This window comes from Dermacentor albipictus, unplaced genomic scaffold (genome assembly GCF_038994185.2).
Source record: "Dermacentor albipictus isolate Rhodes 1998 colony unplaced genomic scaffold, USDA_Dalb.pri_finalv2 scaffold_20, whole genome shotgun sequence".
In the NCBI taxonomy this organism is placed as follows: domain Eukaryota; kingdom Metazoa; phylum Arthropoda; class Arachnida; order Ixodida; family Ixodidae; genus Dermacentor; species Dermacentor albipictus.
This window is the reverse complement of record NW_027225574.1, coordinates 896,004-968,092: the sequence shown is the minus strand read 5'-3', so window position 1 is coordinate 968,092 and position 72,089 is coordinate 896,004. Positions and strand designations below refer to the sequence as shown.

Here is a 72,089-nt window from a genome sequence, read left to right as displayed (position 1 = left end):
CTTATCAATGCCTTCGTACTATGTCACTTTACGTACACAATTTCTATGCACAACTGGCTCAGAGCGGAGCGAGACAAGCTCAACGCTCTCATCCGCAAAGTGGTCAAGAGGGCTCTCGGGCTGCCCATCAGGACCCATACCGAGGATCTCCTCAAGCTGGGGGTGCATAACACGGCCGAGGAGATTGCCGAAGCCCAAGAACGCGCGCAACTCACTCGCCTGAGCACCACAGCGGCAGGTAAACACATCCTCGAAGAGCTGGGCTACCAACCTGCGGGATTCCCGATGGTCAGTACCCCGATCCCTAGGTGCATTCGAAACAAGTTCGAAGTGGCGCCTGTGCCCTGAAACGTCCATCCCGTCCATAACGAGGGCAGACGCAAGGCCAGAGCAGCAGCCATCCTCAAACAGATCAAGCAACGAGACATTAGAGCAAGCTTCGTCGATGCCGCGGAGTACAGCGATGGGAAGACTTTTGCCATCGTTGTGGTCGACTCCAGCGGCAAGATTTCCAATTGCGCCTCCATTCGCACTTCAGACCCCGGTGTCGCCGAGCAAGCCGCCATCGCCCTCGCCCTGCTAGATGGTCGTGGGTCCGAGATATATAGCGATTCCATAACGGCAGTTAGGGCTTTTCAGAAGGGTTGCATCGCCAAGCAAGCTGCTCGTCTTCTGAGCAGTTCGAGTCGATATGCTCTCACGCATCATTCAATCCACTGGTTTCCAGCTCACGTAGGGTCGGTCGAGGGTGCTCCCCCGAACCTAAATGAGTCTACTCACGAGGCTGCGCGTGACCTCACCGACCGCGCTTCCTCTGCAAGAAGCACCGACTCCCCTCCTCCCTACGCACACAGGGACGCTCTCGCTACTCACAACGAGATTATTAAATTCTTCTACATGTCTAGAAGGGTATTTCCACCCCATCACCCCAAGTTGAATAGGGCGCAAGCCGTTTCACTTAGGCTTCTGCAGACCAGTACGTATCCGTGTCTGTCCGTTCTCCATGAGGCTTACCCGGACGTGTATCGCAACGACGCCTGCCCCTCCTGCGGGAAGACCTCCACTCTAGCGCAAATTCTGTGGGAGTGCGGGTCGACATACCCCAAGTTCATCAAGGAGGTGTGGGACTCGCTTCTGCGTAGCCCCGCTCTAGAAAAGCAAGTCCTGGCTGTCCGGCGTGCCCGCGACCAGGCCGGTGGGCTAGACCTGCCGGTCCCGACGTGGGACTAGCCGGGTGCGCGATGAGTTCGCGTCCTCGCCGGACCTGCAATAAAAGTTTCTTCACTCACTCATAACCACGTGTCAATACGCTCCGCCGCGTTTTTTTTTAATCTACAGAAGAGAGAGAAAGAAGGGAAAGAAACAGAGTGGCTTCGTTTTCTTTTCTTGCGAGGACGCAAGTTAAAAAAATTTCGTTGGTACATGCGAGTCCAGGCACGCGCCGGTGGCACGACTGGCTTATCGGAACTCGCACAGAAAAGAGAACATTCAGTGCACACGCAGATTTAGTTCTGCAGTGAGCGCTTTATTTACGCACAAAGAATGGGCTCCAATCCATGCTATAAAGATGGTTGGACAGCGAAGCTGTAAACGACAACTAGAGCAATTACCCATTGCGACGCAGGTTGAAATTATTCATGTGGCGACATTCGCATGCACTTTACCTAGTATGTTTCGACGGCTTGCGACTTGGCTTGCGCCGCTACTTTGCGCACCTATGCAAAGAGTGGACCAGAGAGAAGAGAAATTCGCCGCGCCTCGTATATGCACTGCCCTTCAGGAGTCCTTATTATGCTTACGTGACACAAGACAAATCAGTTGCTAGGTGGGTTCTTCTTTCACGTACGAAAATGTAGTTACGTCACTAAGCTGCCGTCGCCGCGGCAGTTAGCACAACGGCAATCTTTACCGGGAAACGTATATATGCAGAGAGAGCTACGTGCTTCGCATTGCATGTAGGCGCAGGAGTGCCTTATCATCAATTATGCACGTGGTTCGGATGTTTGTTTTGAGCTTCTTCTTTATTGAAGCGTATGCTGTTCTGTATATGTAGTGACTACATAGAATGCATGCACTGTTCGCTTCACTTTACTGAGTGCTTGTAGCCTCTGCCTTACGGAGGTAGGAGGCATAGATGATCGTTTTCTGTCGACGTTACACCACGAAGAAATCTTGGGATCCTAGTCATAGACAGCTCCGCTTTAAAATGGCACGAGAAGAGTCACGCAGCACCTGTTTCGCTTCATCCATTGCGTGTGACAGTGGTTCTAAAATTAATGTATGGCAAACATACGTCCGGCAGACGTCACCTTGTGTACTTCCTTAGTTGATGAAGCCAGCCTTATTTTTTCAATTATGATAGCGTGACACTCACTGTTATAAGAGACCAGAACATCAGCAGCACCACCATAGCTGGGAAGTTTGTTAGCGGCCCACTGCTCTGTCCGTTGAGCCACATTCCATAAGACAAACGGCATATCTATTGCACGTCGACAGCAGGCCCATTCGTTTGAAGCTCATCAATTTGCAAGCAAGGTTTTTTTTAGGTGAGCCACGCTCTGTAGGTTCTGTGCACACCTTTCACCTCTTGGAAATTTTTCGCGTACTAGCTGGCACCTTCTACAAGTACTTGGGAACATTCGGCAGCATGGTGCACGGCCGGGTACTGCGTCCGGTGAAAGCGAGGGCTTTCCACGCGATATCCGCACTTCCTTATTTCCATCAATGATGTGAACGTAGTCTCGAAGCACGTATATTCTTTCGAACTGCAACTCACACACAGCGCCAGTCAGTTCCAGGGGCTTATCAGCACGGTGAACGTTCCGATGTCAAACATAGCGCCTTTCGTCGTCCTCGGGTGTTAAACTTCGACGCGCTCACTTCTGCAACCGTGAGCGAAGCAGTAGCTCCTCCGACGAGGCTTCGTCATGTCACCTCATCAGTCAGAGAACAACTGCACACGAAATAACAAATGCGAGCACAAAACACAGAACTTCACATATAGGTAGACAAGAGCAGGCGAGATAGACGGCCAACGCGTGAGTGCGGCGGTGGCACCACAGAACACCCATAAATGCCTAAAATGCCCATAAGATCTAATAAATAATCTAAAAGTAACGTCATCTCTCTCCTCCGCTTGTTCCGGTGCTCCTTCTCTCGGCTCCTCCCGGGCGCCGACGGTGGCGGCACCTAGGCCGTGTACAGCTAGCAGGTGCTGCCAAAGTTCGCTCCTTTGACGTTTCATGACAGGAGAAGTTCTTAAATGAGTCACTCCAATAACTGCCGGGATCCACGTCGCACTGCTTTATCGAAGCTCTTTGCACAGCGATCCCTTTGATTGCGGTGTCAATGGCGGAGATGGTGTGCGCAAGCGAGCTAACGGAGTTTTTTCTCGAATGGCGCCTTTTGATCAGCTTTTGATCAACGGCGCCTTCTCATCAGAAATTGGAATAGCATACACTTTGTATGTGGATATTTACCTTTTACTTTTTAAATGACAGACGTGGGGTCTAGGCTTTATATGAGCCGACGGTGGTGTACTACTTCCATAATCTGTCAAAGGCGCGTTTGCTCGTACTACACGAAGGCTTGGTAATGCATGCCGTAATGCCGAATGATTTGGCTTTCAAATTGGTCTTCGGTGAAGTGATCCTAAGATGAATAAACTAAGATTTGGTATGGCACAACTTTTTGAGAAATGATACAAGGCACAAAAGAAAATATACACCGTGACATTTCAGGAATAATTTCGAAAATGAGAACTGTTGATATGTCAGCCCGCCGTGTGCGTGGCTATAACAATTTTATCAATGTTGAACGTTGAAAACGGTCTGGGTCATTGCGTGCCCCTTCGTTAGAGGTTTCTTTTACGTGACCTATCCGCGTTAAAAATACTTCAACCAGCTTAGATTTGCACGACATATTTTAACTCAATTTAATTTAGGCTGCGTTTAGCGGATGTCTGCGTTCTGATTTATTATGCGGGCAGATATGGTGCACACAAGATATAGCTGCCGTTATTGTGCCCAGGAACAGTAACTGCCGATTTTGGTAACAACCCCGCAAACACAAATAAGTGCACCAATGCGCGCTACATAAAAGCTAGACCTGCACCGCGAGTAGCATGAACAGTGTGGGCTCAAATGATGAGAACCGCCGTTTTAGCTTCGAGTTCGTCAGCGGAGTCCAACTAAAAGAAAAAAAAAACTCTAGAAATGCGTGTCACTTCAGTATGCAATACGCGTTACTGAACAGCGAGTTCAACTAACATATGAAGCGCAACTTAAAGGGCCCCTGAAACGGTTCGGACAGATTTTGTAGACGCGTAGGGTACAGCTTAAGTAGAACATTCGCACCACAATTTAAGTGAAGCGTTACGTTTTAATGGAGCTACAAGCGATTAGAAGTTACCCTCCTCCCCAGCCATGCTTTTCCTCCTCAACTCGTTCGCCGAGCGAGCGGGGCTAAGCTCCGCCTTCACTGGTCCTGCGTCACGATGCGACGTCACATCGTCCACTTCCGGTTGTTTTCGAGCCCGCCCCCGCCCGCGCGAAACCGCTCCGCTAGCCCGCTTGGCTGTCGACCCCAAGCGAGAGCTATCGAAGCATCGTGCGTTGCGAGCATTCTGTCGTAGCGCCGAACGTGTCTGGTATTCCGTTCACCACAGGCAAGCTGGTCATATCGGCAAATGACTGGAGGCATAAACTCAAGCTGATGAAGGAACTTTGGCGTAGACGTACATGTATGTGAGCGGCCTGATCGGTCTGCACGGTCCAGACACTTGTTGGCGCAGCGCTTAACCAGCCAAACAATACGCTAATATTGCTCTAACCAAGTGTAAAACATTTTAAACATTTATAAAAACAACGTGTTGATGATTACATTCCTGCGAAAAATACGCACCAGCAGCAAAGAAGAATACGCTTCGTTGCTGCTACTGTGTATGGTTCAGCTGCCACCAGGTGGCTGCACCATGCAGCCCATTCACATTTGCCCTTCTGCTCATCTCGGCTCATCCCATTAAGGCACAGTCAAGCGGCCAGACCCTGTCCCCTTGCGATGTTGTGCCATTACCACAAGCCCGGATTCCGAATCTGCAAGATGCGGAATCTATCCTGCGAGCGCCCTGATTCTCCCTTCACAAGTCAAGATGCTGAGCCGTCAGGCAGTGGTGCTCTGCGGAGACGCGTCGGCGAGCAGCGTGTTGATCCGCAAGTACCATGCACACCCGCGGTCCACCAAGCGCCAGAACGAGAAGTCGCGGGAGCAGAGGTCCCACGTAACCAACTCATTGCGGACCTGTGAGCATCTGCCACGGCCATAAATTCTCTATGCCATGGCGATGAAGTGTTCAGCGAAAAAAAGCTCTGCTGGAGAGGATGCCCAGGGGCCACCACTCAGGAGGCCAATCAAGGCGCGGCTCAGTGACGCTTGTTCATGCAGTGGCTCAGCCCCGAGAGGAGGAAGCACGGTTTCCACGGGAAATTAGCTCCAGTGCACTAGCCGTGCCCACCATGTTGCTGTTACAGCAGCGGTTCCTGGAGATCGAGCTAAGCCCATCGCTCCAGTTGGAGGACGAATTTTAACCTAAGCCATAGGTAGCTTGAGGTGAAGCCACTTGCATTTCTCTGTCTGGTGTTTTCCCCCTATTGATAAAAGAGTTCTGGCAAATATTTTTTTATTTTCCTTGATTATGCTTATTCTCAATGCGTTTTATCGACTTAGGTAAAAAAACATTTTTGGGGGGCATTCATATGCATCATCACTGAAGGGTAAAGCGAACATGTTATGATGTACACAGTACACCAGCACTCTTCAGGCACTTTCTGGGGGCTAACTGCCTACCCATTTATGCTTGTCTCCAATCGTTCTCATGACCTGGGTCACTGGGTAGTCCATGGTTGAATGGTTAGCGCATAGGGCGGCTGTGCTGAGGTAACAGGGTTCGAAACCAACCGTTGCACCAACTTGGGTCACTGAGTATGTGCCATTGTGTACATACGTGCCGCTATTCAACAAACCACACCGACACGGGTCACTGTGGATGCGGAACTTGGGAGGCATCGCTGTTAAAAAGAAACTCTGCATTCGTTGAACACTGGTCAACTCCTGCTAAAGTACAGCCTGCCCCAGGAAGATTTTAAAGTGAAAATACCTTACAGTGAATTATTACAGTATTAACCTGATAGTATTCAGCACCTTTTAAATTCAATATAACTATTTTAAGGTGCCAAAGAACAACACACAGCACACAAGAGAAGGCCATGAGACAGTGTGCCACTGTCCCGTTGCCTTCTCTTAGGTGCTGTGTGTTGTTCTTTGGCACCTTAAGATAGTTATAATGAATCGATACCAACTTGCCCACCAAGGTCTCTTAAGCCAAAGTTCTCTTGCACCTTTTAAAGCTATCTTTGTGTACTTTTACAGGTTTGGTATGGCCGCCTGGTCGTTGGGTTAGTTGCTATCTCGCCAGATATTGGCCTCGAGCTCCACCACTGGAAAAGCTGGCGCCACTGTCAGCGTGACGTGCTACGAGGGATCACGTGGACATAGCGGCCGCGTCGGCTGCTTCGGGCGCGCCGAAGCGAGCTGAAAACGAGTTAAAATTCCCTCGTACGCTGCGGTCCTCATTTAGTGGCGAAATTTTCCCGCTTCGAGTGTCTCTTTTACAACGATTCAAAGCACTACAATAGGTTGTGGCTGCCTTTGAAGGCGCGCAACATGGTAGGCTACTGCTCGGTGCCGCAGGGCCGGTCGCACGTAACGGACCTAGGCCGGTGGCAGCCTTATTCACACGTAGCTGCAGGACAAGAAGCTTCGTGAAGCTTGGCTCGCGAAGCATAAAACCGGCAAACAGTCATCGGCTACAACTCGGGTATGCAGCAAGCACAAACGCGAGGAAGATTTCTTCTACGGCGCCCGGTCTGCGATATGTTCTGAAAACGCGCACTGAAACGCTCGCCCGAGTCCGCTGCCCGACTAATGTCATGACGGTTTGGTCTATGAACTTGTCGATGCTATAGATACTAGAAAGGTCAGTGGAGTGGAAAGGCAGCGGTAAGAAGCACATTTTAAAAAACCATGGTATATGGTCATGTTTGTGTTATGAATTAATGCACTGGATTACAAAAAAAGGAGCAGCGGGAAGTTGCACGCTGAGGACACCGATAAACATACAGTGCGACGCAACTCGAGAAATAGTATTGGAAGGTCAAAAAATTTAGAAGAAAAGAAAGATTGAATCGTCGCAACGGCACATCACAGTCCCCGTAGGCGTCGAAGTCTCTACAATGAAATTATTTTTGAACAGCTCTGATAGCGCCCACGCAACAATGGTTGCTTGTATGCTGTCAAATGATCATATTCTGCGGCCTAAAGCTCATGGCACGGTGCGAAAACGCGCGCGCGGAGAAAGCGAAACAGTGCGTGGACAAGCATGCAGGCGCGCAGTCGGTCGCTGCGAATCTGCGCCATCGCTGCATTGAGGCTTCGTTCTATTACGCTCCATTTAGTTATACAAACGCTGTAAGAACATATTTCACATAGTTTGCTCTCAGCGTTTACCTACCTTTCACGCAAGAAGCTGGCTCGGGAGACTCCATCGCGGCGACCGCGCGCAGTGGCGTTCACTGTACGTATTCGGTAAAGAGATGGCATCTGTAAACGATTGTGTGCTTTCAGTTTGCCCAAGATTATTATTTAGACAATAAACGCTTCTCTCGTTTCGAAAGCACGTACAGAAATGTCCGGGAGAGCTCGTGCGTGGTGTTTTCAGTGAGCGCTGACAGCAAAACCTATGAGTAGCGCGCCACGTGATCCATCATACACGCCAGCGAGGCGCTTCCAATAGATGGCGACTCCGTAACTCCTCGCCGCCAATATTTGTGGATGTATATACAAAAGTTACATGAAAGTAACCGCCAAGTGGCTTATATAACCCTGCTATGCTTACGATGTATGGCCACCTGTACGTTAAAAAAAAAGGAGTCCTTTATAAAACCTGAACCTATAATAATGCCACTTACAGGCACTTCAATCTGTAAATGAAATGAATCATATTTAATGGATCCCTCAATTAATTTTATTTTGATTTAGCCACTCAGTGTGTCACTGGATCTGCGCCCGGTCTTGGACAAACCTCTAAAATGGGTATTTCCCATTACAACGCAAGAAGTACCGAATCCCTAAACCTTACCTGATATGTGTCACAGCTTTTCGTTCATACACCTGTCATCCCCATGCTTCCCTTGAGAAGTCTCATACCCTTATGACATCGCTGCATAAGTGTTTCACACTGTGCAGCGATATGGTGCAATAACGTGCCAACTTGGGTCGGTTGGTACATGTCTGAAGAAAAAGAGTAACAGTGCTGTACAACGGGACGTGACTGAGACAGACAGACAGATGAAGCGCTGACTTTCAACCAATATATTATTGCGCACGCAGCAATATATCCCCTTCAGTAACGAATTATGTTCGACTGTCAATAAATGTGTAAAATTTACATAATTTTATGCCAAGGTGCTGGAGGCTCCACAGAAAGCAAGTCAAGGTGGGACGAGAATGATTGTGCATTTTATAGAGAGCTACCATAATTACATGGTAATTACATATTCATTTATTGTACAGTCAGTAAAGCTGTGTCTCTTCATTAAAAATATTGAATCACCCGCTCGAATTACATGCACGTTAATTATTTGGCACAGGCATTGCAACAATGGAGAAACATCGTTCGAAATGACTACCGAAACGCCCCACTTCAAACGTCCCGTCAAACACGGTAGTGCCTTCACTAAAGGAGTCGTCTAAAGTGACACATTTCTCTCAGAAGCAAAGTGGGTGTGCTTTAGGAAAGCACAATTTTCAATTTACTCAATGCTTAATGTTCGTTGTCTATTCCTTGCAACCACAGCACAGTAATGCAAAAGTAAATCGCGCCCACAAACGTGTACTCCGTGACTGAAGGCAATATACAGGGGCTTGAATAGGCACGAGGGAGAGGAGAACATATCACAGGAGAAATACATTGTCAGGAAGATCGAGATGATGGAGAACGTGAAAACAGCACAACAAAATGGTCGTCATCATCCATGAGTAAGATACGCGAGTTCCTTCGCGAGATAAGGAAAAAAAAAGCCTGTTGATTGCTCCCACGAGGTAGTGTACGAGATCCCCCTTTCATGCGGTCTTTGCTACATCAGCCAAACTGGCCGTTGGAATACTGACCGCCTCAGAGAACATTCAAATTTAATGAAGAGGTCAACCACCTAGCCATGCATAGGTCCCGTTGTGGTTGTCAAGCACTGTTTGACAAATGCAAAATACTCGGGTGCTATGGTGACCAGTGTGCACAAGAGGTGTACGAGGCCTTTTGCGTCGACAAGGAGATACGTACATGTGTGTGCCTTCGGTATCACTCCTCACGGAGAAACTTTTGTATCTTACACATGGATGATGGCGAATGTTTAGTTGTACGGTTTTCATGTTCTCCATCGTCGCTGTCTTTCTCGCAATGTATTCCTACTATTATATGTTCTCTCCCTCCTGCCTATTCAAGCCCCTGTATATATTGCTGCGTGCGCAATAAAATATTGGTTGAAAGTCAGCGCTTCGTCTGTCTCAATCATGTCCTGTTGTCCAGCGCTGTTACTCATTTTCTCCTGACATGGCGCTTGCATTTGGCACAGCTTGCGAGCGAAGCATAAAAATTGTATGCCAATAAAGTGTTGACCTTTGTGGTGAATAAACAAACGTATGACATTACATGCTGCATAACATGAAAGTAAATAAAATCCTACAGTTTAACAAAACTTGTGAGCTAGTTGGTTCATGACTTAAAAACAAAGGTTATGGTGCCATGCAGACAAGGACGAAGTGAGACACAAACGACACATTAGGGCACCAACTTCGAACTGTTCATTCAATCACTAGCATTACCTGACAAAAAAATGGCATTCATAAATTATAGCCGGTGATCACCGCTAGGATTAGAACGTGCAACTGCCACACTTGGTTGGATGCTCAGATTATGCCTGTAATGCACACGTGCTCATATGTACCTGCCGTAATTCAGTACAGATCACTTGCCTATGAGCAGTATTAATTCATATCACCCCTGCCTATCTCTACAGCAATTACTTTTCACTTAAGTTTCTTGTATAAATTTGTGTGGATTCTGGGGAATAAACAGTAGGAAGTTGGCGCCCGCATGTGTCGTGCGTCTCACTTCGTCCTTGCCTGCTTAGTGCTGCAACTTTTGTTTTTTAAATTGTACACATTGCCGTTAGTTGTAAAGCATTTACTTACCCAGTTCACTAAAGGTTCGCTTCACATATATTTACATAGTTTGTTTGTTTTCCAAGAAAGTTTGCCAGAGAATTGCTTAGGTGGTGCAATCCGATATGAAACCAAAACCACATTTGCAAAACCCTGCCATCGGAGCAAGCCCAGCCAGTATCATCGCCACTGCCACCACAAGATGGTGACTATGGATGACGATCGAATGAGTTCTTGCATAGCATGATGAAGATGCACAGCTTTGAGCCCCATTACAAAAGCATATCAAACTACGTACACATTATTTTACACATGTCGAGTTGAGTGTTCTTGGTGTTCTGGAGAATTGCATGTATTGCAGAAAGACCTAGCAAAGTGGTTAGCCTAGGTGTGAGCCATGATCCTGTTTGTAAAAGCTGCGAAGTAGTTTGATAAATGCAGAATATCAAATGCACTATGGGCTGTACAGAAGACATTCAATTTTTTATAGACAGCGGCAAATGCGATACGAGAGTCGATTATTTATGCAAACTGTCATACGCTCGCCTCGCCATCCAAGAGGTAACCTGCCACAGTGATGTGGACTAAGGAAGTTCATACCAAGTAGACAAGCAGAAATGTGAAGTGTTTTGCTGAACAAAGCAAGCAAGCAAAAAAAAATCTTGTTGCAAAATTTGTGATGACAAGGTGGTAGTAAATGCAACACCTTTTACTTCGAGTAAAAATGCAGGTCAGGGCATACAAATGTGCTTCGTCATCATATCTGTTAACCCTTCGGCTTTAAAGGGTCAGGACTGCCTACACCATTTAGTCGGAGACTCTCTTGAATTTCTGAACACATTTATTCATTTGTACATCCACATATTAATCACTAAAAAAGAAGCACCACGAAGACGCCATCCAAGACATAAAAGGACAATGTGCCCACACATATTTTTGGCAGGTTTCTGTAACTTGTGTTTTCGAAGTACCTCCACGTAAGCCAACATTGGTCACTCTCCACACACACACGCACATGCATGCACGGCACACAAGACGAATGTTAGATGGTTTACTTGTCCCAGCTCCTGCCTTCCTTTGAAAAACGGGGAACTAACTGCAGGTCATCCAACCTAATCCATGCAGCTGAATGAATTATGGAAGGGACATAAGATGCCAACAGTTCCTGCGCAGGCTTCAACCACTGTAGTGCATCTCAGTTCTACATTAAAGTTACCTTCTGGATGCCACTGCCATGCTGTCTTGGTGGCTGTTGAATGTTTGTCACAAAACACAGCATAGAGTTGAGTTGTCAGACAAAGAGCGATGTGATGAATGAAATAGAAAGTGACAATAATAATGAAATTAAAACAGACTCAAGATAAGTGGAGACACTGAAATGGTCAAAATTAAAAGTAGCGAGTTCATTACGAGAGAGCGCTAGCTGTGTTCCTTCAAAGAGGCGGTAAAAGAAAGATGTAGAGCACCAACACAAATTTACGTCATCCAATTCGTGAAACGTTCGTACAGATGCATATAAATACATAATATGTACACAATGTGTCACGTCACTGTTTGCTTCTAAGAGAGAGCTGCTTTTCTGGCAAGCTTTCGGTCAACGTGTCCTCTGGAATGGCCAAATCGGACTCCTGAAAGAAGAATGCAGGACAAAAATAAAGAAATATAGTGAGAAGGCTAAGCTACTTTCAATAACTACAAACAACTTGTTTGTATTATTTTTTAAATGAGCACCTTTGGATAAGCCCCTGCAACACCTTTATAAAGGGGCCATAAGCCACTCAGGAAAAAAAGAATGTAAATTTTGGGGGTATTCATGCCAAAACCACGATCTGATTATGAGGCACGCCATAGTGGGTGGGATTCGGGATTAGTTTTGACCACCTGGGGTTCTTTAGTATACCTAAGTACAGGAGCATTTTTGCCCCCCATCGAAATTCGGCCACCGCGGCTGCGATGAACCACTAAACTTAATAGCACAATGCCCTAGCCGCTAGCTAAGCTACAACAGCGGGTACCACTCAGGAACACTTAAGAGCCAGACCACTTCGGCCAGTTTTGTGAACATTCCCCTACAATATGTATTTTAATAGACAAGATAACAGAGGAGTTCTGCCATTCTGAAGTGTACAGTGTCACAGGGTGTTTTGCAGTTGCTTTCTAAATTATGGGGTTTTACGTGCCAAAACCACTTTCTGATTATGAGGCACGCCGTAGTGGAGGACTCCGGAAATTTCGACCACCTGGGGTTCTTTAACGTGCACCTAAATCTAAGTACACGGGTGTTTTCGCATTTCGCCCCCATCGAAATGCGGCCGCCGTGGCCGGGATTTGATCCCGCGACCTCGTGCTCAGCAGCCTAACACCATAGCCACTGAGCAACCACGGCGGGTTGCAGTTGCTTTCTCATAGCATTGCTTAGCATTATACCATGTGGCTGCCAATGAAGCCTCATGGGGATGGATACGGGCTCCTGCAAGCACTTGAGCAGTCCTTGTCAAGTAGTAAAGCGGAGATTTCTTTGGCTCTTTCCCGCACAGTGCATGGATGGCTGTCTGGCTGAGTGGACGGTGCTGATCCCAGAGACAGCTTGAAGAGCCACTAAAGAGAAACGCTGAACTAGTTTAAGCTGGTGAATTTTCGCGGGAACAGGTTGATTATTAGAAGAACGTGAATGTCAAAATTGAATTTCTTGAATTTTGAGCCAATACCAACGTGTCTTTAACACCGTCTGTGTGGAGTCAGATTTCAAAGTACTGAATTCATATTTTGTGCTGTTTTGGCCCAGTAAAAGATCCTGAATTTTGGCAAGGTCAGTTTATGGCTTTTTTTTTAGAATGCAATGCAGTCTACGTTTCACCAATAACTTAACTAGGCCCAAGCAGGTGACATCACTGCGAGCTGGTGTCACCACCCACATTTCGTTTTGGTGTTTTTTTCTCGCTTACGAGCTTACAAAGGCTCTTCTCATGTAAGATCGACCAATTTTTCGGTATTGTAGAAGCAGTAATTTGCTAATGCAGCTCGAGTAATTTTTCTTTTTAATGTTCCTTTACTCTGAGGTGGTTACTTGTTGTGGCCATTCTGATACCAGTTCAAAATGTGCGTCCTCGCAAAGTTTTAAATGTGGTTTGCAGCACTGGCTGATCCTGGAGGCAGTGCAATGTACCCACGCACTCATAGCAATCACCAATAAAGCACCCACGCACCTCGTAGCAATGACCAATAAAGCTGGTGAATAAGTGTTTCCAGCTGAAATTTCAAGCAGAAGCCTGTCCACCCTTCCTTTCAAGGGAGCCCTGCTTCCAGCCAGCGAGTCAGTCACACACGCGAATGCCTCCGCACAAGATGCACTGTCCACAACATCACTTATTACGGCACGTGAACTTGGTAAATCATCCAATGCAGAACATGCCACACCACCATTGCGAGTGAGCCACGCAGCAAAAGAGGAAGGAAAAAACAAAAAGAGGTGGGGCTCGTGACGTAAACGTGATGTGGTCTTACATCTTCGGTATGGGAGAATGCGGGGAAGCTTGCCATCTGGCAGCGTGGCAACGCAACATTTAAATTTCTCCCGTTTCCACTAATAACGAAGCAAACTGAAAAATTCTTGTGGTAAAATACATAACCAAAATTTCCAATGGGGCCCGGTGCGGGGGCCCAGTGGGGGGCGTGGGGGCCTTTAAGGCAACTGCTGCTACCACTGTGGCTCTTGCAACAAACTGTATATTACTACTTACGGAGTGCTGCGCCACGGGACACTCCCCCTTGCAGGAGCAGAGGGAGGAGCAGCTCCTCTGCTTCCTGGAACATCCACAGCGTCCCGAGCGGCACAGTCCTCGGCACTTGCAGGCAGCCGCCGATGTAGAGCGCTTCAGTAAGCGATAGCAAGACAAGCACTTGAAAGCCAACCGCAACAACATTCAGGACATCCAGAACAAGCATTTCTAATCGTGTATATATAGCCCGAAACAACCTAAAAATGCAGTAGCAAGTACATTACTGTCACACTCAAACAGTATAAGCATAGATGTGCCAACCAATTCACTATCATCATTTGACTATTTGTATTGCAGGATACAGGCCTCTCTCGAAGATCTTCAATTACCCACATCCGCTGCCAGTGAGCCCCTCTTGTGCCTGAGCATTTCCAAATTTCATCGCATGAACTAATTCCCTGCCGTCCTTGACTGCAGCTCCCTTTCTTCTGGCACCCATTGTGTTACTCAACAGACTGGTGGTTATCTACGCTACGCATTACATGGCCTACCCAGCTCCATTTCTTTCCTCTATATTGTCAACCAGAATATTGGCTAACTTTGTTGCTCTCTAATCTGCACTGTTTTCTTGTTTATCAATGTTGCGCCTAACATTTTTCGTTCCATCAGTCATTGCACGGTACTCAACTTCATCTTTCCATTGGTAAAATGCAATGATTGTGCACTTTTAAAGGATAGCAGTAAGCTGACTTGGTTGGAATGCATATGGCGGGCATTACCCATTTCTGCTCTTCCAAACAATTACATTGATTCATTTCTGTAATGTCACACTGGCGACAAACTTCCTTCAACATTGCTCTCTCCTGGCAACTAGGTTTTCCAGTACAAAGGGAAAGTTGCGTGCAGTTTTGCAGGCGGAGCCTGTGCCAAATTATAGAATACAGATTTTTGGTATAGACGCGAAGCAGCCTTCGTGCTAATTTGACATATGGGTGGACACACCACATAAAGCTTGCAAAACTTAATGGTTTTGATACCACAACTCACTATGCTAAACCATGCATTGTTGAGAACCAGTGCCTGCCTGGACAGCCAGGTGTCCACAGTGGGACAGCAGAATCAGCATGGGTGCATGCAGTTGTGCAATGCCCACTTACTACCAGTTGTCCGTGTCATCTGCTAAAATACTATTCAAAGGCCGTTGTGCCAAGGTTATTTAGATTGTTTATATTACTAACTTGTAAGCAATTTAAGCAAAGCAACATTTTGTTGCAGTTGCCCATCTAAGGCCCTTGGAGCAAGCCTTCACCTCCAGTTTAGAGCCCTAAGTCTGTGAACCGCAAACAATATTTTTGTACAGCTCTATTAATTTCTTATTGACTGTACTTACTGGCTTATCTTAGCAATAATAGCATCACAATGTCATGCAAGTCATTAATGAAGGATAAACAGAATGGAAAAATTGATTGTTATAAAATATAGCTTTGAGAGACATTTCAAAGCGATGCCATCTTTATTTTGCTTCATTGTATGCGGTACTGCTGTCCACAACATTCAGATGAACTCCTCACTTTGATAAATTTTGCCACTTTTAAGAAACCACATGTCAATATAACGAATGGCAGGAAGTGAATTATACTTCTGGAACCGAACAAACCATAAGATTGTCTTTATCACATTAATAGAGTTCATTAAGCCAAAGTATACTTTATTTGGTGTGGCCTTACATCTAAAGATCTACACAGGGAAGGACTTCATGCGTATTTTGAGCACCCGAGGCAGATGTGTTTCTAAAGATCACACACGGCCATTTCTGGAATCTGCTTCTTCAAAATGCAGTTGTGACAGCTTGAAATCAAATCCACAACCTTTCTATCTTAAAATATCTGCACGTTCACGTGGCCAATAAAATGACTTGCGCCCATTTATGAGATAAGTTCTTGATTGTGGGTGCTCCTAAGCTTAACAGGAAATGTGTTACCACATCTGCTAACACCGGGACAGAGAGCCCAGAAAACAAAGTAGTTTGAAATTCACACAGCCATTTTCTAGCCATTTCTTAGCCACAAATTGTAGTTGCTTGAAGGACAAACAAAGCAGGGACAGCTGATATGAACGAACATGTTCGATCAAAAACATGAATACCTAATTTTGTGGTTTCTAGACAGTGTAGCAATCTTGCCCATTACAATACTGCAGTAGACTTTGTGAGGAACCTTGTATGTCAATTTGTTTTTTCATCACTGCTGTTCAGCCTAACCAAAGTTCTAGATGTATAGGAAATGAGAAAGGCTTCAAAAATGTTTAGCTCAACATTAAGATGGCTTTTCTTAGAGTTAATCTACTGCGTTAGTAACTTACGTATCAGTCTGTTGCATTAGTAACACTGATGGTGTGCATGGAAACACCACCACTGGCCAATCCGGCATTCACAGTGCAAAAGCTTATGCCATTTTGTGAAAGTCTCTTCAAGCAAACACAATGCAGGCTTATTTTATTTTGCTTGAAACAAAACCAGTAGAATAATTAACAGAAAGAAAAGTGCACTACTTACAGCCTGCCCATTCTGCACAAAAGAAAGTAGCATTTGACGTTAGGGTATGGCAGCAATTCAAGATGGACATGTGCATGTTTCTGGACACTGATGCTACTGATAAACATTTTCTCCTGCATTGCATTGCCTGAAGTTCTTAAATGAGCAATACATACAGTCCAATTGAATTCTGGGGTCTTACCTGCCAAAAACATGATTTGGTTATGAGGCACGCCATAGTGAGGGACTCCCAATTAATTTTAACCACCCGAGGATTTTTTAACATGCCCCCAATGCATGGGGCACAGGCGTTTTTGCATTTCACCCCCATCGAAATGCGGTTGCCACGGCTGGGATTTGATCTGGTGACCTCGTGATTAGCAGTGCAACACCCCAGCTGCTAAGCAATCGCGGCCGGTATGCAGTGAAACCTTCTTCTAACAAGGACACATCCAATAAAAAATCTTTTTAATCTAATATTCGATTTAAATTTACGCACTAGTATCAGCAATATATATATATATATATATATATATATATATATATATATATATATATATATATATATATATATATATATATATATATATATATATATATATATATATTGTAATCAAGTGTATGCAGAAAAGAAACAAAAGTGTGATGTCTCTGATGGGCCAATTGTGATGGCTCATCAGTGGCTTGTCAAGTAAATGCATGGCAAGTGAGCAATACTAACCCTTTGCACGGTTGTTAATAAGCAACCATGTGATCACTCAGGATTGGCATATGGGCTTTCCCGCTAAGGGGCCAGCCAAGTCAAGCTGCTGGACAGGCGTCCGGAATGTGTAGTCTTAAGTTGCACTTACTACATACTTCACATTCTTATCACCAAAATACATATTTTGAGCTGTCGACTAACAAATATTCATTTCAATGTACCCACTACTGCCTTGGATCTTGAATTTTGATTTTATATACAGTAGTAGAATATTCCTTGCAATAAAGCATGGCCAAGGAAATCTTAAACTTACTCCGTTACATCCAAGTATTATATCTGTGTTCTTCATATAAGAGTTTTACTATCTAAAGAACTGTCTTTTACACACAGCTGACTGCTGTCTAAACCACGCTCTCCGGATATACAATAGGCTTCCTTTGATTCGACTCCAGTTAACTTGAATTCTTGGTTAATTCGATCCTGACCAAAAGTCCCAGCTGGCGCCTATGCATATTTATGGGCCCAAATTTTTATTTCGATCCTAAACTTGGCTTTTGCCAAATAATTCGAAATAATTCTAACTTGGCCAGTACGTATGCCTAACCTCTTTGGTGACCCCTATAGTGACTCCCTTACTGGCAGCCTCTCTTGGCAGAGCTTAGGCGACAGTGAATGTGTTGAATGAATGTCATCCTCCCATACAAAACACTCACTTTTTACGTGCTATAGGAAAACTTTTCATGCAATAATGGTAGCTCAATGTCTGATTACAGTATTTGCCTTCTTTTCTTTCCCAGGAAAATTGGGCCAGGAATTGTGTTAGCGATGTTCGTGTGCTTTGCTGCATAAAGGCCAACCTTCCTGGAGGGATCTTTAGCACCAAATTTCGTGCAGCGAAAAATTCAGTGCGAAGTGCCGCCGCATATTCATCACCCCACACGGCATGCAAGCAAAAGCGGGCTAATGCTGCCGACCATTCAGCTGACACAGCCCGCGAGGAGTTATTGTGGCCAGACTAAGTCTATTTAGGCGTCAAATGGAAGCAAATGGCTGTGCTACTTTCTCATTGGTCCACACATTGGTCCAAGTGAATCAGCGACGTTTCTTTGACGTTTTTTTCTGCATGTTGTTTAACTCGACTCGCTGGATAATTGGATCAATTTCCTTGGACCTGGCAGTGTCCAATTAACTGAAGTCAACCGTAGTCGCTGCACATAAACAATAGGAGGTGAAAGAAACAGCATAACATCCATACCACAAAGAAAATTGGAAAATCAAGAAGAACAGCGATTTCATAAAAAAATGAAATCATAATTTACAAATTTTTGCCAGTCCTCTTCTGCCAAGCGTTGTGCAGGAGTTACCCTATACACATATGCACATATGCATGCCAAAAGCGATTTCCTTAACTCCATTAATGAAGTCCACCTTCCAAGGCACAGAAGAGCAATAACATACCTTCATGGATTTAGGCTTCTCCTCCTCCTGCAACTTCCGCTTGCGGCTGGCCTAAAGGGAATAAAAGAAGAGTGATTCAATTCAACATCACAAACCAACACAAAGGCTATGAGAGGTGCTGAAGCGAAGGGCTGTGAATTAATTTTCACGACTTTAGGTCGCTTAATTTGCACCCAAAACATGATACACAAGCTTTATCTTTTTCCCATCTTGTCCTCACCGAAATGTTGAAATTAGAATTAAATTCCGAAGTTTTACATGCCAAAACCATGATACGACTATGAAGCACGCAGTAGTGGGGGGCTCCAGATTAATTTTGACCACCTGGGATTCTTTAATGTGCACCCAATGCACGGTACCAATCAAAATGTTGCCAGCGGGAATTGAACATGCGACTTCAGGTTAAGCGACAGAATGTCACACCCACTTTCCAACTGCAGTGGCAACACCAATAGGCCTCGTCCATGCTCAACCATCACAGCATTCCAGATTTCAATAAGAAAGCGCAATGCAAAGAGGCGGTGCAGTTTAGTTCAATCTGCGGAGACTACCATTGAAGGAGACCGCAGCCGCATTTAGTGGGGCAGTGCCGGTGGTCCGGCATACCACTCGCCCTTGGCCGCCGACTAGCTGGTATTCTCCCTCGAGATTTCATCTTTCTTGTTCTCTTGGGGTGCGGCTGATAGTAGCCCTCATCGTAGGTGGCCTCCCCCTAATGCAACATGCAAAGTCCTTACATTATGTACAGTGTGCACAGAGGCATAACATGTGCATGCCAATGGTGAGGTGCATAGAGAGAATGAAGTTGGCATGAAGAAAGAAGTGGGAATTGATGGACTGCTTACATGCAGTTGCGATGATTGGATTTTAGCCTTCATCTCATCAGAAGGTGCACATTCGGAGTAAAGGAAGATGGATTCAGCCAGGAGGTTATAACTGTAACTCGCACTTTCGTATTTACATCTGAAGTACTGCAATGCTCTTGTTAGACAACTGCTGAACCAGTATGAATGAAATTTGCTGCACATAAGAGAGCAGAATTCTACCAACCATAGCAAGCAAAATTTCACCCTAGGGCCTAAACCGAAATTTCAAACAAGGGCCTCAATTTTTTTAATAGAAATTACAGAAAATTGATAAGTTGAGAAAGAATTGCATCTGTCATAGCATCTAAAGCGGACAATATTGGCCTCGAGCTCCACCACTGGAAAAGCTGGCGCCACCGTCGGCGTGACGTGCTAGGAGGGATCACGTGGACATAGCGGCCGCGTCGGCTGCTTCGGGCGCGCCGAAGCGAGCTGAAAACGAGCTTAAATTCCCTCGTACGCGGCGGTTTTCATTTAGTGGCGAAATTTTCCCGCTTCGAGTGTCTCCTTTACAACGCTTGAAAGCACTACAATAGGTATGGGCTGCCTTTGAAGGCGCGCGACATGGTAGGCTACTGCTCAGTGCCGCAGGGCCGGACGCACGTAACGGAGGCCGGTGTCAGCCTTATTCGCACGTAGCCGCAGGACAAGAAGCTGTGTGAAGCTTGGCTCGCAAAACATAAAACCGGCAAACAGTCATCGGCTACAACTCGGGTATGCAGCAAGCACAGACGCGAGGAAGATTTCTGCTACGGCGCCCTGTCTGCGATGTTCTGAAAACGCGCACTGAGACGCTCGCCCGAGTCCGCTGCCCGACTAATGTCATGACGGTATAGTCTATGAACTTGTCGATACTATAGATACTGGCAAGTTCAGTGGAGTGGAAAGGCAGCGGTAAGAAGCACATTTAAAGAAAGCATGGCATATGGTCATGTTTGTGTTATGAATTAATGCACTGGATTACAAAAAAGGAGCAGCGGGAAATTGCACGCTGAGAACGTCCATTAACATACAGTGCGACGCAACTCGAGAAATAGTATTGAAAGGTCAAATAATTTAGAAAAAAAAGATTGAATCGTCGCGACGGCACATCACAGTCCCGTAGGCGTCGAAGTCTGTACAATAAAATTATTCTTGAACAGCTCTGATAGCGCCCACGCAACAATGGTTGCTTGTATACTGTCAAATGCTCGTATTCTGCGGCCTTAAGCTCATGGCACGGTGCGAAAATGCACGCGCGGAGTAAGCGAAACAGTGCGCGGACAAGCATGCAGACGCGCAGTCAGTCACTGCGAATCTGCGCAATCGCTGCATTGAGGCTTCGTTCTATTACGCTCCATTTAGTTATACAAATACTATAAGAACATATTTCACATAGTTTGCTCTCAGCGTTTACCTACCTTTCACGCAAGAAGCCAGTTCGGGAGACTCCATCGCGGCGACCGCGCGCAGTGGCGTTCACTGTACGTTTTCGGTAAAGAGATAGCGGCTGTAAATGATTGTGTGCTTTCAGTTTGCCCAAGATTATTATTTAGACAGTAAGAAACTTCTCTCGTTTCGAAAGTACTTCCAGAAATGTCCGGGAGAGCTCGCGCGTGGTGTTTTCAGTGAGCGCTGACAGCAAAACCTATGAGGAGCGCGCCACGTGATCCCTCATACTACGCCAGCGAGGCGCTTCCGATAGAGGGCGACTCCGTAACTCCTCGCCGTCAATATAGCAGCTTACGTGAAACTGTTAATGTTTACGATGGTTTTGCGAAAGTACTAGTGAATTAGTGGAGTTTTCACAGTGCTGTACAATACACCAATTTTGTCCATTTAAGATGTCTGACAAGTACAAGTTACGTAAGTGATGCTTCATTATTCCCGAGTTAGACTTGCAAGCACAATGCTACAGTTATTAAATTAGGCAATTTTCAACAATATTTGAAAAAAAATTGTGTAAGAATATCTAGTCCTTACAGTTGGCAGATTTTAACTTTTTTTTAAATGCAAATCACATTAAATGTGGTGCAATGGATGCTTAGCAACATGATTTATTCATTCCCATGTACCAGGATAGGAGCTTCTTGGGAAGAGCTTCCCCTTAAATCATGCACACAATGCTTTGAACAACTTCTTACATGGCAGCTTACCATTTCAAAGGCCATTCACAGAGGTGAAAAAAATTCACTCACGATTACGATACTCCTCAATGCAAAATTTGAGCGCAGCTCTATACACAGAACACAATAGTCTCGAACGGGACGGGCTGAGCGCATACTCCGGAACCCAGCGACCGGCCGCCATCTTCCCTGAGCTGCCAAGACGCGTTCGCATGCATGTAGCGTGTGTGTGTTACGGGGTGTTCAATGTGTAAATATGTCTGTGCCCGCAACATCCAAGTACAGAACATCATCGGGGCGTCACTGCGTCATATATGGATGTGCAAATAACCAGCGAAAACGAAGCAGATTGCAGAGCATCATTTGCGACGAACACGATGTATGTCTAGAGCTGTGCCGCTGTGGCATATTCAGCCGTGCATGTCCTTTTGTCCTGTATGTGTGTATCTGTGCGTGTCTTTCTATGTGTATGTGTCTGCCTACGGGCCTCGATTACACAGAGGCCTGAGGTGGGCTTCGTACAGCGGCTCTCGCTATAGAAATCCTCACCTGATTCACAAGTAAATGCAGCGAAAGTGTTCGCACCGCTACAAAGTTCTGACGCTCATGGCAATCGAACTCATGCGTAACATACTGAATTCCGTGCACTAGCGTCAGTGGCCACAAAATTTTCCAATACCTTTCAGCAACTATTCGAAACCTTTACGTGTGAAAGCTGGTTTGTGTTGCTTATCGTAACTACTGGCCAGAGGGCAAGGGTGGCGATGTTTGTTAAAAAAAGTATGCATACATTGCAGAGTAGATCCGACACGGTTGAACTAATGTGAAGTCATCTTCCCACCGTCCCGAGACAAAAAATGGACACATCTGAGCACCCGTGCACGTGCGCTGCGCTTACTCGAACCTATGGCATGCCGCCTGTTTTCAAGGTGCAGGCCGCGAGATTTTTCCAGGCACTACAACGCGGAGGTAAGGTATATCGCGTACTGCAAGGCTTTTACTAGTTCGTGACGTATTGTCAGACGTGCAAATCACAGTGGAATAGTTGCAGAAGCAATGTTTCCACATGCAAAGGCAACGTGGACATACTCGAATGATCCGCTCTGTCTGCGAACGTTGCGCTTGCCACAGCCATTCCAATTTGCAGCATTAGCTAAAATTCATCAGCTAAAATTCAACATCCCGTCCTTCGTGAGAACTTCAAAGAAATGTCAAAGCGCAAGCACTACGTCTACCTGCGGACGCCTCGCTTGGCAGCTCGGAGCCGTTGCAGCAGCAGGTGGTGCCACCATGCTTTGAAAATGGTGCCACTCAATTTTTTTCTGTGTTCTTGTCTATATGCATTTTCATTTCGCGATATATTGAGGCAAAGAATTTGAGGGAGACGTGTAGCAGAGTCGGCAGTCATCAAAGATCTGATCTGTGGGTCAACGTTGGAGGCTCCTGGCACGGACAGCGTTGGTCGTCATGAGCCGTTCCCCTACCCCTCCCAAGTCTCTTTCTTTTATAAGAAACTTGCTGCCATACGATACGATGGATGAAAAAAGTAGTGGTGTGGTTGACTATGATTCTCGTATTTCATTCCTGTATCTGCGACCCAATGGAAGCTGGTGCACTCATACATGGTATACGACGTGACTCATGTGCCAATTGTCTCAAATGGTTTGTTTGCTCTGTGCTGTGCGTCACAGGAATCCAATACTCTAGTTGAGAGAAACTGATCCCGTGGCTATCACCAGCTCCAATTTTTTTTAGTCCTTTCTCAAGTGTGAATCCTCAGGTCAAAGTAAGGCCCAAGCTATGAGCAATTCCATGTGAGGGCACCTTGGGCAAGGGTAATGGGAAGGACTGTGCATGCTAGTTGAGTAGGAAACTAATGGAGGTGAGACAGAAGTCTTGTGTGTGCAGCTAGGAATGCACATGCGTGAACGCGATAATGTGGAACAACAATGTTTGGACTTGGCGACGAATTTCCTTGGTCCATGGTGTCACGAATGGTAAACTAGGCAAGTGATCCTAACTAACATCCGTAAATATAAACCAGCAATCTAGCCTCACCTACTTCTTTTTAGCAACCCTGTAGTTGTGGTAAAAGAGCCTCTTAATTCTGTTGCACAACAGCTGCTGCAAACATCTGAATGTTGCATTTGTTGAGCACAGGGCAGATTACTGTGAACTGGCCCAGAGTAATGAAGGTGAAACGTGCGGTTACCTGGCTCAGTTCACTGCTGAGGCACCAGTCCGGGTCATTTTCAGCATCACCGTAGTGTTCACTCTCGGTGCTTGACTCCTCGTCTTCAAAAGTGGGGGCTCGTGGCTCGACGCGAGTTTTCGTCTGCAACAATGCACATGCCGCACAAGGTATCAAAACAAAACATGGTGCTGTGCTAGTGACATGGTGCGGTTTCATAAATGTGTGGATATTGTTGCTGGGTTAGTCGATCAGCAAGTTGGCCTTAAAACTGCGTAAATGTACACATCATATAAGGAAGATTGCTTTGTTATATCAAAATTTTGTTATACTGACATTCAATATTTTATGCAAAATGAGTAGTCACAGATGGACTTCTCTTACACGGAAGGGGCTGCAAAATTTTCCAAATTACGACGAAATAGGCAAGAATAGGTTTGAATGAAAAAAAAATTGTTTTGTTCAACTTGAGAGTCGGCAACGAAACATACGGTTTCATGCCGTGTTGACGGTATCATCACATTGGCGGTACGAAGTGAAGCCAGCCATGCTTTTATGTACACTCTGCCCCCGCGGCTGATAGTGTTGTTCACAGTGGGGCGATGCCATCATGAAAAGTGCCAGCAGACGGGAGACAAATGCTTCGTCTGCTTGTTGCTTAGATACATCTTCAAAACTCGAGATTGCGCAACCTCCATCACTTACAAGAGCAAAGAGAGTGCACAGGGCCACACCATCCCAGCTCGCTCACTCTTTGCACGCGCGGCAGGTCACCTCAAAAGCAGGGCACACAGGCTGTGTATGCGGTCAAGCCATACTGATGGCCACGCACAGCCACAGTTGTGCTAGAAAAAGAGACACACGTTAACCTCTGCCCCAATCAGTCACGCATTACTGGAAGCTCGCTCCTTTCTCCTTCCTCACGTGGGAAGACAGTGCTCATCAAGTGAGCATCCTTCTTGGCTCACCCTTCCATCCTTTCACTTGTACCTAGGGCACACAGTGCATGGGGCGCGATAGAATCTTATTACATTTTCACTTTATACGGAAAATGACACTGCTCCACTTTGGTAGTCGCTCTGGGTTGCACGATTTTAGAGGCAAGTTCCTAAGCAGCTACATGTATTTCAACCATTTGACCAACCGAGTCCTCAGAAATTTCTATTTACTGCCTCGGTATACCTTCGCAGCAGCAGTGAAAAAACCCTTTCTTCACGTTGATTACATAACGAGGGTCTCGAATCCGGCAACATTGATGCCTTCAGGTAGCACATGTGGGTTTATTGACCAGTTGCCTTCACCCAAAAACATCATGTTCTCGTGACACCTGCGGCAAAAAGGACGTTCCACGTCCGCCGCCAAGGTCTGCGAATGGTGGCGCTGTCTAACACTCCCAGGGTTCTACTATGACACTTGAATACCCAAGAAAGTGGATGGGAAAACGGCACCGCAGTAGCTCAATTGGTAGAGCATCGCATGCGAAATGCGAAGGTTGTGGGTTCAGTTCCCACCTGCGGCAAGTTGTTTTTTCATCCACTTTAATTTCCATTAATTTATCGTTTCTTTATTTCATTTATTAAGCACAAGCAATTCCCCTATGTTGTCCTCGGCGTCAGTGTTTGTTCGCCTCTTATGGTATGACTAATAAAAATCGGGCCCCTCGGTTAAACCCCCTTTCTTCTCGTTGGATATAACAAAGCAACTCTATCTAGAATGTTGTCGATATCAGCATGTACCGTGTGTGTGTGTGTGTGTGTGTGTGTGTGTGTGTGTGTGTGAACAAATATTGGATACAGGGTTTGTAATAGCTCTTGCATAAAAAATTAATAGGTTTTCATAGCCTTTAGGGACCACAACAGTACATTTATAAGAAATAAAGCACCACATATTGCATGAAATCTTCAAAGCAAGACATTGTCTAAACAATAAGCAAACTTTTTTTATTGCTCACAAATGCTCAAAGTCCTTTTGCGCATAAACCAGCATCAGCCACCATAAAGATGCTAATCAGGTTCAATTGCCTCAATTACAGCTCTTCTGGTCAAATACACAAATAAAATCTAATAAACTTTGATTACCTTTGACAACAACACAGGCGGTCGAAAGGTTTCGTTTTCGCTCAACTCTGCATTATAATAAATACTTTGAGCACTAAAAACACACAGGAACTACAAAACGCTAAAAGCACGCACCAACTAGCCCACTTAGCCATCCTTTTGCTCGACTCTGCGCCGCCCGTGCTTTCGTGTTTCAGTAGTTTCGTTATAGCGTAGTGCTGCACTGGTTTCGCTGTTTCACAAAACTGGCACAAACTGCAAGTAGCAGAGAGCTCCCCTTCCATGCGATGTATCGGGAAGCTTGAGCTGTCCACACCACTTGACGAAAAGCAGTTGCAGTGGCAGCGAATCCACTGCTCTGTCTTGGCTCGGTTTCTCCATGGCCGTGCATTTGCGTTCCATGCAAAAGTTTGTACCGCCGTCTGTCGCGCGCCGTTTTACTCACTGAAGGCAGCAAAGGACGGTGATGGCGCATGCAACATCACCACTCCCCGGTCGGGTGGCGGGATACTTGAATTGAGATAGAGGTATTCGGACCCTTCAGATGCAATTTTCTCGTAAACTAAGTCTTTTCTTGGCATGAAACAAGCGTTGCGAGGTGTCTCGAATAGTATTTAAACAGTCCACGTCGACTTAGTTTTTACCTTTAGTGTCCTTTTAAGGGCTTTGGAAGACTTAAACATCAGTCTCATTTCCTTTTTTTTTTAATTCTAGGGTTTCATTTGCCAAAACCACAATCTTATTACGAGGAACAGTGTACTAAGGGACTCTTGATTAATGTTGGCCACCTAAAGAGCTTTATCGGCCACCCAATGCATGGCACCATGGGTGTTTTTGCATATCACCTCTATCATAATGTGGCTGCCATGGGATGAATTTGATCCCACGACTTAATGTTTAGCAGTGCAACATCATAGCTGCTAAGTCACTACGCCGGGTAAAACAGTTTTACTTTCAAGGAACACTACGAAACCTGCAGATAAACTATGAAATTTTTCTATCAGATGAAACTGTTATTAGATGTTGTCTTCTTGGATTAGTAATAAAGCACTATTGAACAGTGCAACAAGGTGCATTATAAAAAAGCGATGCTGCATTATGCCTTTCCCTGTCTTTTTGCACCGTTTACCCGCAATGAGCAGAAAAGCAATGCAAGGGAGGAAGGGGGTGTACCAAATAAAACACCAACAGGATCACGAAACAACCCTTACGGCTAGAGGCTTCTGCTTGTTGATCTTTTTGGCAGAACTGATGTCTTCGAAGAACTCGATGCGGCTGCCTTTGACGTTTGCGAGTGCCTGCAAGCAATGAACAATGCCTTCACTGTACCACATCGGTAGTGGGTGAATTACCTCACTCTTCTCACTGCTACACCACTCTCAGCCTCACCCTAGTGATTCATGATCATTACGCTCTGTGACCCCTTATGAAAAAGGCTGAGCTTCAATTTCGCTTGCCCCCACAAGACCTTGAAGTATGCGAGCTTTACACCAACGCAATAGCTCTTCTAAACTTTTCTCAGGCTCAAATTGGCATGCGACATTGAATGTAACCAATGTAAATAGCAGATTTAAATACAGAAGGGAAAAAAGAAAAATCATATCTCAGGATTCCATTGATTGTGGGCTTATTATGTGCCAGCCAAGCATGCTACTATGATTTAGAGCTACATTAGCTGCTACACAAATGCCACATAAAACCATATAAAACCGTTCCAATTTCTCAAAAGGTGCAAAAATAAGATGCTACCAATACAGTTACTGTATAGTACAATGAGCGAAAATGCACATGGGCGAAGAACTGGAGCTACTGCAGACTCGCCAAGCTTAAAATTTGAACAATGCGACAGCCAATGCCAAGAAATACTAAATTTTCGTACAAACAAACACTAAAAGTTATATTACTGTATCAGTTCAGTTTTCTTTTTTTAAACCACAGATTGCTTCATAAGGACTTTGAACAGGTTCTCTGCATTACAGCTGATGCTAGAACAGCAACAGAGACAAACAAAAGGACAATTTATAATGTATACTCATGAAACATTCGTGTAATGGCAGCCGCAATTTAGGTTTCTGTTAAAGAATTGGTTCTATAGGTCATCCAGCGAAGTTTCTAGCATATCCCAATGGAGATATTACAACCTTTCTTGTATGGAAGGAAAGGAAACGCAGTTACTGTATTTAGTGTTCATGCTTTTTTTTATATGTCCAACTGTAATGCACACCAAATTCCTTACGGCTAGAAACGAAATAGGCAGTTGCCCTCGATAAATGCACACCCAAATTTTCATACTTCAGAAAATTCGTAACCCAATACCCTCGATCGTTCCCTCATCAGACTTTCACAATAAGAGACAGAAATAGCATTTAGCATTTCCAAGCCATCTCTCACTTGGAAAAATAGAATGTATTGCATCCAAGCCACAGCAGACCGAACGTCACTAGTGATCACTGTCCGAGCCTTTATCACTATTGACTGCCCTGAGCCTGTTATCTACAGTGCCATACATGGCATTTGAGATCCATTATTTCTTTAACTGTGTTGCACACCATAGTAGACGGGATCCAAAAACGGGGGATGGGATGTGGACAGCACCTATTGTAGTTTTGGTTTCGTACTCGAATCTAATGAGTATGTCATATTTTATAGACCTTTTCCGGAGAGAAAAAAAAAGGTGCCCTTCGAATAAACAGTCAAAGTGGGAGGACAAATATAGCCGGGTTAGTAAGGCTGCAGCTATTGGTACAAATGTACTGCGACTTGCTCAGGAATGGTATATATCCCCTTCAGGTGCTGCGTACTTAATTGTGCATGTCCACAAAGTGCATGAACATTTTGATAATGTATTTCAGAGGTGTCCATGCATTTCGAACCAATTCTGATTGCACGTGTGCTGCAAATACGTCAGCAAAACAAGTTGAAAAAGTAAACTGCTGGATGCTATCTCTTGGTGTCAGTGTGTGATCACGTAGTGGGTTCACTTGTTTCATCATATTTCTCAATGGTCTACATCAGGAATATCTTTCAAGTGGCTCTACAGGTATTTTTCATGTACGTTCGACATGATATGGTTAATGAACGTAATACTCAGCATTCCTGTAGAGTTTTTGCATCGAATCCAGATTTTGTAAACTTGACGGAACTCTAAGCATTAAAAATTCTTAATTCACTTAGCAGCTGTACACCTTTGATGGTTATGAAGATGCAAGAAATGTGGTAAAGCTAAATTCTTATGGGACAGAATTGGCACCTGAAGGGGATATACTTGAAAGTAACAGTAGCACATAAAAAACGTGCACGGAGCGAGAGCAATGTGAACAAAAATTTAGCTTACGTCCCCAAAGGGTATGGACAGAACAGCAATGAAATCAATTCAACATTCTTTCACCTGTGCCAATAGGTTAATTGCCATTGTATGTGATCCGTGTCATGCACTCATATTCCTATCATGATTTATGTGCCACATCAATAAAGCAAACCTTTCTTTCCAGAGTGGAGCGAGTTTTCATGCTTCAGTGGTTGGGCTGTGAAGAGGAGGAGGAAAGCGTGGAGAGGAAGACAACAAAATGCTGAGATATGGAGAGGAGGAGAGTAGGCACAGGGCACGAAGCCCGTTTGGTTGCAGCAGTAACAACGTCATTTCCCTTGCAGTGAATGCACACCTGTGCTCGTTCGTGGAAGAAGGGTTACAAAACTCAGTGACACAGGTTACACCAGTTCTCTGTGTTGGCATGCATGGCAAAATACTAGAGAGATGGCTGTAAATGAAGTAGTATCCCATTGGTTAGTGGAGAGTGACGCACCACATGAAGCTGCTTAAATCCAAAAGACTAGATGCTCGACGGCAGTGACAGATTGCACAGACAGTCAAACTACGAGAAGCCTTGCATAAATAAATCAGCTTCGTAGGTTTCTGCTCGATTTCTTTAAACTTGCGTACGGCGCCCTGTGCTACACAGGACTCGGACAGCTGGCAGTCAGCATACAAAGTGATAAATGAAAGTGGCATCCTACCCTTTCCAAGGTCTCCACTTCTTCAGCCTTTTTTTTCAGCTCGTCGTGGACATGCTGCAACCTAGATAGTTCCAGGACCTGCATCAGATGCACCAGAAAATACCATTCTCTTTTCCTTGCAACTGTACTTGTTTATCTCATGCAGAAATGCTGCATTCAAATGCCCGCTAGTCTTTATGTGGTAAAACTATTACCATGGGTTGCACAAATGTATGTGTGAACATTAGCAGAGGTCAACTCATCCAACACCTGCTCTCTTTTAGGAACAAAACAATGGAAGGTTCAGCTTATGTATGAATGCCATTGCTTGTTACAAGGGTCTTCAGTAAAGGCCAAATGAAGCGAAAAATTGAATTAACCAATGTGCGATGAACTAAAATTCCCCCAGATAACATGCTTGTTGCTTCTATTAAAACAGGCATATTTGCGTGCCTTCTGGCGGCTAATTGGTTCGATCTTGGCACATGCTTTCCCGCTTTCCATTCACACTAGGGCAGCATTCTTGGTTGATGGCTTTCCGAGACCATTTCCTTTCCGCATTATGCCTGGCACTCTCTGCATGCTTTGTGGGGACCCCTAAGCAAGCTGTGAGCAGGTGAGTTGGTCTGTGACAGTCGAAAGTGCAATAAACTTCACTAACAGAGTTGTTTCTTTGCTTTTCATGGTTGCTACTACGCTTCCAAATTAAAATTCAGTTATCACCATCATCATTCTATGAATATTCCCCTAAAGGTCCCCAATTGTAAAATTTAATGTTTTGGAATTGCAGTGGTTTACTAGGGATGCCTCAGTGGAGGGCTTCGGATTAATTGTTGCTTCCTTGTGTGGACCATGTGGAATTCTTTACATTGTGCACTTAAATCTAACTAAATGAGCATTTTCGCATTTCACCCCCATCGAAGTGCAGCCGCTGTGGCAGGGACTGAAGCCTGCAACCTTGTGCTCGGAAGCAGAACGCCACAGCCACTGAGCGAATGCGGCTGGTACTGTGCTTCAGCTGCCTTCGTGCAGACAAGGTGAGCAGTTCAATGCTCTCTGCTGAATATTTCTGTAGCTTTTGCATCTAGATAAATAACAAACACAGGGATCCTGGCAAAAGACCCAAGCAAAACCGACTGCAGGCCTTATTAGTGCCATCACATTCACTTCAAGTTTACTTTCCCCAGATAACATGGAGGGAGCAGCCACACAAAAGCTACCAAACTGAGCACCTTGACAGAGGTGGTGAGCCACTTCTTTGGTGGCAATGGGCCACTTAACTGCAAATATGCTTCAGAGAGGCATCGAATGATTAACAAAAAGGTAAATACTATTACCTTCTTACACAAACGCATGTACCTATGCATACAAAGTAGGCGTATGCAGACACTTATGTTCAAAACAAACAACAGCTTCAGTAAGCACGAAGACAGGTTTGAAAATTAATATGTTTAGTTTACTTTAGCACCAGACCACTGTAGCACCACTAGTAATATTTTTCCATTTTCTCTCTCTCTCTCTCTTTTTTTGTAGGCAGCATAATCAAAGCAGACCAAAGCAGTACCTGGCTTTGCAGTTTCTCCACGAGAGAAGCATTCATATCTGGATTCGACTGGAGCGTTGTGTTGGCAGAGTGCTTGAGCAGGACGAGTTTCTGGAATGAGTGCAGTAAGTTCTTAGTCTTTTTTGTTTAGTCTAACACGCAATATGCTTTTCTTATACCTTGTTCTCAAGTTGGCCTTAGTACATAACAGAATACGGTTTGCTGAATAGTGTAAGCTAATGCTACGAAAAGTATCATGAGCTGCCGCCGCCCATGTGCACCTGGCATACTGGCTATTGGTATTGGAACATGCGCGCTGAGACATGCACCCGCATAAAAGTCAATGCCTGCATGCCCAGGGGGTTGTTGTCTGGTCGCGCTATGCGCTAACTCGGGGGTTGTTCACCCCACGGTATGTGCTGACTGACAGTCTGTTTCTCGACCTTTCCATTATAGAGTTCATTTCATGATTGGAAACCATTATTGTCACACGCTTATATGACAACTTCAAAGATATCTTACAATTAGCGGAACTGAAGTGTTCTTAAGTGCATAAGAAGGACTTGTATAATCTAACTTTAATTGGTCTCCCTAATTCGATTAATCTGTTTCCTTGTATATACCAACCATTTTGTTCAAATATTGTTTCTTTCGTGATTATATATTCACAAAATATTGTGCATGATACAGTGGAACTCCGATTAGACGACTTTCTTGGACCACGCGAAAATGTCGTTTGATCTAACCAACTACAATTATGTCCATAATACAAGACTTTGCGCGAGAGAGTAGCAAGGGGCTTCAGTTTAAGCTATATAGGTAAATACTTTGCAAGATTCAGAAACCAAAACCACTTTTTTAGCATACTCTGTAGTATGATCCATGCCTGCCGGCATGCTAAAACATTCTTTTCTCATTTACAGACCTTTGAAATTCAGTAAATTTCTTATAGACTGTCTTTGAGTTACACAGCAAAAGTTGTTTTTCAAGAGCACTAACATCCACAAGAGGGTCAATTACGGTGTCGTCACATGCAGATGAATTTCCGAATGTTGCCAATGATATTTCTGCAAACTATCTGCAAATGCTATCTGCAAACTTAGGCAGAAGCATGGCAGCATCTGTGGTGTTCTCGTCATTCGAGGTCGCAGCCAGAAGTGTTGGCAGAAACCCAATGACAGATGCATGGGAAATCTTGTGTTGTCGTGTAAACAAAGCTCTGAACTGCATACATAGGCACAGATGCACATCCGATACGATCTGCGTGTCTTCCGGTGGCTAATCGGTTCGATCTTCACACACGTTTTCGTGCTTTCCCTACATGCTAGGGCAGTATTTTCTGGTGATCACTTTGGAGATTGTTTCACTTGCGCAAGACTCGTCAATGGATGCGTCGAAGTATGCAGCCAACAGTGTTCTTAGCATTGTATGAAGATAGCAAGCACGGCACAACACCAGAAACACTGTGGGTTCTATACCTGAATGCGTCCAGTGACTGGTGCACACACTGCTGAGAGAAAGAGCAAGAAGACAGCAACAAAAGGGATGAAGGTGGGCACCAGTTAAGTGACGTGAGGAGGGGGAAGGGAAAGGGAGTCTAGGAGGAAGCCAAAAAATCAGTCGGAGCGATCCGCATGCAAAGGGATGCCGTCTCCTTCCGGATGGTGGCGTGAGGGAGCTGCCGAAAGCTGGAAGCACTTCTCACGTGTCTGCCATTGAGTTCACAGTTTCGTGCGGGTTGACATACGAGACAGGACATGCACAATCTCACGTCGCATAATCGAGGTTTTTTTTTAATGCATTGTCTCTACAGGGAGTTCGTAGGGACTGTGTTAATCCATTGTAAAATCTGGGACGTTACAGAATAGGGGGACATATAACCAGGGTTCATTGTACTTCCAGTGTTGTTGTTTTTCTTGCCATTCATACGTAGCCAAAAATTGCACATCCATAGACTGCAGAGATGAAGAAAGAACAATAAATGTCAGGAGAAGCCAACCTCTTCCTGGTGTTGCTTTTTGAGGTCGGTTAGCCTCATGTCGAAGTCCCTCTCCATCTGCTGCAACTTCGCCTCCAGTCGCTCGATCTGCTTTTGGCGCTCGTCCAGTGCCCGCTCCTTCTCGCTAAACTTTGAGGTCACCATGTAAGCAGTCATGTTCTCGGACACAAGCTGCAGGGAAGTTAAGAGTCGCAGATCCGCAGACTCATTTTATTGAGCCTTTGGAGCCTCTGCGGTTTTCTCAGAACTAGAAGAAAATAGTGTGCAGGATACAGAAAGAACAGGACACGACAGCTCGCATGAGAAACATGATGTCGAGCAGAATGTCCTATTTCCAGGTGCTTAATAAACATGGGGAAAAAATTTGCTGATCTAATGAATCTTTTGTCTATTTAATCATCCTTATTCACCCCCATCCCATACTCCTGTATGCCCTGAGGCATTTAACCTCGCATTAAAAAAAAAGAAACATCGACAGGTGTGTACACACATGCACATGCACCTCTGATTGATTCAATTAATTATTTCGATTCAATTCAATTATTTTGTGTACTTTGCTCTTATGTTTGTTGCTGCTTTTTACTACTAGCCCTGTGCAATGCTTTCCCTTTCCCTTTTTGACCTGTATATTTTGCACTTTTTATAACATCCTTGTTCGTCCCCCTTACTCAATGGCCTATGGGCCCTGTAAGGCATTGTAAATAACAGCATCCGTATGGTCCCCATATCAAAACTACTTAATAAACTTGCTAGAATCCATACAAAATAGAGCCGCTCGCTTTATTACACGTAACTACAGTCCCCTTTTGAGCGCAACACAGATCAAACTTGACATATCTCTTGAACCATTACATATTCGTCGTTCAATCACTCTTTTCTGCTTACTTCATAAATATCGCCACTGCACCAGGTAATCTGCGTTACCTCTTGAAGCGCCGTCACGCATTTTGAGCCGTTTACATAATCAGTACAGCATCAAGCGCATATACAGAACACAAGCCTTCAATTCATCAGCCCTTCCACGTGCCATCGTTCTTTGGAATGACCTTCCCGATAATATTGCATCCATATGCAACCATCAATCATTCCATGAACAGCTGCACGAATACTTTCAAGTGACATTGTGACGTTAAAACTTGCATAAAATATCGCGCTTTTTGGATATTGTGTTTTTGTTAACCCCTGCTTCATTCTTTTCTTTAGTCATGTGTCAGACAGTTGTGCTGTATTTATGTACTTCAATGAAAGCAAACAAACTGGAGATTCTGCGAGAAAGATGTTTTTCTTCTCTGCCTGTGAAAATGTAACATAAAGGCAAGCACTGCAGTCCAAACATGGTGCTGTGAACTTTCCAATGCACTCGTCTGTCTGAGTTTGTGCGTCTGAATTATGGAAGAACAGTTTTCTTAGCAAGCCTGCAACCTGTATACTTTTACTCATGGGTGTACAGGCCACACACACATGCACATAATGGTAATGCAATACAATACAAACAGGATACAACAAAGTGGAATTCCCCTTGAAATCCTCTTAGAGCTTCATAGTGCCGCACATACAATAATGGATACCAAAGAGTAATGGATACACTAGTAATTCTGGTTCCCCCTTCAACTTCGTCATAATGGCCTTTTACTGTAATTACCAAGACAGGATGAAATCGCGCACCATAATATTAACTGGAAAATAGGCCACCATTAATAAGAACAGGGGTCCAGTATGCTAGAACAAGCAACCTTTTGCTGAGACATCAAATATTACGGCAAAGAGTGGCTACAACAAGGTACTGTTCATTATTTCTTTTTAAATTGTTATAAGTTCAAGTGAGAACATTTTGCGGACTCTCTTATAAAGATCAGAACCAACATTTTTTAGTGAGCATTTCACAATGCCGAGGAGCGCTGAAAAAAAACAAGCCAAACAAAGTGATGAGAGTGCAGGAACTGATATTTTCTTACTCCACAACAGCACAATATATAACAAACAAAAGTTATCTGCTGGTGAAAGTTTGAAAGCAGGACAGTAACTATCAAGAACGACCCTGAAGAGTAAATTCCAATCAGCTGCATAATTATTCACAGTGACCAAGGGCAGCCTCACCATTTCGAAGAGGCTCGTTGCAATGACCCTGCTCTCGACGATGTCCGTCACATTTGAGGCGAGGTTCTTTATATGTCGCTCTGTCAAGGAAAAAGAAAAACTTTCAACTTACTGGTGAATTCATGGAGGTTGATGGTCTAAGAAACTCCAGGGTAATGAGAGATGCCATAGTCGAGGGCTCTGGATTAACTGATGACCAACTCAAGGTTTGTTAAAAGGACATCTACTTAGTTTAGACTGACAAAGTATTCATTTAAGACTCTTTGTTAATTTTGCAGTAAAAGGTCAATTATTGAAGAGAAAATGTAGGTCAAACTTCTGTTCATTTGCATTTTGCACCAAAACCCCAGTGCCGGTATGTCAGTGTGATGTCACAGATATCAGAGCGCATTTTCGTACTTGGGCCACTGTGGCACAGTAAAAAGTTTTGAAACTTGATGCCAAATTAAATCTTTGGCTGCCAAGTTTGGTGTAGTCATTTCAACTGATAAAAAATTACCTATGCCTAGCAGATGGTGTCAAAACACATGGAGTCACGGTGAGCTGGCACTGGAATTTCAAGGTGGCATTGCCACTTGCATTGTTTTTACCTTTCTTGATTTATACTGAGCTCCTTCCCATGACAACAATGAATCCTTGGTATTGTGAATGGGCAACTTACTAACACCGCTCAAATTACTGTATATACGCTTGACTAAGGTGTTCACTCTTTTTGCACTAAGAAACCAGGAATACTACATGGGGAAAGAAAAATTAGACTGCCATGACACAGCCACATTTAAGGGCTGCACCTCATGAAGGTTGTGAAAAAAAAAGTGCTGCTCATACATATGTATGTATGTACACACACGCACGCACGTGCAGGCACACGCACACGCACACACACACACACACACACAATATTTTCACTCTAGTGTTACATTGCCTGCATCGAAACATGGCTGCAGTGGCCGGGAAATAAATCTGTGACCTCAGCTCGGCAGGGGAATGCCACAGCCACCGAACCAGCAAAGTGGCCGGCATCATTCATCACTGCAACACATATGTGCTCTTGTGAAGCTCTGCGAGGTCACTCAACAATGGCTAAAGACCATCGGGACATTTTTCTACTATGTATTTCGATGCCAATCTTGTTCTACGTCTGAATCGCTTTCTTGCTTATGAAAGCTGTTTCCCAGCCAAAGTGATGCCTCGGAGATCTTGCTAGACTCATCTATCACGAACTTTGATTTCAAAATCTTTGATGTCCCTGTAAGGCCGTACAAGAAGTTGAAGAGGACTTGTGTCGTGTAACCTGAATTTGCAGATCTCTTTTCAACACTGCGCATGTAAAACTGTGGTATGCTGGACATGTCTTTTGAACAGAGTGATTCATGTGAGCAATGTGAGGAAATTTCACAGAATACCTTGTAATGATGTAAATGTTCGAATGCAGCTGGGTTGGGAAGATGCAAGGCATGAGACAGGCTAAATGTACGCTGACCTGCATTTTTATCTTAAAAGCATTTTGTCTGCGAAATCTGAGCAATATCAGATCAGTTGTCAGGGCCGACCATTCAATATAACACTCGGCACTGATCCCCACTTGATTTGCCACAAAGTAAAACGTTATGTTGCCCTTGTCAAGCCTCTCGCCATAAGTTGTGTCCAAAACATGGTAGCTAAGTCGCCCGGTTGCTTCAGTTATCCGAAGTACAGCAAACAAAAGTCTTCAATATTGCTTCACATTATTCGCTGAAAGGTGCGATGTGGACACCATGAAGGGAGCAGACGAATGCAAATTCACACTGGTTTCTTGAGCAACCAAGCAAGTAACCAGTTCCAAGTGTTATACAGTAGAGTTCATTAACCCTTTGAGGGTCAAAGACGCAAATATGTGGCACCGCGAACAAGACTCAAATGGTCAATGCCCTATATTTACTATGCCGTTCAAAAACGCAGCAGTGTTTAAACTCTGTTGGCGAGTAAGCGCTGACCCTCTGTGTAGATACAGGATTTCTTTTTTCTTGAGCCATAGTCTTGTTTTTCATTCCATAGCTTGTTCATACCGGTACAGTGACCCAACTGCTTGTGCATCCGCACCTGAGCGTGCACATGGCGGTTAGTTTTGGTTTCCTCTCGCGGGCTGTTTTTGTTGTTGCGCTCCCAGAAACTGATGTTCATGTGGTTTCAAATCTCTCAACAGGTCACCGCTAGATGCTTACTCACCTCTTGCTCACAGGGGCGTCATTACATTTGTTCACAGATGGGCGCTGGTACTACATACAAACGATGCCGCCATATGTGAACGATGTCGTCATGACTGCGTTTCCTTTCCCGAGACTGGTGCAAACTGAATCCCCACACGTTGGCAATGGGACGAAGAATTACTGCAAGTTTCTCACTCGTTTTCTTTTTATGACAGGGCACAACCATCAAGTTTTCTTGTGTGCCCTCGCATATACAGTGATAATGCTATGGACGTGTGCTCCAGTTGCCCAGCTGCAAGTGAGCTGAATGGCAAATCCTCCAGTGCGGACCACTACCCAAGTCTCAAATGTGAATCAGAATCGTTGGTTACAGCTCTTAAGACTAGGAACTGCAAACGAGACGAGGTCTCTATATGCAAGTCCATCAGAATTCATGAATAAATGCACGTACAGTTAAACGTTGATATAACGAAGTCAGTAAAATTGGCAGTTTGCTTCGTTATATAGAAATTTCGTTATACAGTTACACGTCAATATAACAAAATTCTCGGTATAATGAAGTATTTAACTGCATAAGCTCTCGTCCATAGAACACCATGTATTTAGAACCTCAATATAACAAAATTTCACTGCTGCCACAAAAAAATGCCGAGAGAATAAATGGAAATTTCCGTGGACATAGATGGCCAAATGATTGTGAATTAAATGCGGTTGCTCGCAAACACACCTCAAATCATGCGGCACCCGACCACCGAAGTGGAGCCGTATCATGTTCCGCATAAAGTCCAAGTGCGATAAGATCTTATCGCGCCCCGCACACTGTGTACTTTAGGTGCGAGTGATAGTGTGCGACGGTAAGAGAAGAAAGACAGTGGCTTCACGAGTGCCACCTTCCCGCGTGAGCAAAGGGAAAGTGCGGGAAGGGAGCTTGCTCATGGCAGCGCGATCAAGCGCGCGCGAGGGGGCAGGGAGGGCGCAGTGGCGGGGTAAGTTGGCGTAAGTCTCTCGCCACGCTTTAGCGCACACTCGTCCCCGCGGCTGATAGCATCACCCGCACTGGGACGACGCTATCATGAAAAGTGCTGTCAGCGGGGAGCAATTGCTTCGTTTGCCCATTGCTCCAACAGGTCACCGAAACTTGAGATTACGCAAGCTCCAATACTACACGGACGGGAAGGAAGCTTACATGATGCCATGCCGTCACGGCACGCCCACTCTGCACACGCGGCAAGTCTCCTCCAAAGCACGGTGCACGGCTGTGTATGCGCTCAGCCACACTTGGTGGTTTTCTATGGACAATACATAGTATTCTATGGACAAAAGGTTATGAAAAGTAAATACTTTGTTATACTGAGAATTTCGTTATATTGAAGTTCATTATATTGAGGTTTAACTGGATATATACGCAAAAAATCTTTGTCACTTTATGGTCAATTAAAAATAACGGCAAATGTTTTTCGACACAGGTAATCTGAAGCTTTTAAACTTTCAAAAGAAGAAATCAACCCTGGTGTGACACATTTGATGAAAAAAATTGACCCTTAAAGGTTAGTTTGACATTTAAGATGATGAAAATAAGGTTACTATTGCGGTCACCAAGGAGGGCCAATTTCAGCATCAAAATTTTCAGGCCACAAACACATATTGGCACAGGTGCGTGAATTCAGCAGGGATTCAATTAACCAAAAATCTAGCTAACCAAAGTTGAATTAATGCAAGTCTACTCAACAATTAGGATCATAGCCCCTTCCGTCGACCCCTTCCGTCGACTTCCATTAAATTGAGGTGCTGTGTACACAATTGTACAAGCCAAGGTAGTGCCATCAAAAGTGCTGAATAATGGTATTTAATACGTGTCACGTACATCTTAAACGCACTTCTGGTTTGACGTGCTGCAAGTTTGAAAAATATGTGTAAGGTGTTTCAATAAAATGAGTTGAACGGCAGATGGCTACGTGTTTGCTTATGATGTCAGCATGCCGTCATGTAGCGGGTTCATATTTTTGTTTTTCACAATGTTAAACCATCAGGCTTATTTTTCAAGAGTCTGGATTAGTAGTTCTTTCCAAGTACTGGACATGACATAGTTGATGTTCTCATATCTGATATTCCTCTAGAGAGTTCTCGCATGGCATCCATATTTTGTAAACATCACAAAACTTACGGAAGAAAATACTGAACTCTTTCTGCAGTTCTTTGCCTTTCATGATTAAGAAGATGCAAGAAGTGCACTGAAACTAAATTTTGAATGGACAAAAAATATTGGCACCTGAATAGGATAAAACAATTCCTGTAAGATTTCAGCAAGATGAAAGCAGTGTAAGGCACAATCTTTTAAAAGGTTTGTATGGTTATTGTTACGTAAGAAGACGCAAATGAAAAGCTATATACAAGTATATTTACAACGTAATACGCCGCACTTGGCCAAGAGGCAACAGCCCGCGCTAGCCTCCAATCGTTGTCGTCGTCTTCTTACTGCTCGCCTCTTCGTCATCGGTAATACTATTCCGTAGCACTACCCCCGGCGGCAAAAGCGCCGTCCCGGAGCGACTAAAGGCCGGACTTGGAAACAGTGTAGTAGGCCTTGAGCCTACTGACGTGCACGACATCACTAGGTGCCACAGTAGATGACGAGGTTGAGCTCACAGGGGCAATTTCGTACGTCACAGGCGTCACCTGGCGCAGCACGCGGTAGGGCCCTGTGTATCGCGAAAGGAGCTTTTGTGAAAGTCCGACGTGACGAGAGGGCGACCACAAGAGCACGAGCGCACCAGGCGAAAACTGTACGTCACGGTGGCGGGCGTTGTACTGACGCTGCTGAGTGGTTTGCGAGTCCGTCAGTCGAGCACGGGCAAGCTGGCGTGCATGGTCGGCGAGAGCGATGGCGTCGCGCGCATACTCGCTTGTTGAGATCGAAGCAGGAGGAAGTGCCGTGTCAAGGGGCAAGGTCGGTTCGCGACCGTAGAGCAGATAAAAGGGAGAAAATCCGGCGGTGTCGTGCCGGGAAGAATTATAAGCGAATGTGACGTAAGGAAGGGCAATGTCCCAGTCGCGGTGGTCCTTGGAAACGTACTTTGACAGCATATCGGTAAGAGTACGGTTTAACCGCTCTGTCAGGCCATTGGTTTGAGGATGGTATGAGGTAGTCAGCTTGTGTTGAGTGGAGCAGGAACGTACAATGTCAGCGATAACTTTCGAGAGGAAGTTACGACCACGGTCAGTGAGCAGCTGTCGCGGGGCGCCATGAAGTAAGATAATGTCACGCAAGAGAAAGTCCGCGACATCAGTGGCGCAACTGGTAGGGAGAGCCCGCGTGATAGCGTATCGGGTGGCGTAATCAGTTGCGACGGCTACCCATTTGTTCCCAGAGGATGACGTGGGAAAGGGACCGAGGAGGTCTAATCCAACACGAAAGAACGGTTCCACAGGGACAGTGATCGGCTGGAGATGACCGGCAGGTAGCACCTGAGGTGTTTTCCGACGCTGGCAGGTATCACAGGCAGCAACATAGTGTCGGACGGAGCGAGCGAGACCAGGCCAATAGAAGCGGCGGCGGACGCGGTCGTACGTGCGGGTTACGCCAAGATGTCCTGCTGTAGGTGCGTCATGCATCTCAAAGAGCACAGTCTGTCGTAGATGTTTTGGCACGACGAGAAGAAGATCAGATCCGTCAGGGAGGAAGTTCCTTCGGTACAGAATGCCGCCCTGGAGGACATATCGGCGAACGGATGCGTCGGTAGGTGTAGAGCGCAGACGCTCGATGAGTACTCGCAGCGATAGGTCTCGGTACTGCTCATCGGCGATGTTAGCGAAGGCAGACACAGAGAAAATGCCGTCGGCGGTACTACTGTCGGCGTCGTCAGGCTCGTCTACCGGGCAGCGAGACAGGCAGTCAGCGTCCTTGTGTAGTCGGCCAGATTTGTAGGTGACAGAGAACGAATATTCTTGGAGGCGTAACGCCCAGCGACCAAGTCTTCCTGAAGGGTCTTTCAGTGAGCATAACCAACAAAGCGCGTGATGGTCTGTGATAACGGAAAAGGGTCGGCCATATAAGTATGGGCGGAACTTCGCAACCGCCCAAACTAGGGCCAGATACTCACGCTCAGTGATGGAATAGTTGGGCTCCGCGGGTGAGAGGAGCCTGCTGGCGTAAGCGATAACACGGTCATTGCCGCGCTGGCGTTGTGCCAGTACTGCGCCAATTCCGTGACCGCTGGCATCAGTACGAACTTCGGTAGGCGCAGAAGGATCGAAATGGGCCAGAACGGGAGGCGTTGTGAGAACGTCGATTAGATGCGAGAATGCAGAGGCCTCGTTATCGCCCCACTGGAAAGGGGCGTCTTTTTTCAAAAGCTCGGTTAGTGGTCGTGCTATGGCCGCGAAATTTTTCACGAAACGGCGGAAGTAGGAACAAAGGCCGATGAAGCTGCGCACATCCTTGACACACTTCGGAACAGGGAAGTGCGTAACAGCATGGATCTTGCCTGGGTCCGGTTGCACTCCGTTCGCGTCAACGAGATGCCCAAGGACGGTAATCTGGCGACGGCCGAATTGGCACTTCGATGCGTTCAGTTGCAGACCGGCGCGACGAAAAACGTCCAGGACTGCCGAGAGGCGCTCGAGGTGAGTAGCGAACGTTGGGGAAAATACTATGACGTCGTCCAAGTAGCACAGGCATGTGGACCATTTGAAACCGTGAAGAAGGGAGTCCATCATGCGTTCCAAAGTGGCAGGAGCGTTACATAGACCAAACGGCATCACTTTGAATTGATAAAGACCGTCCGGAGTTACAAAAGCAGTCTTCTCGCGGTCGAGATCGTCCACAGCAATCTGCCAGTAGCCGGAGCGGAGGTCAATAGAAGAGAAGTAGCGAGCACCATGGAGGCAGTCAAGGGCGTCATCGATCCGAGCTAGGGGATACACGTCCTTTTTCGTAACCCTGTTAAGGTGCCGATAATCCACGCAAAAGCGCCATGAGCCATCCTTCTTTTTTACCAGTACAACCGGTGACGCCCATGGACTACATGACGGTTCTATGATGTTATTGGCAAGCATTTTGCGAACTTCAGCGTGAATAACTTGACGCTCAACCGGTGACACTCGATACGGGCGGCGATGAATAGGAGGGGCATCGCCGGTATTAATGCGATGTTTAACAGTTGTAGTTTGGGCCAAAGGACGATCGTTAAAGTCAAAAATATCGTTGTAGGAAAACAGAACGCGGTAGAGCTCACGAGCGTGCTCGGACGGCATGTCGGGCGCAATCATTTTCTGTAAGTCGGCGATGGTGCAAGTTGTCGACTGAGATGGTAGAGGGAGATCGGCTGAATTGCTGTCTACCTCAATAGATGCTATTGAGTGATCTTCGAATGAGCAAAGCTGGGCCAGAGACATCCCGCGTGGCAGCACTTGTGTCGTCAAGCCAAAATTGACCACTGGCAGGCAGACGCAATTAGCCGTAATAGATAAAACGGTATGAGGTACCGTGATCCCGTGTGTAAGGAGGACGTCTTGTATAGGAGCCGCGATATAGTGACCGTCGGGCACTGGTGGGGATGACACTAGGTCAACGTAAGTCAGTGCCGTAGGTGGCAAGCGAACAAAGTCGACGGAACTGAGGCGACTGGGGTGTGGTTCAGCGGGATCCAGAACAGGCAGGTCAAGGCGGAGAGTACTGGCGGAACAATCAATGAGAGCAGAATGTGCGGAGAGGAAGTCTAAGCCGAGGATGATGTCGTGGGGACAGTGGGCGATGACTGTGAATAGCACGACTGTTGAGCGATCGGCGAAGGAGACGCGGGCGGCACACATACCAATTACGGGGGCTGTTCCGCCATCGGCGACACGGACAACAAGCGTCGTGGCGGGCGTGATTATTTTTTTCAGGCGGGTACGAAAGTCCGCGCTCATTACCGACAAATGCGCCCCAGTGTCTATAAGAGCAGATACAGGAACACCGTCGACTTGCACGTCAAGAAGGTTCAGATGAGTGGGCAACGTCAGTGGAGGATTTGGCGGCGTAGGGAGCAATGCAGCGTCACCTCGAGGCGCTGCATCATTCAGTTTTCCGGCTGGGAGCGGCGTCCGAAGGGAGTCGGCGAAAAGGAGCGACGGGGCTGGGGAGAGCGAGATTGTCGTCCTTGGGGCGAAGGTGAACGAGAATAGGGGCGGTTAGGCGCCGGAGAGTCAGTGGCGGCATTATCGGAGCGTGCGGCATAAGGACGAGAAGGGCCACCCGAGGGGCGAGAATAGGCAGTATAAGCAGACCGGGTCGGGGAAGTCCAGCGACTTCGACAGTGCCGAGAAATGTGCCCGATGCGACGGCAGTGAAAACAAATGGGCTTGTCGTCAGCAGTGCGCCATTCAGCTGGGTTGCGGAAACGTGGTGGGTAAGACGATGCGGGACGGGGCGGAATCGAAGAAGCCGGATGGGTATCAGGGTGATGGGCCGAGCAGATGGTGTGAAGGCCCATGTTTTTGAACTCCTGGCGGACAACTGCCTGGATCAGGGAAACCGTGACTGCCGGTGCGTTGGTGGGGCTGGAGTCGAAGGCAGCCGGATAGGCGGCCTCAATCTCACGCCGAACGATCTTGGTAATATCGCCGGTGTTGTTGGGACGAGGAGCGTCGGCACAGGAAGAAGTCGCTGGGGTGTTGGGCAAACGGGCAAACTGCTGATCGATACGTCTCCTTTTAGCGAGTTCCAGGCGGCGGCACTCTTTGATAACAGCATCCACCGTCGCGACGTTGTTGAATACGAGCAAGTTGAAGGCGTCATCGGCAATGCCTTTGAGGATGTGGGATACCTTGTCTGACTCAGGCATGTGTGCATCAACTTTGCGGCACAGAGCCAGGACGTACGTGACATAGGGCTCTGTTGACGTCTGCACACGGCCGGAAAGCGCCTTCTGCGCGGCAAGTTTGTGACCGTAGGGGTTGCCGAACAAGTCTCGGAGCTTTTGCTTGAACGAATCCCAACTGGTGAGCTCCTCTTCGTGCGTCCGAAACCAAACTCGAGGTGTGCCACTGAGGTAAAAGACTACGTTGGCGAGCATGATAGTAGGGTCCCACCGGTTATTGCGGCTGACGTGTTCGTACAGGCTGATCCAGTCGTCGACGTCGTCCCCATCTTTGCCCGAGAATACGCCTGGATCACGAGGAGCAGGGAGAGTGATGTAGGTCGCCGAAGTGGCAGGAGGGGTCGGAGGCGGCTGAGTCGAATTGTCATCGCCGGGAGCCATGAAGCTAGGCTCGACGTACCGTCCACTGCGAAGCTCCGTGACGAGGTAAAGGGAACGTCCACCTCCACCAGATATGTTACGTAAGAAGACGCAAATGAAAAGCTATATACAAGTACATTTACAACGTAATACGCCGCACTTGGCCAAGAGGCAACAGCCCGCGCTAGCCTCCAATCGTTGTCGTCGTCTTCTTACTGCTCGCCTCTTCGTCATCGGTAATACTATTCCGTAGCATTATGCATCAAGATGTTATGTACCTTTGAATAAGCATACCATAACATACCATCACATACTATTTTCAGTGTTCAAGTATACTACAGATTTGGCATAAAAAGCTACGGGACTGTGCCCGACTCACCAGGCTCCACATCCAGGATTTTTCGCTGGATTTCAGCAATCTTGTCACTGTGCTCTTGCAGCGAGCGCTTGAGCTCTTGGAGACGTGCATTGCACTCGGCCTTGTCTTCAGCCTGAAGTGCAACAAAAGTATCTGACTGGCAAGCATGATGTGTTAAATAAGCAGTCAAGAGATCAGATCAAGAGAGATCAGAGGTCAAGAGAACTAGAGCAGCGAGATTACGAAATTTGTAGGCATAGGATTTGTTGACAAGATCTGGGTAGCGGATGATCCCTAGGATGCACCTCCGCCCTGTAGCGGACTTTGTGGAATAGCTTCCTTTAGAAAAAACTTTTAGCATAAATAAGATTTTTCAGAAATATACATCAATGAACAGTGAAGTCGTCAGACTTCCTTGTCAAAGAGGATCATGCCCATACAATAAACTATGCTCTGTATGCTATTTCATTCCTGTTGATTGATTGATTCATGGAATTCACTGTCCCAAAGCGACACTGGAACTTCGAGCGATGCCATAGTGGGAATAGCCTCAAAATAATTTTGACCTCGTGTACACCTTATTTTAGGCATATCAGTGTTATTGCATTTTCGCATTATCAGAATGCGGCTGTAGCAGCATGGAATTGGATCTACAACTTCGTGTTCAGCAGCAGAATGCCGCTGCCACTGAGCCAACACGGTGACCATATTTCAATACTGTGACATGTGCTGCATACATGATGACATCTCTGGTGTGCCATTAACACAGTTAAACATGTTCTCAATATTGTAAAGCAAGTTTTGTATCTATGTTGGCTCATAGAAGGATTACACTACAGCCAACTCTCCTTACGGAAGGTCAAGGGACCAGAGAAATTCATTCTGTTGATCAGTAGTTCCATTTAATGAGAGACATTGCAGAGGGAATCGCATGAATACAAAACCAACCAAACATTAGGGTGGTTTAAGTGGCAGTTACGTGGCATTAAGTGGCCATTTAAGTGGCAGTTACGTTTAAGCAATTTCCGTTTATTGAGATTCCACTCTATATCTGTGCAAAGCTTCTATACCTTCGTTTCCTTGCTATTGTGTCACTGGTCCCATAGACAGTGTATAAGGGCACTAGAAATTTCAGACGCCTTACAGCACTCCATTCGATAATTCATGCCTGTACGAAAAACTTTAAACATTGCCAAAGCGTGCTATCGGCCATGTTGCAGGCATCTCCTCGAAACCAAAACTAGCGAAGTCTAGTTTATCCAGCACTGACGGCGCCCAAAGTACAGGACAAGTCAAGCCCAGCAAGCTTAATTGTAAAGCTGCATTGTTGTGCGAGTTCCACCGATGTTGGTTCCGCACGCCCAGCGTTTGTTCATTCACATGTTAAAGTTGGAGCCTTGTTAACCGCTTGTAAGCGTTTCATTATTCTGACAAAAAGTGGCCGTGCATTTAGGAATGGGCGAATGTTGGCACTTTCAAATACGAATAGTTAGTGCGTAGCATCTGATTTGGATTCTAAAATCATCTACTTGGTATTTTCGAATACTGCAAACTGACCAGAACAGTCGGAACAGCAGACTGTTTAAGCCTCGTTTCTGTTCTCCATATGCTAAGCAAAATACAGTCGACTTCTGTTAATTTGACTTACATGGGACCGACAAAACTTATCGAATTATCCGGCGGGTCAAATTACACAAGATACAGAAAAAACTCCAAAACACAACACTGATTTATTTGCCCAATGTTAACACACCGCCGAATCAAATGAGCACCCATTTTCTGCGTGTCCAAAGTAGAGAACAGAAATGACATTAATGCTCCTAAACACAGAATAAATATAATGAGCACCGGATTTTCTAGCAATAAAAATATGTGTTGCACAATGGCGACCGGTTTCTTATCAGCTTTGCAGCAATACGTCATTGTTATGCGATAAAGCATATACACTCCGTGAAGGCGGTTTTGGTTTCGTATGCAATTGCACCGCGCAGGCAGTTTTCGGCTCGATATTATTTTAGGAAAAAAAAAAGGCACGCATTAGAATCTGGTAAATACGATTATAAGATGTTGTGAACTACTGTTATTGCTTGACGATCTCCCCAGGGCAACTCAAAAATGGCCATTTTCGACGGAAGATAACATGTGTTCAATGGGTTTACTGTCTCCTAAACTCAGCCAAAACGGACGCTGCCACTAAAGCGGTCAATATTTGGGTTAATACAGGAGTCAGGCATATGCATGCTGAGTGGTAAAGTTCCCGTGAAGGCCAATTTTAGGAACAAGATAACAAATGTTTGGGCCCATAGAAATGCAAGGGCGCCGGCTGAGACTTTCGGTCAGGATCGAATCAACCAAAAGATCAACTTAACTAGCGTCGAATAAATGTAACTCAATTGTGTCACTAATCATAAGTGTAACGACAAAAGTTTTCAAAGCAATGCTGAAACGAAAAGGGTATTGCAAGTTTTGTATTCGGTTTTGCGGCAGAATTCTACATCACAATCTACAGCCTTTGCTTGCAGTCTACCATTTAATGTCAGTCTAGCTATGTAGCAGTTTCATCTTGTTCGTTACAGCCAGTGATGTCTTTTGTGCTGTTTGGTGGTGTTTTATGTGTCTATTGCCCACAAGTCCTCCAATAACTTTTCTTTCTGCACAACTTGTCTTTTTTTCTTGGTAACAATTTTTTTCAGCGCTTTTGTAAAGCTAGTCAAACAGCAGTCATTCTTCCTTGGAGAGATTGTTTGCAACCAGGCTCTAATATTGTTGAGAGGCTATTCATGCAGTGCTTTTTTTATTAAATGACAATTGGTGATCTTGTGTTTAAAACTGGTCATTTGTCATTGATAGTTGTTTATTTTTGCACTAGTAAGTTAGGCATTGTACCTAAATATACTGAAAAATAAATATTTTGCAACCACAGAACAGAGCGCAAGGCTAGGCCTTTTCGCACTTGGACGTTATGTGGAACCTAGGCTTCTTTTGGCACAAGTCGCGTGCTAATGAAGGAAAGATAAGGCTTTTTCAACGTCAGCCCAGTGTCTGTTTTCAATCAGCTCGATCAGCCGCTATATTTAAAGAGGCTCTCCTTAGTTCGAACTCCATTTATTCGAATAAACTTCCGGTCCTCCTGGAGCTCGAATTGATGAGATTTCACTGTACAGCTCAACTTACCTTTCTCTTTAAACAGCAGATTGTGTACTTTACATCCCGAGTGGCTTGCATGCCGGCTGGTGAAGTATATCGACAACTCCTTACCATGTCGGGGTCCTTCAGCTGCTTCTCGACCATGTGGGTTTCGATGGCAATGGCCTTGCGCTCCTCGATGAGCGAAGTCAGGTGTTGCTCTAGCTTCTTGCTCTCGGACACAACGAGAAGCTCGCTTCGCAGCCAGCTCTGCAGCGAAAGAGAGAAGAGAGCTTAGGAGCTGAACAGAAACAGCCAGAAGCTAAGCTGAACAGAACAACAAAGTGGCTATTGCTGGAGAAAACCTAGGAATTATTTCTCTCTCGCTCTCTCTCTCTCTCTCTACACACACACAGAGAGAGAGAGCGAGAGAGAGCAATTACAGAGCAACTCCACCACTGTCCAACTTGTATAAATGCGCCAGCCAATTTGCTCGTTTTCATGACATCACGGTGCAGGAGAACTACTTGCAAGATGGTGTTGTTAACGACAATGGGGCACCAAGAGTCTTCCTATTCTTGTGCCCACTAAGCATTGTTACTTCGTGCAGTTGTTAGAATGTACCTCAGTTTTCAGTATTGGAAGTTGTCTTGATGCAGTAAAAATTTGCAGTTGTGTGTTGCCTTGCCAGTATATGCATGTGCTTGCTCAATGTTTTCACCTATAGTCGTTTTGCCAATGGCAACTTGTTTTTCTTGTCATCACTTGGGCACTGCTTACAGATTCACCTAAATGTCGCGGCGGTCATCAAATCTTCTTGTGCTCATTAGCGTGCAGTGACGCAATGATCCTGTCCTCATCAAAGCGTTGAACATAGTTGGCACAATGTCACATGCTAAAGTACAGTAAGGAAATGCAAGATTCAGGCAGGAGCAGTACATGCATGTGCTTCAACTTTGTCTAGTGCGTTATCTTTTTGCAATTACTGTATGCTCTGTGCCAATATTAAAGAACACTTTATTCCAGTTCGAACAGCAATTCTTGCAAAAATGTAAGTGAGAACCTCACCCACTGCTATTTGCTATATAGGTCTCATGCTGAAGAATCACCTTCAGTAAACTATATATCGGCACACACCAAAGGAAAATTACCAGCTTTAAGCGCAAGTGTGGTATAGCTTAGTGTGCTAAGCACTATTCTAGTTATTGATGTTCCGATGCTAAGCTGCGGCATTTGATTTCCCTCTGGGAATATTGCATACCGACTATAGGGGCTAGCAAATACAGTGAAAGCTCGTTAATTCGAACTTCAATAATTCGAATTTATGGATAATTCGAACTGTACGATTTGGTCCGGCCAAGCTCCGCAGAAGTCTATGTATAAAAAAGTCCGTTAATTCGAACGCGAGAAGGTTCCCTCACGGATAAACTAACGAAAGTGAAGGAGAGCAACAGTACACTGCGATTTGGAAGCAGTAGGGCATGTCAGAAATTTGGCGTGTCAGAAAGTGATGGCGTGTGCCGCGGGCACACGCCATCTTCAAGTCGAAGCTCTGGGTCCGACTGTGCCACACCACCGATGTCCACCGAAACGAACGTTAGCCGAGGCTTAACACTATCACAATGATTCGCGACGGCCGATACCTCCTAAGCTGAAAACAGAGGTGCACAACCGATGAAGACTGCCGAGACAAAGACGCTGAACATGTGAAGGTGGCGAAGGCCCCGATTCGTTGGTTCTTGATTGCAAGCGCAGCTGCGACGTACTTGATTCGCTGTGTTTTGGCGCTTGCCGTGCCATCTCCGCACAACATTAGCAGCTGTACAAGATTTGCAAAGCCTCCGAGATTCACAACGGGCAAGAAGTCTTGGAGGTTACGTAGAACGGAGAGGCGGCAGCCGCCACTGCCTTCTGGCTGACCCCGCGTCGGTTAGATTCTTTTCCGATTTTGCCTTCTCTCGCCGTTATCTCCGTTTCGGAGGCAATACAGCCTTGTGTGTAGGCAGTAGGCGCTTTTCTCTGGCCGTGTGCCAGGTGAGCGTAGTTCGAATTATCCGTGAGGGAACCTTCTCGCGTTCGAATTAACGGACTTTTTTATACATAGAGTTCTGTGGAGCTTGGCCGGACCAAATCGTACAGTTCGAATTATCCATAAATTTGAATTACTGAAGTTCGAATTAACGAGCTTTCACTGCATTATGAATTGAATATTGTGTGATGCTACATGTCCTGTACAGCCTTCAGTGAAATAGTGTCCCTTTGATAGAAAGATGTTAGGCAAGAAAAAGTAGTTTTGGCACTTCATATATTAGTGTGTTTCGCACTAGTACCACAATGCTGATTATCTTCACTTTAGAGCTCAAAGAACAAGGGAGAGCATATAAATTCCACATGAACCGCTAACGCAAACGTGCAGCAACTAATCTTTTAGTGTTTTGCTGGCTTGATAGCATGGCAGAGAGGTCATCACGTTCTTTCTTGAGAACAGCTACCTCACGCTCAAGTTCACGATTGTTTGCCTGTGTAAAACAAAGAAATGGACAAGAAATGTTATGCGATACACACAACTGACGAAGCACAGCTACACTTGCCAGCTTTTGCTTCAATGCACAACGGGGGCCACTAGTATTGCAGGGTACTTGCAACTCTCCACGCTATTTTATAAGCTTGAAAGCGCGAACACAATGGGGTAATGAATATATAACATGAGAGGGAGTGCCGATGGCTCTAAAAATAAAATGCAGTTAAACCTTGAGTCCGTAAAATCGGAACTTCACTTCATTATAATGAATTTTGATATTTGAAAATGGAAGGAGCCACAAAACTTTCCGTATTATTGGAAAATCTGAAAAATCAACTTTTACTGAGGGGAAAAAAACATTTTGTAGAATTTGAGAGTCGACGACAAAAGATACGGTTTCGTGTCATGTCTGCGATATCTTCATGTCGGCGGCATGAAGCAAGACCAGCCACGCTTTCCCGTCCACTCCGTCCCCTGTGGCTGATAGTATCGCCGGCAGTGCGGGGAGCGAATGCTTCGGCTGCTTCTCGCTTCAACGCGTCTCTAAACTGAAGATTACGCAACCTCCAGCATTAAATGCACAGGAAGACAACGCATGATGCCATGCCGTCTCAGCGAGCTTGCCTACTCTCTGCACGCGTCGCACATTACCTCTAAAACAGGGCATGGAGGCTGCACGCAGAGCCTGCAGCTATGCTAGTAAAGGAGACGTGCACCAACCTCGTACGACATTGTACCGCCGACGTGGAGATGTCATTGACATAGCTTGAAACCGTAGCGTATTTGCACGATTGTAAGTCGACCTATTCTTTTTTTTTAATTTCAAAAGCTGATGTCGGGGGTCAACTTACAATCGAAACCAAAACATGGCACCGAAAAAAAAAAGCGAGACCAACGAGATATCAAGGGAGCTACAACATAGTTACAATTTTATGTTTGCTCTACGGCCCTACATGTAGCTTTCCGCTATCCTATGCATTTGTTCGCTTTTTAGAAGGGTCTTTTAACATTTTTTATAGTTTTACAGCACACACAGCGCTCATGGGGGGTTGTTGATAGTTCGTGGAAGTGCCGCAGTTCCATTTATGGTGACACCCTAAGTCAGCGGCACTTGCGGGAAGTATCTAAAGTTCATGGAAGAGCAGACACCGCTCACATGTTTCTATTTCCATGCAGCTCTAGTTTCATGCGGTCTATTTGACTGCCGGCCACGTGCTACTTCTGTGCTTCCTCAGTCGTCATGAGTGCTCCGAGTCCAGTAAACATTCGGGGCTCGTCCACAGCAGCGTTCAAGAGGGCTGCCATCCTTTACACTGAAGAAACAAATAACTGCGCAGCGGGCCACAAGTTTGATGTTTCTTAATTGTTGGTGTGAGAGTGGCGACTGCAGTGAAGCAAAATTTTCACCTGTGACGGCAAGCTAAGAGGTTTCCGTGGGCCGAAGTCGGGATGTTTTCCGAAGCTGGAGGCCAAGCTTGTGGCGTACATCGCTGAAATGCGTGATCGGTCCCTGCCAGTGACGTACGACATGGTCATGATGTTCGATCAGGATCTTCGCCTTTTAAGGACTTGCTCTGCCATGAGTATGAGTGGCAGGCAGGAGAAGACCGCGAACTTACGGCAACCAGACATGTCAAAAGAGCCTCCCTGATGGCTGTGTGTGGTTGGGTCTTTCGGCATGGACTTATGTATGTATGCAAATGCACCTAAATATGGAAACGCGGAATTTCGCTGGACAACGGCGTGCACGTGGGACCGTAGCAGCAATGACCATGGCAGCACTAGTGAGGACGATGGCACAAGTGAAGACGAGTAGTCCAGTGACCATGCCAGCGACTAATAAATTTTCACTATGGAATGCACCCGCGGGTATGCCCTTTATTTCCCCTGTCACATGCGATATAGGGAGGTCGACTTACATTCGAGTCGACTTACAATCGTGTAAATATGTTATCTTTCATTTCAAATTAAACAAAAATGAATTTTTTTTTTCTCATCCAAACCTGTTTTTTCTGACTGCTCGATATTGCAGACAATTTTGTGATCCCTTCAGTGTAAGAAAAATCTATCGGCAACTGTACTTATTTGTAAAAACAGTTGAGAAGGACGAAATGTAGGCCATAGCAACAAAAATCTGTTCGAAATTAACTACAATAGACATTAGCGTAAATAAACTTCCATTATGAGAGCATAAACAGCGGACATATTTCCTATTGCCAGAATCAAAGGCTTTCTACAAAAAAACACAAACACTGCGGGCCCACTAGAATTAGGGGCACATTAAAGCTCGGTAGTTACCACTAAAAAAAAGAAGGAAAAGCAGTATGTTCAAATGTTTTTTCCTGCGTCTTCTTATAGCTTGACTTGCTGGATAATTTTACTAATTCCGCCGGTCCCATCAGGGTTTAATTAACAGAAGTCGACTGTGCTAGTATTTAAACACAAACTACCAATGAGCAATGCAACCATGTTCGTGGGTTTAGAATAGAGCTCTTTTGCACAGCGCAATAAATTATCTACTACTGTGACTTGCTTATACGCTGCGATGCTAGATGTACTATGTTCAATAAATCATTCCCTCATTCCTGCGTCCTTGGCAGATTGCCGACTGAGTAAGCTGACAAGGTTTTGTGTGCACAATCGCTTCTTTAAAGCAAACATCTGAGTATGGTGACAAGAAAGCTTGATTTGTTTTAGTATGCTTATTTTGCCATAACTCGATGATATAAGGGAGACAAACTTTAGAACAAACTGGCCTGTATAACAAGGGATATTCCTGGTTCTCTGATTTCATTATAAAACGGTCTGACTGAAGTACAAATCCAGTTGAACCTCAACATTTCGCAGGAGGGCCACCACTGGAAGCGCTGAAGCTGTCATCGTTTTTGCATGAAAATTTGGATCACATGTCATCACTTCAGTGCAGCGAGACTGAGTGAAACAGTAAAAGGGCCATCGTTTTATCCAACAATTTAGGAGGTTTATTTTAATTTCATTGTCCCGTACACGACCATATGTTGATTAATATCTTTGATTCCCATAGTATTAGCCGCAAGAAAAGTTGCTCGGTGCCTTCTAGATGCTCGACACACTCATCACAGCATGAATTTAAGAAAAAACGGGATTTGCATCTTTTGTTTGTTCCGATTGTTTAGAATGCAAGCGCAAGCCCTTTTCTGCGCAAAAGATGTTCAGAGCTTTTCTGGCCATACTGAGTGGGTAAAAGATACCTCCTTGAAAGTTGTTATTGGTAAGTTAAGAAAGTGGCGAAAATTGCTGCGCGGCACTTTTTCATGTATCACGGGCTTTCTTTCAGGCTGGCAAGAATTTTATACAGCCCATACTGAGCAACAGAAAGCTGAATCAGGAATTTTTCAGAATGGTTAACAATTTTCTCGCCGACACTTTAATGCTCCAATTATAATATTTGACAAGTTGATTAACAATAACTGATGATGTAATTAGATTAAATACAAAAAAACAGTCTCACTTTCTCCAAGCAAAGGCAAACAAGATCACCTTCTTTTCTGTCCAGCTATGTGGCACTTCAACGTTTAAAAATTTTGGCACAAATTATGTAGGACATATGGTACATTTAATAAGAAATGACATACAACAAAGTGTGTCCCTGTCAGATGTGACTTTTACAACATACAATCACTCATAGCAAAAGCCCTCGAGCTCCTGGGATCCAGTTATTCTTTTTGCTCATTCTGAAAATTTAACACCATGGGTATTTTACGATATTTTTAGATTACGCAGATCTCACGCACTGTGGGAATCATTGTAAGTGAAGTTTTCTGTGCTGTTTGCTTTAATTGACGATAATTAGCAGTGATGTTGATGACAAATGTTTAATTTTTTTAATGTTTTTTCCAACACGACAGTGGTAAGTTGGCAAGATATACACGCTCTGAACCACCCCACGACGCAGTATGCCGAACAGCAGCAGCAGCAGCAGTGGGAAAGTCGCAGGAAAAGGCAAAGAAAGATTTTGCTGTAATAAAGCACGCGCACAGGTGAACACACTAACCTCATACTGCAACTTCACGACCTCAAGGTGCTGGTCATTCATGGACATCTTGCTGGCGAGCTCCTCCTTGGCTTGTAGCACTCGGTTGAGATCTTCAAGCTCTTTGCTCAGTGCGGCACGTCGCATAGTCGCCTCCAGACGAGACTGATTGAGCAGAAACGTTTTCTGCATCTGTTCGGCAGAGCCCTTCACAGTGCTCTCGCCGAGGGATGTGTCTGAACTTTCCTCCTCGATGGTCGTCATCTCCCTGTCATCTTCTGCAGGTGGCTTGTCAACCTGAACAAGATAAAAAAGGGACTGGCTCGTTAAACGGCTCCCCAGTTCGCTCGCCACCGAAACACCACGAGCTAAACGGTAGAGGCAGTCACACATGTACAGTCACCCACAGGAGTTTACAGGGCACAGTAGGTGCGAAGAAGCCTAATTCCAGCAACAAATTTGAAATTTCAACCTGAAGCAGTTTGAGACTTGCACAATGATCCATTAAAAGTACAGGAATTGACATTTCAATTCACATTTGTTGTGGAACCACTGTCACGTAAAATCTGCATGGCCGTCACACTGTGTGTGAAGGACCACTCATTATACTCACTAAAATGGCTATAGTATACTTCATTTCAGATGCAGCAAGCAAAACTTAACGATTGCATTACTTTTCAGTGTGCCTGAATTTTCAACTAAAATTGTGGATGAGGTGCAATAATGGCTTTATCAATTATAGTTACTATTTTACTAATTATTATGTCTAAGACTTTGCTTATTAAAACTTATTCACTATGAAACAAGTGGAGTGACAATTTTACAACCTCTCTCTATAGTTTACACTGCGCATCATCCACATTCCTGATGAAATCATACTGCGCTACATATTGGAAGAAATATACAAAGATATTATACAACATTAGTTGCACAATATCCATGCAACAACTAAATATGCAAAATTAGTTGCACACTTCAGTTATAATGCATGGAAGTGATCCTTTATAAGACTTTACAGTTATTTACAGAATTAATGGCAACAGGTACCTGTGACTACATAACCAGCATAGGCATTGTGGCAATGCCTGCAATGTAGGAAAAGGAGCTAGAGTCAATTACTGAATTTTCGGACATGCCCGATAATTTGAGCGCCTTCATGGCATTACTATGCACACTATAGAACCAATGCATAAGAACGCTTAAAATTTCAGAACTTGAAAACTTTCGTTATCAGATTTTTCAGACCTTTTGCTGTGACCGCAGGTCCAAAACAGCATTAACAAAAGCCATCACTGCTGCCATTTTTATTGTCTTGCAGCCTAGAACCAGTGCTCTTGTCCGCCGATTCGCTGGCAGCTGCAGTCACTGCTGCGGCGCAATATTGAGGCCTATCTGCTTTTAACATTAGCTACCAAGCTCCTTGTTCAGTTCCGTATTTTTCATAGAAAGTATTCGGCGCTGTCAAAAATGGTGCTGACTGTCATTCTCGCTGATAAGCTTCGAAGAGCTGAAAGCACGACAAGATTAAATGTTGCACAATGCCAGTGTCAAAAAGTCAGCTTCGCCGCAATATATAGGTGTTTCGCGATGAAGCTTACGCACTGTATTGCAGTGAAGCATACCAAGACTGGAAAGGGGCCACCGTTACGGGACACAACATGCAGTCCTTAATTAAAGACGCATTCACCCCCCACCTTCTGTCACATTACGAGCACTAATACACCTAATATGTGTACTGACAGGCCTTCAGAGCAATTTCACATGTGCCTCTAGTGATTTGAGCTCTTGGGAACAGTAAAAGGCATGCATTCATTTTTTTCGGATTGCAGGATTTTTCTGACGCATTCCGACCCCTAGGGGGTCCAAAATATCAGACAGACTGTATGTGTGAAAGGGGGAACAACAACAGCCCACACACGAGTGGATGCGGTACAAGCTGCTTACTTTAAGCAGAGATTCAATTCATCACTGAGGTTTAACTAATGACTATCCGCAGCAGAATTGCAGTTCTAGACTTTCGTTGACCTCTCAAGTGCGAGCATCAAATTTGACTGCAACATAAAAGACAAGGTATTTCAGTTCCAACTCTGCCTTGCTACTGCAGTCGCACAAGTATACAACTGCCAGTAAAGTGGGCAGTTGTATACTTGTGCTTGGATTATACTTGGATTGCGTGATTTTTCTGACGCATTCCGACCCCTAGGGGGTCCAAAATATCAGACAGACTGTATGTGCGAAAGGGGGAACAACAACAGCCCACACACGAGTGGATGCGGTACAAGCTGCTTACTTTAAGCAGAGATTCAATTCATCACTGAGGTTTAACTAATGACTATCCGCAGCAGAATTGCAGTTCTAGACTTTCGTTGACCTCTCAAGTGCGAGCATCAAATTTGACTGCAACATAAAAGACAAGGTATTTCAGTTCCTACTCTGCCTTGCTACTGCAGTCGCACAAGTATACAACTGCCAGTAAAGTGGGCCGTCAATCACACACACTTCAGACAGACTAGTTCTGGTGATATCGATGACCTGACCGCAGGAACTCTTGCATACATTTCTGGGCTGTCTAAAAAGACATTGCGTGTGCACTCAGTGTCAGAGCCTACATTTCGTACACTGCCATTGAGCGGAGTACCTTCCGCATTGTTTGGTTGACATTCTCTGTCCTACAAGAAGGACAAGACGATGCCATGAGATTAGATTAGATTCTGCAGTTTTATGCACCAAAACCACCGTCTGATAATGAGGCACGCCATAGAGGGGGTGGGGGGGAGTGCTCTGGATAAATTTTGACAACCTGTGGTTCTTTAACATGCTCCCAATGCAAGAGACACTGATGTTTTTGCATTTCACTTCCATAAACAAAAATAATACAGTAAAACCTCGATATAACAGCATAACATCAGCAATTTGCTTCTTCTAGAATGAAATTTCATTTTAGTGAAATTCTACCTTTTATGCAATAAGCACAATCGCCGATCGTTTTTTCTTGCACAGAAGGGGCCGAAAATTTTTACCAATTGTCGGGCAATTGGAAAAATTAGGAAATTTTAATGAGAAAAAAATTTTGTTAAGTTTGAGTCTTTGATGAAAGATATGGTTTCGTGCCCTGTCGACGATATTTTCACATCCGTGATATGAAGTGAAGCCAGCCATGCTTTCACGACCACTCCGCCCCCGCGGCTAATAGCGTCACTTGTCGTGGGACAATGCTACTGTGAAAACTCCTCGCAGAGGGGCGAAAATGCTTCGTCTGCCTCATGCTTCAACGTATCTCCGAAACTTGAGATTATGCAACCTCCAATACTAAATGCGCAAGAATACAGGGCACATGATGTCACACCAACTCGGCACACCCCCTCTTTGCACACGGCAGATTACCTCTAAAACAGTGCTCATGGGCTGACAGCCAAGCGTAGTCATGGCCGCACTACAAAACGAAATGCACCCCAACCTCACACGCCCTGCCCTTGGCAGATTTTCGAACAAAAACAGCACCTCACCATGAATTATTACCGTAGTTACCCAATCCTACCACATCCCTTATACTTCCGAGAAATTTGGTTTGAAAATCGCCTGCACATCACAACTAAACACAAAACAAAACCACGTTTATGGCATTACAAACAGCCTACCATCAAAGCCAGCATTGCTGCCATCCCAAGATCCGTCTCACCCCACTACAAAGGGTACGACCACCATGGCGGGAGAACAAGTTTGTGTGTTGGACAGTGACGGCTGTCTGTGATTTTGAGGCCTCAATCACAAAGACTGAATCAAAAAATAAGTTATTTTACATGCTAAGCTCGTTGCAGCAGTTTCACCACGTGGTTACAGTGTTTCTGAGACTAAGCGTCGCAGGACAAATTGGCCGCATGGCAAATTGTCTAGGTGTTGGCTGTTATCCTGCTTGTGATCGTAGCAGAGTGTTTAGAGGAACGTGGGATGTCAAACACTATGCACCAGAAGTGCGATATGTGTTCCATAGACAAGAATAAAACGTCATCTGAAACTGACGATGATGGACATTAATTGTAAATAAATTTCCATTCGGCTAAGGTAAGCTTCGACGGTTTCATTTTTTCCCAATTCCAGTACAGCAAAAGCTTGTTAATTCACAACTCGTTAATTTGAAATTTCGGATCATTCTAAGGAGCCGCTGCGGTTCGTCCAGCAATGTATGGAAAGCAATATGTAACACATCCAGCTAAATCACACTGAAATCCGCACGACCGCCAATAATTCGAACTCCGCGCCATGGTGTATGGGGAGAGTGCTAGTGCGCAGGAGCACGTTGGCGACACAGGCGTCGCCGCGCGGGCCGAACAGCTTTGCTTTTTCCATCTGCAGCCCTTTGTTTAGGCCTGACCGGAGAGAGATGCATTTGCCAAGCTGGCCAGGCATGGCCATGCCACGCTGGCCAGGCATGGTCAACACCTCTGTTGCAGGTCGCTTCTCTCTTGTGAGGTTCCGTATAAAGCTCAAGGGCGATAAAATCATCGCCATATGCCGCATGCTGTATGTGCGAGCGAAAGCGTGCTAGGGTGAGCCGGCGAACGTGGCTCAGTCACGTGTGCGCGAGCAAGGAAGGCGGTGTGGAAGCGCGCCTCCTCCTGTTGCGCACGAGGCATAGGCATGAGGCGAAGGGAGGGAGGGAAGGAGGGAAGGGGAGGACGTTTTCCGCCGGCTCCTGCTTCACGACCATGCGGGAGCCGTATCTTGAAAGTGATGTGCGTCGTGGCCAAAGTGCGCGCCCGCGTGGGCCTCATCTTCAACGTGATCTGCGATGTTTGCAGAGTGCACGTAAGCCGGCAGCTTCGTCTGCGATGTGCTTTCTGCGTCTCGTTCGCGTTGAAGTGAGAGCTGTACGAAGGTCAATTCGCTCGCTGCTGCTGCCGCGGTTCCTCGCTCTAGCATTTTTCAGCGAGTTTCAGCAGTCATCGAGTGAGATGTGTTCGTGTTTACTAGTGCACGCGTGGCACCATACTAGTTCATTTGGTTAGGAAGCAAATGTGTACAAGTTTACACGGCCGGTAAAACTACTATACTTACTTCGTATAGCTATCTACTAATTTGCTATCGCAATCGATGCCTTGCTTTTCAGGCAAAACTGCTGTTATATTTTTCACCGTGCCAATTGGCGCGATGAACGCGCAGATGGAGCAAGAGCCATCTCGACGTCAGGCACGTCGGACCGCATCAGCCGCGTCTGGTTATGTCGGTTGCGCCAGTTCTTCAAAGTACAGACGTTCACGCCAACGTGATGTAGCGCATGTAACGTGATGTAAGTAAAGAAACTGCAAACATTAAGAGTTTCTGGTAAATTGAACTTCCCCTGTACTCAATGTGTCTTCATTCCACATCTATGTACTGAGTGTTCCTCAAGCGACCACTTTATTGAAGTACGGTAGCTAGCTGGGCGAGTCGGTACAACTGTATGTTTACTTACAGCGCGAACGAGTTTATTTCTTACAAACACCGCTTAAATGAGGGTGTTTGTAAACACCCCTATTTATGTGGCGTTTATAAGAAATAAACTTTCACTCGTGAGTAAGCTCACGGTACGTCTTTCTTCTTTGTCCTTACTGGTTCGTTTGCGCTGTAAGTAAAAAATGCATTCCAATAAAGCCAGTGCCACATTTGACAGGATGTTCGATGTAACCCATTTCATCGGCAATGGTGACAGAATCGTTTTTGCTTTCTCATAATGAATGCGGCCAGTAGATAAAATGTGCATGTGCTCGCAGAAAGCGATTCAAGCTTTTTTTTTTAGTACAGAAATGAAGCATGACTGACTGTCCTGTATATATCTAGATTTAATTATACTATGTAATTTTGAGGACTCATTAGAAAATGCAGAAAGCTTCATTCCACCACTTTCAATTTCTTTCAATGAAGCCTGCGTTACCTTTTGATGAAATGGTGCCAATGACATTTATCAACTGTGCACATATATAATGCACAACTGAGGGACACAAATATAGTCAGTCTGTTACGGGTTAGTCGGTCCATATTTTTGAAACAGAAGTTAGCGAATACGATGTGTACACAGAGAGAAGGCAGATGGGCCGCACCTTGGGCTCCAAACTACAATTAGTCGGTCGAAGTACAGCACTTGTCCCATTTACTTTGCTCGGTGTATTTTTCATTTGCTTTAACCACTGCTTCTCATCAAATGTGCTGAAAGCGGGGCAATAGAACACAGAAATAGCGAAAGTCAAGCCAAGTTTGATCTCACCTTGAAAAGTGACTCATTCAGCTTGCGCCTTTTCTGTTCACCAGCCTAGAAAAAAAAAGAAGAAGAAAAACCAGACAGAAGTGCTTCCTTTACGCAAAGGTAACATAATTACTATTTATCTTCGCTGCAAGATAAATACTAGATAAATGGAGATGGCCTATTCTAGCAGTCTCCATTTAGTACAGTGTTTATTATTCACTTGCACTACAAGTCTTTTCCAGGCTTTTAAGGGGACACTAAAGGCAAATATTAAGTCAAGCTAAAGTGATAGATTAGTGCTCTAGAATCTCTAAGGTGCAAATATTATCGTGAACAGAGCCTTAATAATCGAGAAATTTAGGTAAATGCAGGACACGATTAGAGACTTCCCTTGGACATTCAAGTACTTGCCCGATGACGAAAGCACTCCTCAGTTAAATTCTAGCCCCAGTACTAAACCATTCGTTGCAGAAAACAACCTTGTATTGTACTATAAGATGAAATAAAATGCTACTTGTCTAATCCTATTTATTTTTAGAAAAGAGGACTAATTGAATTTACCCCGGACAACGACGCGGGCGGTCGAAACGTTTCGTTGACGCTCGACTCTGCGCCGTCCACGCTTTCGCATTTCAGTAGTTCCGTTATTGCGTAGTCCTGCGCTGGTTTTGCTGGCTTGCAAAACTAGCACGAACTGGGAGTAGCAGAGAATTCAACTTCCATGTGATGTCGCGAGATGTCGGAACGGTGTACGCCACTTGACCAAAAAGCAGCTACAGCGGTGAATCCACCGTTCTGATTTGGCTCGGTACCGCTGTCTGTCAGGCGCCGTTTTACTCACCGACAGCAGCAAAGGGCAGTGGTGGTGTATGCAACGTCACCACTCCCCCGGTCAGATGGCGGGAGATTTGAATTTTGAAAAAGGTATTCGGATTCTGCAGATGCAATCTTCCTGTATTGTATGTATTTTCTTGGCACAAAACAAGCGTTGTGAGGTTTCTGGAGTGGTATTTAAACAGTCCACGCCGACTTAGTATTTGTCTTTAGTGTCCCTTTAAAGGCAGCAGGTAGGGACACACAAAGCAATAATCATAACATGAATTGTAAAAAAAGAGGCAAGCGAAACAAATTACCAAGCCCATGCTATGCCCGAATCTTTTCTAGTCTCAACACCCCATTTTATCCACTGCCACCGTCTACCATGTCTGTCCCTTGCATTCATTGTTTGAACTCCGGTATTGAAAACTCTATTCATATCAAAGATGCGAATGCAGATGCCAAATACATTGTTGAGAATTTGGCCAGAATGTGAAAATTGGCGCTCAAGGACAAGGAGTGCACACAAACTCATTAGTCACTGTGTCAGTGCGACGGAAACAAGGAACAAACGCAGGACTCACCGAGAACTCCATTATGGAGTTTTGAAGTTCCTTCAGGAGGCTGGTTGCGTGATCACCATCAGCTTCACCAAGGTGACTGCCGCTGTCATGAAAAATAGAAATTGCACAACACAATCATCTCTGTGATGCAGACGGCAATGATAAAGTTTTATGAAAAGCCAAGCAAATTGAGATATTATTGCTACGCTAATCAAGATAAAACAACCGTTTCACGATTGTTGCCAAGCGCCAACAATGGGTAATTTGAAAACAAAAAATCATGGATACATGGCAGTGGCAGAAATGATAACGTGCGCGAGGATTGCCATAGGAGTACTACACATTCTCTAACTTGCTCGCATGGGTTAGAGTCCCACGCTTGCCACCACTGCAGTAACTGAACATAACCGGCGGGTCGTGGCAAAACAAGAATGTTTATTCCTCTGTGTCAGTAGCTTAGGTAATGGACTGAAACAGTCGCATGACTGGCATTGATAAGCAGCAATGTGGCACATGTCAGCGGTACTGCACGTGTCTTGATCATTCACAAGAAATTCAACAGACCTGTGGCGTTTTGTTGCTATGTACAATCGAGTGCAAAAGTTCAAGGACCACACAGTTGAGCTTAAATTGCTTTTTTTTCTCCTCAGCGGAGGCATAAAGGCTGAAATCGAGTGTACTGCCCACGTGCGCCTGCTTGACCAGCACGATGCTTTTATAGAATCTTACGTTGATGGGCTGTGCTAGAATTTTTTTTTTTTGCATATCCCCTGGTCTCTAGACTTTTGTACTCGACTGTACACATCACGCCTTCACCTCCACCGTCATCAATGTGCACGCCTGCCTTGTAGTGACAACAAATGCCTGCCAACTAGCTCAACTTTCAGTCGTTATAAATATTCTTTCAGTACAGTGTCGATCAGACTTGTCTAGAGTGGCCCGAAGGCTGATCCGCACTGCGCCTGCGACGCCTAGCGACAAGCACCGGGTTCGAGATGTGTTGGCCGATAGCGCCACGCGCGTGGACGCTGCGGCATTCGCGGGCGGCCAAGATACAGGCCTGCGTGATTTGCGGGTCGCGAGCACCGGCTTTTTATCACTAGACGAGCACTGCCAGCTGAGCTGCGAGCGTGACACGGCTAGAATGCTGCGGCCTGTATCTTGGCTACCCGCGAATGCCGCAGCGTCCACGCGCGTGGCGCTATCGGCCAACCCATCTCGAACCCAGGGCTTGTCGCTAGGCGTCGCAGGCGCAGTGCGGAGCAGCCTTCGGGCCACTCTAGACAAGTGTGATCGACTCTGTACTATATCTTTTATGGCACTGCAAAACTTAACTAGATAGAAGATAGAAGCAGAGGAACGACAGTACCATATAATAAATACAGACAGAGCATGTTTCACAGATCGCTATATCATAACAGCAAACATCCTGCTGAAGTGGAATTTATGTTGCCTTACAAACACTAATGGAGAAACCACATAAACAGGAGTCAGCGTTACAGCTCTTCCTTTTTAACCAAGAAAGTAGCTAAAGTAAACTATACTTACTCTATTTTTTCGGACAGTTGAGTAACAAGCTCCTTCAGCTTCTGGACCTCAAGCTCAGTCTGAAAGACGAAACAATATATAAGCATGAATTGATTTAAAAAGTTCAAGGACGATAACAAATCTAGGCTTGCAAGACTCTTGGGAGGAGGGGGGGGTGGTTTAATTAAAGGAAGCACTAATAGGCAAATGTTGAGAGGTTTACCTACTTGCAATTCTTTTTTCACATCTCGTTTAAAAAATTTGGTCAAGTTCGGCATGTGTATGGCTACGACGACTATAAGTACGTTAACCATGTCTTTTTATTCAAGAACAAACATAAGCATGTCAGCTTAGTTATCTATGTACTCATGGATAACTATAACTGCTTTCTTTCTACTACAGTTATACAATGTGTGTTCACAACTCAATCATTGTGGTGTTACAAGTTTACTTTACATCACTGCCTCTCCTCACAGCAACACTTCGTTTCTTTGTACTGTAAAGTTGAGTAGGCTCACAGCTATTTGCTACAGACATGCTGTTTCATGTCATTGCTCTTGTTCAAAAGGCAACATGACTTAGTTAAACATACTTCTCAACATAGAATTTTAACACTGCGCTCACAATGATGAGACGTTCAGAGTTCTCGCCAAGCTGGTCAAGTGCACGGTGAAGCTCCCCGCTCAAACGCTGATTTTCATTATCGAGTTCTGCGTTGCGTGACAGCACCAATGCCAGGTCTTTCTTCGATTCACCACCATCTCCCCCAGACTCGTCGCCTCCGGGCTAGTCTCCTCCTTCACCTTGCAGAGTCCGGCATCTCATCAGCTCAATCCTTGCTTCCTGGAGCTGCAGGTCAGCATAAGCAAGAAAATACCTTACAAGGGAGACAATAAAACGGAAGGTTTTGACGACGTATCCGTTCACGTTCTAGGCTAGAGATTTCAGTGTTGCAACAGTAGTTGAGGATGGTTGGTGTGGGAGTTTGGGGGAGGGCAGTGTCATTTAGAATAGCTAAGGCAAAGGAAAGCTGCCTCCAAATTATGATCGACAAATGCTGTTAGGCTTATCTTGCGAAGGTTGAGATAATATGAAACTTCCACACCTGTAGCATCCCTAGAATGTCCCTACACGAGCGATAACACAGCTCTTGGCCCGTCCATAAATGGAAAACTCCAAAAAATGCATAAGAAGACTGGCCGACCCGTGTGCCAGACTTATTAACTTATTTATGCTGAAATGTGATGAACAGACATCTCTTGCTTTTTCACATTTATACAATTTTCCCTAATTATGTCAGCAACCTCAAGATGTGTAGTCTTGTTTTTCATACGTCTGCTTTTGTCCATTTATTGTTTATTGTTAAGAACGTTAACTCCTCTAAGTTTTGGAAGAGCTCTGCTGCTCCAAGCCCTCATATCTCCAAGGTGGTTAGGACGAGTGCTGCTCGTCCTTGCAGTAATTGTTCTCTCCGTGAGTGTTTTGCAGGAGAGACACTTGTCCGCAGCTTGATTTGTGTTGAGGTTGGCATTTCGCAGCACGTGCCTGGTTATTTCTTCTACATCTGGAGCATGTTTATCATGCAGCAACCGGTATTTCCAAATGGCGTCCGACGGAGGCAACGCGTGTGTCGCCAGCCCGTCTTCCTGAAAAAGGGGGCATTTCTTCATCGTCTTCCTATGATGATGGTTCAGACACCAAGGTCTACATCGCTGTAGGAAGCGAAGACAAAAGCGATGATGACTGAGGTTAGCAGCTCCTTGGACGAAGAAGACAAAGGCAAGCTCGCAGGACGACATCACAAGTTCGTGTCTGGACTAGAATTGATGCGAACAGGGTTTCACTGAAGCCTCCACTGTATCTTTCTTTTCTGTACTCTGCAAGAGGTTTACCGTAAGCTCGCCAGCTGAATTATACCGAGTGTTTTCTAGAAGAGCTGATTTTCATGATAGTCGATGAAATCAATCAAAATACTCATATGCTCAAGACTACATAATCCCTAGTTTTGAGCTGCCAAAGCTCCCTTAGCCAAACAACATTCTGTTAGCATGAGCAGCTAATGTGATAAAGACAAAAAAATTCCCTTCCATAATTTTTGTTGATTACTAGAAGGTGGTTGGTGCACTTGTACTATGGCATACAATAAATTTCAGTAACCAACTTTTATTCATTCTATGGGTCAATTATGTTTTGCTGCCTCAAAAACCTACTCTTTATGACAAGGTTTTTGCAAGCAGCAATTAAAAAATAAGAATTCCAGGTAAGAAATGTTTGGATAAAACAAAACAGTTAAGGGTTAAACATTGCACACATAGAAGGGTGACTTGCCTGCTGACGAAGCAGAGCAACTTCAGCCTGCACTGGATCGATGTTCACAATAGGCTTATTCTTTATCTTCCTTCCCGGTCTGCATACCGCAGGGTATTCAAGGTTTCCTCCAAGTTACTATTTGCTGGGCTAACACAGGCAATCATCACAGTGTGGCTGTTGCCTCCCAAGGAATCTATGTGAAAGACAAATGGATTGGAAGAAACATAACTCCAAGAAATCATGTGTTGTCATGGTGTAGTTATGGCACACAAGCAGCAATGCTATCCCAAACAATGAATTAGATAAGTAGGATTGTTTTAGAAGGTAGGTAAACTTAGGCCCACGAAGCAAGGAGAGAATTGCATGTTAATCACAGCAGTGAGCGCGATCAGCCGTTGTCAAACATAAACTGTGAAGTCCAGCCGCTATGTACACATCTGTCATTGTACTTCTACTTTCAAAAGCCGATAGTGGCGCTCAGGTTAGTCGAAGTATGTACTACGGCACCTGCGACTAGTGTACGACCTGATTAGGATAAGCCCATCCAGCAATTTAAATGACAACGTTCACATTCTGGTAGAGCAAGAACATTTTTTCCCAAGAGCAATAGAATGACGTTGATGCTTTAGTGAAAGTGACTGTCAGCCAAAAGTATAACAGTGCAAGCAGAGTAGTAATATTTAAACACTTAAATGGGAATGCAGCGCAGTGCTGTTGGCACCAAAGTGCTGCACACATACTCGCGTCACAATACACACTCTCAGAAACAATAAATTAGTCTCTTTAGCATAGTTGCACTGTGCAAAACATGGCAGCAAGGTTCATTAGAAAATGAGCACGCACTGGTGATTGCATACAAAACTTAACAAAGTTGTACGCTTGCAGTGAATGCAGAAAATCAATCGCTGTTTCAATAATAGGATTCAACAAAGAAGGCAGTGTGGGAAACCCATACTGTGGTTTGCAGGTAAACTGCAGGGAATATTTTTAACACTGTTAAGGGCCCCGTATCACAGATATTCCGGCGTTGGTGTCCGGCGTCCTGCATCGGCGTCCAGCAAAAAAGATTTTCTAGCCAGCCATGCCCAGGCTCTCCATGTGGCGCAAGGAAGCTACTTAACTAATTAAATTTCTCAAGATAAAATACGTAGAAAAATTGTAAAGTACGACTTACACACAACGTATATACTGACATGACAGCATCGGATTGTAATTTGACTATACAATAAAACAATTCTGTTAACTGAAAACTCAAAGAAACCACTTATCCAGCATTTCACCATTCATAGACCAGCCACGGTGTCCGGCATTTGCGCACGCTGGCGCACGAGCGTCTCGGGGGCCACGGAGTGGTGTGCCCGATTCCTTGCGATACCTCTAGATGGCACTCACCTCCACCGCATCGTGGCCCACACAAGAAGCCGGGTTTCTGCCAGAAAGCCCACTTTCGTGCATAGCATTCGCAGCCAGCATTTCCCGATAAACATTACAGTTGCAAACGCTCCAGTTGCCCGGATGCGTGAGAAGCAGTCAGGAATCTTTGAATGCTATCGCATTCCACTCTTAAAGGTGAAGCTTAAGCATCCTACATCTTTTTAAAGGAACACAAAAGGCAAATACTAAGTTGATGTGGATTGTTAAAATACCCTTCTAGAAACCTTGCAGCACTTGTGCCACGAAAAGACTTACTATATTTACACTATTCTAACGCACCCTCGATTATAACAAGCACCCCTTTGCCATGAAAAAAAGGAAAAGTTCTTTACAGTACCGCGCACCTCATTCTTTCATACAGAAATACAACTTTCTCTCATTTGGAAAAACAAAGACTTACTCCCAATACACTAAAGTTGCGATAAATAAAAAAAGTTGCAGTTTCGCCCGAAAGGCGAAGCATAGATTGCGATAGCAAATTAGTAGACAGCTATACGAAAAGCAAGGATGGTTGTCTTATAAGCCATATAAACTTTTAAACATTCACTTACTATGGTGGTAACGCATGCGTAAGCAAACATGAACATCTCTCGCACAATGAAAGCGGAAACTCTTTATCAGCGGTAGCAGCGAGCATCATGGAGCAAATCGACCTTTGTGCGACCTCTCGCTTCAACGCAAACTAAGTGACGAGAGCACAATGCGGTGTGCCTAGATGCGCAGACACTGCCTCCATCGCATATTGCTTTCACGATAGGCGCCATGCGGCCGCGCCGTATGTAGCAGCCTCCGTAGTAGAATGCATCTCCCGCACGCAAGTTTCGGTAACTCCGAACACCCATGATGCGGCCCGATTTCCATCCGTCTCCGCACACGTGATCACTTTCCTTTTAATTATGGCATTGTGATGAAGTCGGCATGTCTTTGCAGTCAGCACTTCCATGCTGATAACCCAAATGCAGAAAACAGGAAGACAAGACGGTGCAACACATACTATAGCACATTGAGGAAGCTACGGCAGCTAAAGTCAGATGCAACTTAAGTCTGCAGTGAAGCCCTGCCCACGTCCTCATAACCGCCAGCCACTTTACCACCGCGAGGCTGCAAATGGTTCGTACTTCAAACATTCCCTATTACCTAAATAACGTGGTCACCACAAAAATAAAGTTATAAGGGTGTAATTTTATACGTTTTCATTCGTCTATTATAGTGGAACGCTGAAAGCCTAATTCTTTATTGAACTGAAATAAAAGGCTTACTTCACTGCAATTATTTACTGTCAAGTTTCACTTCAGTTGGTAGTGAAGTTTCACAAGTAAAACAGGCTTGGCAATGAAGTAAACTGTGCCGAGGACTTTTGAAGAGTGAAATGCCCAGACTCCATACACTTTGTCCATGTCTGTTGCACACCTCATCGTTTCCGCTGATGAAAAGGCTCAACAACAGCAGATGCTCTGAAGGTATCAAGTGCAACGCCATTTTAAAAACGTTGCATGACGATGACTTTGTTTGCTTCTGTGATTGGCTATCGGAGAAACAATGCCTTGCAGTCCGTGTGCCTTGGTTGCCAACTGCTGTTTCTTTAAGCTGTATCCTACTATAGGCTCGAAGCGCGTACAAGGGAGCCATTTTCAAATGGCGATGGCGATGTGGTAACACAGATTTAGGGCCGTACTTGGTTCTAACGCACACGCAATTTTTGGAACTGCTTTATCGGAAAAAACCAGTGCACGATATATTCAAGTAAATACGGTAGTTTAAGGGAAAACTGCTTCTTAATAGTCCACATAATTTTCGTTAAGTTATAAGTGGGTTTGACCGTATCCTGAAATTGCGCACTGAGCTTAACTCTGGATAAACCCTGCACCACTTATTGTACAGGCCTGCATATAATACAAGAATTTTTCCCAATTATTAGCATTCCAAATTTCCCCGTCGTACTATATGCAGAACCAAAGCAATAATTCAGTCAAAATCTTTGCTGCTGCATTGATAGCATCCTCATCGTCTTCTAGCATGCAGGAGGCGCCATATAGAGACCGCGTGAGTTTGGCCACGATAACCTCCTTGAACGCATGGGCGAGCATCCCGGAGGGCCTTGTGTGTCATGCTTTTAGGAAGTGTGGCATTTCAAACACGCTCAAAGGAAGTGTCCTAAAACAGTTCAAGCAGGGCTAAAGATGCTTTAACTGCGAAGTGCAACGTTGTTCTAGAATGAAACATAAGTTAAAAATTATGGGGTTTTACGTGCCAAAACCACTTTCTGATTATGAGGCACGCCGTAGTGAGGGACTCTGGAAATTTCGACCGCCTGCTGTCCTTTAATGTGCACCTAAATCTAAGTACACGGGTGTTTTCGCATTTCGCCCTAATTGGAAACAAAACTGATACATCATCATCTTCAGCAGCAGCAGCCTATTTTATGTCCACTGCAGGCCGAAGGCCTCTCCCCGCAATCTCCAGTTACACCTGTCCCGCGCCAACCGACTTCAACCAGCAACCGCAATTTCTTACTGATACTAAATAAATGTTTTCACTGAGTTTGCCTCTCTCGCATTATGTGCGAATGAAACTTTCGTTTTGCTATCCCCAAATATTGCCTCGCATTATATGCAGGTCCGCATTATATGCGGACTTTCACGGCATATGTCTCTGGTAATGCAGTATTTTCATAAATGGTAATGCGCATACAAACAGGCCATAACTAGTCACTTTGGAATGGATAAATAAAATTTGACCAATTGAGCTTTCCATTTTCTGCAACATAAAAAAACTCCTGAAAGAACTCCCTACCAGTCATTGAGTACATGTTATACATGAGCACAGCAGGTTACGTACCCTGCAGCAGACGTGTCAGCTTTGAATTCCGATACGGCACATGAGAATTGCCATCGCACAGGGCACTGATGACATTCCCAAGTGACAGTAGGCCTTGATTGATGGTGATGCCTGCACAATGACAAAGAAATAACAGTAAACAAACTTTTCCATTTCACATATAAAAAGAAAGCAGGAAAGAATAGGTATTTTGAGAGTGACGGTGTCGAAAAACAGCAATATTTTAAAAATGCAGTTACCTAGGACAAGACATTCCGAATTATGCCTGAGCTTACTGTACGCACAAACGATTGCCTAGTTGCGATTTTAGATTACAATAAGCACAAAGATAAAAAGGTGAATGGGGGTAACGATAAGCAGTACGAGAAGCATTTGCCAGATGTTCACATGAGGTGGCATCAACAAAAGCCACACAGAAACAAATTTATTAAAAGGTTACATATAAGCGTTAGCATCGTCACTAATGTGGTAAGCTTGACTTATCTTTCAAGGCTGCCTTCCCTTTTCATCGAACTTGCAAGTTTTTTATGGGCAGTGCACAAGAAAAAACAGCGCTAAAAATTGAGAAAACCTCAATGTTCCATGAAACATGCCAATCCACAAAACTATTTCTCCTTTACAGGCACTGTGGGCACAATGAACGGAAAGGTGCATCAAAAGCAAAAGCCCTGATCAAAATTAATGATATTTAAAACATTTTGCATTGCATACATCTTGAAACACTTCCGACTTGACCAGTAGTGCAAGTTTGAATAATATATGTAAGGTTTTCAGTAAAATAAGTTGGAAGGTAGACTGTCAGCTGGGTGTTTGCTCTCAGCATCCATATGTTGTCATATAAGAGGTTCACTTCGTCCACTGTCTTTTTCGATGTGTTACATCTGGCATATTTTCAATGGCTGGACAGGTGCTTTCCCAGTATGCCAGACATCAAGTATTTGAAGCTGTCATATGCGACATTCCTGTAGAAAGTTATTGCATGTAGTCTACATCAGCTAAACTTGAGAATGCTCACTGAAGAGTTGAACATTTTTGTTTCATTCTACTGCCATATGCTCTTGTTTATGAATATGCAAGAAATGTGCCAAATCTAAATTTTTATAGGGCAGAATTAGCTGGCACTTGAAAAGGTTATGTTAGGTCTATGTCTTCTGCTGGCGCTCTTATGCCACAGCTTGGGCGAGAGAAGTGCATAAAATCAAAAAGATCAACATAAAAACAAAAAAATTTGTAAAGTCAGTGAACCTTCTTTGAGCCTTTCGCCAACTGCTTTGGTCTTTCCAGCCCTTTCCGAGCCAGCGAGATCAACCAGATGGAATTTCGCCACCATTATGGCACCACCACTGGACTTCTCCTGCTGCTCCACAGTCAGTGTGAAGATGGCGTGCGAACGAGACGAGCGCGCGTTCATGTTGG

At 45.0% G+C, this 72,089-nt stretch overlaps 2 protein-coding genes across 2 annotated transcripts; both read right to left on the bottom strand.

The window, feature by feature from the left end:
* Positions 1-11,619: 11,619 nt before the first annotated feature.
* On the bottom strand, positions 11,620-49,132 carry LOC139052243 (chromosome-associated kinesin KIF4-like). Its single transcript, XM_070529339.1, has 12 exons — positions 49,121-49,132; positions 48,565-48,702; positions 45,328-45,439; positions 35,540-35,619; positions 33,443-33,613; positions 31,465-31,554; positions 29,922-29,999; positions 27,119-27,205; positions 23,872-23,994; positions 18,689-18,739; positions 14,016-14,147; positions 11,620-11,903 (listed from the first exon to the last, which is right to left on the bottom strand). Exons 1-12 carry the CDS (start codon positions 49,130-49,132, stop codon positions 11,823-11,825), a joined length of 1,155 nt encoding a protein of 384 aa, XP_070385440.1. The 3' UTR covers positions 11,620-11,822.
* Positions 49,133-50,564: 1,432 nt separating this feature from the next.
* LOC139052211 (chromosome-associated kinesin KIF4-like) lies at positions 50,565-64,864 on the bottom strand. Its single transcript, XM_070529291.1, has 6 exons — positions 64,716-64,864; positions 64,113-64,171; positions 62,586-62,667; positions 61,207-61,251; positions 54,987-55,262; positions 50,565-50,951 (listed from the first exon to the last, which is right to left on the bottom strand). The coding sequence occupies exons 3-6, from the start codon at positions 62,595-62,597 to the stop codon at positions 50,832-50,834; spliced, it is 453 nt and encodes a 150-aa protein (XP_070385392.1). The 5' UTR covers positions 62,598-62,667; positions 64,113-64,171; positions 64,716-64,864; the 3' UTR covers positions 50,565-50,831.
* Between the last annotated feature and the right edge of the window lie 7,225 nt (positions 64,865-72,089).

Excerpts from the sequence above, each read along its gene's own strand:
- LOC139052243 (XM_070529339.1), bottom strand. Across the intron at positions 23,995-27,118 it reads ACAAGCAGAAGCCTCTAGCC|ACGAAAACTCGCGTCGAGCC; the intron begins GTAAGGGTTGTT and ends GCATTGTTGCAG. Across the intron at positions 14,148-18,688 it reads AGAAGCCTAAATCCATGAAG|CGCTCTACATCGGCGGCTGC; the intron begins GTATGTTATTGC and ends CGCTTACTGAAG.
- LOC139052211 (XM_070529291.1), bottom strand. Across the intron at positions 55,263-61,206 it reads TGAATGAGTCACTTTTCAAG|GTTGACAAGCCACCTGCAGA; the intron begins GTGAGATCAAAC and ends TATCTTGTTCAG. Across the intron at positions 50,952-54,986 it reads TCGTGAAGTTGCAGTATGAG|GCAAACAATCGTGAACTTGA; the intron begins GTTAGTGTGTTC and ends TGTTTTACACAG.